This window comes from Nicotiana tabacum, chromosome 16 (assembly GCF_000715075.1).
Source record: "Nicotiana tabacum cultivar K326 chromosome 16, ASM71507v2, whole genome shotgun sequence".
Taxonomy (NCBI): domain Eukaryota; kingdom Viridiplantae; phylum Streptophyta; class Magnoliopsida; order Solanales; family Solanaceae; genus Nicotiana; species Nicotiana tabacum.
Genome location: NC_134095.1, coordinates 169,565,801 through 169,637,889, shown reverse-complemented (window position 1 = coordinate 169,637,889; position 72,089 = coordinate 169,565,801). Strand labels below are relative to the sequence as shown.

Sequence of the window (72,089 nt, the reverse complement as noted above, 5' to 3'; positions counted from 1 at the left end):
CAGGTTACCATTAGTTGAAGATTCAGGAGTCAGATATCCCGAAGACTGCTTTTAGGACTCGGTATGGTCATTATGAGTTCTTTGTTATGTCATTTGGGCTGACTAATGCCCTATCAGCCTTCATGCATCTGATGCATAATGTGTTCCATCCGTATCTTGATCTTTATTGATGATATTTTGGTGTATTCCCGAAGTCAAGAAGATCATGAGCAGCACCTGAGGACTGTGTTTCAGACTCTAAGAGAGAATAAGTTGTATGCTAAGTTCTCGAAATGTGAGTTTTGATTGGATTTCGTGGCATTCTTAGGCCACGTGGTGTCGAGTGAGGGTATTCAGGTGGATCCGAAAAAAGTAGAGGCAGTGCAGAGTTGGCCAACACCATTCTCAGCTACGGAGATCTGCAGTTTTCTTGGCTTGGCGGGTAATTACCGTCGTTTTGTGGAGGGGTTTTCATCGATTGCAGCTCCTATGACCAGACTGACCCAAAATGGTGCTCCGTTACAGTGGATGGAAGAGTGTGAGGCTTCCTTTCAGAAGCTCAATACAGCTTTGACTACAGCCCCAATTTTGATATTCCCTACCAGTTCGGGGTCTTATACGGTCTATTGTGATGCTTCGAGGATTGGCCTCGGAGCGATGTTGATGCAGGACGGTAGGGTAATTGCCTACGCGTCTAGACAGTTGATGGTACATGAGAAGAATTACCCTGTCCACGACCTTGAGTTAGCTGCCATTGTTCACTCCATGAAGATCTAGTGCCACTATTTGTACAAGGTTCCTTGTGAGATTGATACTGATAATCGGAGCTTGCAACACCTGTTCAAGCAAAAGGATCTAAATTTGCGCCAGAGGAGATGGTTAGAGTTGTTGAAGGACTATGATATCACTATTTTGTATCACCCGGGTAAGGCCAATTTTGTGGCCGATGCCTTGAGTCTCCGGACAAAGAGTTTGGGGAATTTGGATTATTTACCAGCATCGGAGAGGCCTATGGCGATGGATGTTCAGGCCTTAGCCAACCAGTTTGTGAGATTGGATCTTTCGGAGCCAGTCGGGTTCTAGCTTGCGTGGTTTCTCGGTCTTCCTTATTTGATCGTATTAGGGAGCAGTATGATGACCCTCATTTACTTGTCCTCAAGGACAAGATTCAGCACAGTGACGCTAGAGATGGGACTATTGGTGATGACGAGGTATTGAGGATGCAGGGTCGGATTTGTGTACCCAATGTTGATGGGCTTCGGGAGTTGATTCTAGAGGAGGCCCATAGTTCGCAGTATTCCATTCATCTGGGTGCCGCGAAGATGTATCAGGATTTGAGATAACACTATTGGTAGAGGCGGACGTAGAAAGATATAGTTAAGGGTTATATAAGAGCGTTTATTGGCCCTTTTGAGATATTACGGCGTGTTGGGGAGGTTGATTATGAGGTTGCCCTACCTCCCTGCTTGGTAGGAGTTTACCCAGTATTTCATATTTCGATGCTCCGGAGGTATCACGGTGATCCGTCACAGGTGTTGAATTTCAGTTCAGTCCAGTTGGACAAGGATCTATCCTATGTTGAGGAGCCAGTGGCAATATTGGATAGGCAGGTTAGAAAGCTGAGGTCAAAGAACATTGCATCAGTAAAGGTTCAGTGGCGAGGTAAGCCAATCGAGGAGGAAACCTGGGAGACCGAGCAGGATATGCGCAGCCATTACCCTCATCTTTTCACTACTTCAGGTATGTCTCTATGCTCGTTCGAGGACGAACGGATGTTTAAGTGTAGGAGGATGTGACGACCCGGCCGGTCGTCTTAAGAATTAACGCCCTAATCCCCTATTAACTGCTTTTCTAGTGTTTATTTCTGCTATTTTGATTTGTCGGGATGTTCGATTTTGAGTTTCGGAGAGTTTTAGGACACTTAGTCCCTAAATGATAGCTTAAGTGTTGGAAATTTGACCGTAGTCGGAACAGTGTGAAGACGACCTCGGAATGGAAATCCAATGGTTCCGTTAGCTCCGATGGGTGATTTCAGGCTTAAGGGTGTGTTCAGATTGTGTTTTGAAGGTCCGTAGCTAAGTTAGGCTTGAAATGCCGAAAGTTGAATTTTGAAGTTTCCGGTTCGATAGTGAGATTTTGATCCAAGGGTCAGAATGGAATTCCGAAAGTTGGAATATCTCTGTAGTGTTGAATGTAACATGTGTGCAAAATTTTAGGTCATTCGGACGAGATTTGATAGACTTTTTGATCGAAAGCGTATATTTAGAGTTTTGGAGTTTTTAGGCTTGAATCTACGGTTGATTCGTTGTTTCGATGTTGTTTTAGGTATTTTTAGGATTGGTATAAGTTTGGACAGTGTTATTAGACTTGTTTGTGCTTTTGGTTGAGGTCCCGGGGGCCTCGGGATGCTTTCGGATGGTTGGCGGAAGGATTTGGAGTTTGGAGTTGCAGTTGAAGCTATAACTGATGTCATAACCGCATCTGTGGTTGAGAGGCCACAAGTGCGATTCCCGCAGATGCGAAATCCAGCCGCAGAAGCGACAGATGAGGAAGGGGTTAGGAACCACAGAAACGACATAAGTACCGCAAATGCAGATTCTAGGTCGCAGGTGCGGCAGAGAGGTTTTAAGTGAGAACCGCAGAAGCGGTTCCCCAACCACAGAAGTAGTATCGTGAATGCGATTGTTGGACCGCAGATGCGGAATTGTTGGGCAGAACATATAAATAGTTGCCTTCGCGAATTTGAGTTATTCTTTCACTATTTTCATCCGGGAAGTGAGCTTTTGGGCAGGTCTTTGAGAGGGAATTCAAGGGAACTTCGAGGAGGTAAGATTATTGGAACCTAAACTCGTTATTGGAGTGATTTTTATCATTATAAGCATGAAAAATTAAGGGAAATCAGTGGTAATTTGGGGGTTAGGGCTTGACTAATTAGAGACTTTTGAGTGATGATTTGAGGGACCATTTGAGGTCCGATTTTGGTACTTTTGGTATGACTGAACTCGTGAGAGTGTGAGGATTATGGAAATGTAAATTATACCCGATTTCGAGACGTGGGCCCGAAGGGCGTTTTGGTTATTTTACCTAATTTCGCGTATTAGCTTAGAAGTTCTTTGTAGAATCAGTTACTTGAAGTGTTATTTACACTATTCAATTGAATTGAATAAATTTGGATCATTTGGAGTCGAGTACTCGTGGCAAGAGCGTGGTTTCTGATTGATTTGAGCTGGTTCGAGGCAAGTGGCCTAATTTTGTGTGGGGGGCCTTCCCCTTAGGATTTGATATATTTGATAATTGGAATACCTTGTACATGAGGTGACGAGTGTGTACTTGAGCTAATTGTTGAAAATCCGATTTTTTAAAGTAATTTCAATTGTGTTCCTTTTTCCTGTTTTATACTACTTGCAAATATTTGCCTGCTGTTAGCTTAGAAAAAGCATGTTTAATTGACTTAATTACTTATTTGCTTAACCTGCCTTAATTGTATTATGTGAAGTATGTTAGGTTAGAATTACCTGTTTTACTGGGTATGAAATTGAGCTTAGTTGAGTATTCTTTGTGTTGCTGCTGTATGTTTTACTTTGGGACTACGAGACGGCATCCCGGGAGATCCCCTGTACGCGTTTATGATTTGAGCTGAGGTGCGGGATACCCAAAGATCCCTGGCACGTATATTGAGGATACCAAGAGATTCTCGGGATACCAAGAGATCCCTAGCATATATTGAGGATACCAAGAGATCCACGGGATACCAAGAGATACCTAACATACATTGAAGATACCAAGAGATCCTCGGGATACCAAGAGAGACCTGACATATATATTGAGGATAGTGAGAGATCCCCGGTTATTATCCTTGTGAAGAGTGGTGTTTCCTTGTGATTGTCTTTATCTCTGTTCCAGTTATTGTATTCCTTATTATCATGTATTAAATTCTTACTGTCAGTTTTCAATTGTACTGCTTATCTCATTCGGTCATCTCTATATTTACTTAATCTTAGTAGGGCCCTGACCTTTCTCGTCACTACCCGACCGAGGTTAGGCTTGGCACTTACTAAGTACCGCTGTGGTGTACTCATGTCCCTTTCTATACATATTTTTCATGTGCAGATCCAGGTATCTCTACTCAGACTTACCATCCTTGAGGCGAGGCGATCCTTCGGAGACTTCGAGGTATATCTGCTGCGTCTGCAGACCGAGGAGTCTCTCTCCATTCTCTCTTGTAGTTACAACCCTTATGTATTTACTTTATTTTAGACATTCTGGAGTTAGAACACTATGTAGTATCCTTAGCTTGTGATTTCATGATATTCCGGGTTTTGGAAAAAGTATTAGTTTTTGAGAGTTGATGTTGTGTATGCTGAGCGACACTATTAAACACTGTTTTATCCACTATTTGGGTTTTATTTGTTTTTCTTCCGCAAATTGGTTTATTTTCCACATTAATAGGCTTACCTTGTCGTAGGGACTAGGTGCCGTCATGATGGTTCACGGAGGGCGAACCGGGGTCGTGATAGAATAGGAAGTACATTTCGACAAATATAGTAAATTTTTCATAATTGGTATATAAGCTTCGACAACTTAATTTTTTACTCCATATGAATAATTTCAAGATGAGTTTAACTTTTATACATCAACAGTTTTTTTTTTTTTAAAAAAAGATATTTAATACGGCAGTGAATTTTTAAGAGGTAAATCTAATATCGCTCAGATCTCGCATCATAATAGAAAGAGAAAGTTAAGGGTTATATAAGCGAGTTCAAGATTTAATTATTGAGTCGCCTTTGGAGTTAAAACCCAAGGAGACAAAAACACCAACACCCAGAAGGTTAGGCCAAAACTGATAATATGCTGACTCCTTATATATTTACCAGTCATAATATAAAAAGAAAAAAAAAATTAAAAATAGTATTATTCTCTTAGATCAAGTATTCCTCATTTTTTTTTGTAAAAAATAGAAAAAGGAAAAAACAAGAGACCATGTAGTGATTCAACTCATGACCTCATCAAAGCTCCCTAAAATTGCCTAACTAACATTATCGGAATTCTTGACTATTTTCAATTTTTTATGTGTTAATGTCCACGTAATCTTCATGAATTCGAGCAACGGGCTGATTCAAATCATTTTATTTGGTTGATTCAAGTCAAAAGCAATAATCTGAATCAACCTGGAAATAAAATAAAATTATTCAATTTAAATAAGTAAGACATGTAACAGTTGAATTCAAAATAAATAAGTAATTAGTCCATCACTAGGAGGGAATGGGGTAGGGAAAAATAGACAGGTGATAGAGATGGATTAAGACATGTATTTGTTAATTTCTCCCATTGTGTTTTTTTTAATGGTAGACCACAAATTTTCAAAGGTTTGAATTTGCTATTTGTTTGATTTCCAAGCCCAGTGTCCTGTACTCACTTTAGGGCCCGATTAATCCGGATTTGTGCTAGAAAATCCCACTTTGAAGGCCCCTCGAATAATTCAAATTTGCTCCAGAAAGTCCTGCTTTGAGGTGGTAAAACGCTCCTACTAAAGACGACTTCATACCCAGGGTTCGAACCCTAAACCTCTGGTTAAAATGGAGAAGTACTTGTCACACATTTTATTTGTACGTATATATTAATCATGGCTGGTTGAAATGAAAAGGAAATTTATATTTATTAACACTTTTGACAACAACTTTTATGGTAAAGTAATCAAAGTTTCTAGTTCTGTTTACCTTTGTTCCATTCTCATATATTTCAAAGTCAATACCTTGAAAAAACACGAAAAAGTTTGAATACTAAAAACCTTCTAATTTCTTTCATGGATAGCAGCAAGTTGAAACAAGATGAAGTAGCTATAGTTATGGTTCCATTTCCAGGTCAAGGACATCTCAATCAACTTCTCCAACTTGCTTGTTTAATCTCCTCATCATATAATCTTCCAGTATACTATGTTGGCTCAACGACACATAATCGTCAAACCAGGGTTCGCGCCAATGCCTTAAATCCTTCAGACATAGCTAATATCCGATTCCACGATCTCCCAACTCCTGAATTTGCCTCACCTCCACCTGATTTTAATTCCTTAAACAAATTCCCCGTGCATCTTGAGCCATCATGGGCTGCTTGTATGCTTATGCACGAGCCTATTGCTTCATTCTTTCACGATATTTCATCTAAAGCAAGACGAGTTATTGTTATACATATGATTCTTTAATGTCTTATAATGTTCAGGATGTTTCAACCTTGTCCAATGCAGAATCCTATATATTTAATTGCATTTCAGTTTTCACTTTGTACTGCTTGATATGCTTATCTTGTGGTATGTCTATACAACTTGAAGAAGAATTGCTTAAAAATTTACCTTCCCTTGAAGGAATTATGACAGATGAAATCAGGGAACGCGGAGCTTCTCAGAGTTTGTATATGGATATTAGGTCAGGTGATATTCATAATACGAGCAGAGTAATCGAAGGCAAGTTTCTTGATTTGTTGGTAGAAGTAACAAGTACACAGAACAAGAAACAATGGGCAATTGGACCGGTTCTGCCTGCTAAACTTGATCATGTATCGAATACGAACAATATATGTTTGGAGTGGCTTAACAAGCAACCTCCAAGATCAGTTCTTTATATATCATTTGGAACAACAACTTCATTTTCTGATAGGGAAATCAAGGAGCTCGCGATGGGATTAGAACAGAGCAAACAGAGGTTTATATGGGTGTTGAGAGATGCCGATAGAGGAGATATCTTTACTGGGGAAGCTAGAAAAGTTGAGTTGCCAGAAGGATTCGAGGAAAGAGTAAAAGAAGTAGGCTTAGTGGTAAGAGAATGGGCGCCACAACTAGAAATCTTGGCTCATTCGTCGACTGGTGGATTCATGAGTCATTGTGGTTGGAATTCTTGTATAGAGAGTATTACTATGGGAGTGCCAATAGCTGCTTGGCCTATGCACTCTGACCAACCAATAAATGGTTTCTTGGTGATGGAAATATTGAAAATAGGTCTAATTGTTAGGGAGTGGGAGAAACGCGAGGAGCTAGTGAGTGCATCTACCATTGAGAACGTCGTAAGGAAGTTAATGGCATCAGAAGAAGGCGACGAAATTAGAAAAAGGGCAGATGAATTGGGAGAAGCTGTAAGGCTGTCCACAGAGAAACGGGGTGCATCTCGAATGGAGTTGGATTCTTTCATCGCGCATATCACAAGATAGACTTGTTTTTCACTAATTCGCAAGGCTAAGGGGTCTAGCTCTATCTTCTTTGGTTACTTTACAATGCTCTTAAAACCTGTCCCTTGTCTGTTTCTTGGCTCAGACTAGTTTATGTTCTTGTATTTCTCAGTTGTTTGCATATAAATGCAATGACAAAATGACATTCCTATGTGCTGTATTGGGTGTTTCTTGCTAATCAATGATGTTTGGTTTAATATAAAACAGTTTGATACTTGTCCTATATGCTTTGAACTTCTGATATTGCCAAAGTTAATTAATTCTGATAGCTGCATATAACTTTTAGATTATAATATGTGACTAAAATTCATTGTATGTAAGTCATTAATATGGCACATGTAACTAAGAGTTTAAAAGCAGTCATGTTTTCTACCTATATACACTTGTATGTGTTATCTGCAAGATGCAATTTTGAGATTTCACTTCTCTAAATATTTTTCTAGTCCTTTTAAGTGGCTGATAAGTGTACTTAAAAAGTTGTTGTATAATATCCCTATATGAGAATCAGTATCCCAAGACATATCACATATATTGCTCGGACTCTTCAAAAATATTGTTGGGTGCATGTCTGATTCTCCAAAAACTATGAATTATTTTTGAAGAATCTGAAACGGATGCGACAACATTCTTAGAGGGTCTGAGTAACATTTCCCAAGAAAAATCAGGTCCCCTATTTCCAAAAAAAATCCTTTTTCAACTAATCTGATCTTTGTGAAATACTAACATTATCCAATGAAGTACTCCCTCCGTTCACTGTTACTTGGCATGTATACTAAAAATAGATTTTTATTTTTACTTGTCACTTTACGCATAAATGAGAATATGTTTTCATTGTCATGGCATTCCCTATATATAGTGTATTGATATGTTTTCTTACATTATACCTCTTGTGCTAACTAAGAAAAACTCAACGAGTAATGTGGGCGATGAACGAGTCCATCTCAGCGCGGTTTACGCCCCCATCTGTTACTGATTTCTTGATAGCATTACTCAAATCAGCTGCTCTTTTCCTCATCTCATCTCCCTGTGGTGAAGCCATCAAAGTTTTCACTGCATTTTCAACCATTTCTGATGTAGCAAGTTCATCTCTACGAGTCCATGGCCTAACAGTTAGTCCAAGTTTCAAATACTTTGTCACAAGTTGAGAATTCCTTGGCTGATCTGAATGCATTGGCCAGGCTGCTATAGGAACTCCGAAAGAAATACTTTCCATACACGAATTCCATCCACAATGACTCATAAAACCGCCCGTTGAATTATGTGCTAATATATCCAATTGTGGTGCCCAGTCTCTTACTATAATCCCTCTTCCTTTTATTTTCTCTTCATATCCTTCAGGCAATTGTACTTTTCTAACTTCACTAGTAAAAACATCTCCTTTATCAGCATCTCTGAGTACCCAAATGAACTTTTGTTCGCTTTTCTCTAGACCAATCGCGAGTTCTTTGACTTCTTCATCACACAACGAAGTAGTCGTTCCAAATGACACGAAAATAACTGAGTTTTGTTCTTGTTTGTCAAGCCAATGGAGGGACTCGTGGCGTTTGTTGGAATCTTTGCTTGTCTCTTTTGGCTCCAACGGATTGAATGGACCTATAGCCCATTGCTTCATTCCATCTTTTTCTTTGGACATTAAATCGAGGTACAAACTTTCAATTACTCGCGACGAATTGTAAAGTTCACCACAATGAATCTTCCCATCAAATTGTTCTTGTATCTTCAAATATTCCCAAAACTCTGTAGGGAAACAGTCTAAAATTGATGGAATATCCTCATAATATTCGGTTCCAGGTAGGACAGGTTTTCCTTTGAGTTCCCATAAAAATGAATATGAAAAGAAAGCTGAAGTACTATTCAAAGAATAGCACTCTGTATTTGGCATTTCAGGCAAATCTTGAACCACCCAATTCATCAAATTATCATTAATAACAACCACTTTCTTAAGATTCTTGCTCAAAAGTTCGCGTACTAGAGCGCAAACTGGCTCGCGGAGATGGAATGTGGCGTAGAAAGAAGGCATTAGCTGGTTTGGGAATTTGTTTGAAGCATTAGGATTTGGAAGGGGAGTTTCAAAAGAAGGTGTTTGAAATTCATGAAAATGAATGTTTGTTATATTGAGAGGATCAAAACCATGAGCCCGAATTTTCGCCTGTTGAATATGAGCAATGGTTCCAACATAATAGACAGGGATATTGTACGAGGAAACGAGTCGAGAGAGATGGAGAAGTTGATTTAGATGGCCTTGTGCCGGAAGTGGTACCATGACCACTGCCACTCTGTCCGCTTCTTGTAGTGACGAAGCCAGAAATTTCAATTCAGTATTAATTTCTGACAAAGGGTGTTCAACTGACGACCTTTCACCTGCTGTAGAATCACTCTTGGCGTCTTGTGCACCATTTTGGCCATGGGTTTTTGAGGTAAGCTTTTGAGCCATAGGTAAGCTATTAGTTCTCTAGTGATACAATTTCAGAATTAATCTAATGAAGTGTATTATTGAGGAACAAAAAGGATCATTTTATAAGCAATGGTTTTGAAGATTGCAACAAATATTGGCCAACCATTTGCTACAAGATATAGACTTTTATTTTACATTATCTCTTGATTTTGTTCAAGACGACAAATGTAGAAGAAACACCAATAACAAGACAATTGAATGTCATATTCATACAACGTGGACCTAATGGCAAGAAACCAATATGACAAAATTAAGCTAAACAGCTTTTGCATCATGAATGGTTTGGCCAGTGAAAATTGAACCAGCAACCTTGGTTTTACACCTCAAATTTTCGAGCATTGTCCTAATGGTTTCACTATTATCAGACCACCTTCCAGAAAAGTGTTCAATGATATTCATGACTAAAGAGTAGACTTAGTTCTGTACAATCTTATCATCTTCAGTCTTGGTTGCATGCACTATTTGAACGCGCTGGTCTTGAGTGAGATAATTATCCCACCATCCTTTCAGTTGACCAGTAAATCCGGAAATAATCATTTCTGCAATTGCCCTATCTGTATTCTTATTAACTTTACAGATAGTACTGTACATAAGCATTCTATGTACTGTCGTATAAATTTGCCTTTGAACCCGTTAGATCACTGAGCTACGTTTTTGGGTCTGTCAAGGAGATTTAAAATATAAAAATAAAGGTACAAATAAAATTTTGCGTTATATGTACAATATAATTTTCCAACGAAGGAGGTTTCGGTCAAACCCCGTCTACCCCTGTTTTCACCTATATTTAATGAAATGAGTGCAAATGTTAGATACTTGGGTTCAAATTCCACCAAGACAAAAAATATAAACTATTGTATATATTTTCTTCTAGAAAAACTGATGAAGTTGATACTATGTTACAATAGTAGAGTCCAACTCAATCGCACAACTGACTTTGTCACAAGAAAAAGCATGCAAGTGATAATACTACAAATACAATAGACCTAACAATGAGAACTATTGTAGTCAGGGGCGGAATGGGTATTCGAATTTTTTTTACAGAAAAATTATACTATATATATATAAGGTTAATTTTTTTAAAATATATATTACATGTTTGAATCTATTGATTACTTTGCGTATTCACTTCTTTAACTTCTTTATTTTTTTGAATTCTTTTGAGTGAAAATCCTGTTTTCACCACTAATTGTAGTGAGTTGTACTACTTGTTCCTTTCTTTTGAACTTTCCTATTATCATGTGTTCCCTTTACTATAATGTCGTGATTCAACTGATAATTTGATACAAGTGTGGGGCTTACAACGTGACGATAAAATTTTTGGGAAAATAACATTGTATAATCGCTCTTAAAATAATAGTCGAAAAAATGTATATATATATATATATATATATATATTCTGTATGTTATATACAAAATTATATATTTTTTCGGCTACCGAATATAATTATTTCTGGCGCAAAGTAAAAAAAAAAAACCCCTAATTTCTTTCCATAGTTAATAGCTACGGGTTTTATTCAAAATCTTATGTTCCGAATATTTTTTAATGTTATAGCAAAGTGTTGTTATAGAGAACATATATTATAACATAACATGAAAATTGCTTCCGAAAAAAGCTTTTATAGTGAAGTATTTCTATATGGATATGGTGTTACAGAGATTGTATTGGTTGCTGTAAAACGAAAGTGAAAAAGTAAGAGTGTGTCTAATTTTATGCATTAAACAAGTCAGTGGACATGGAAAAGAAAAGATTTGACATCATGGCCTAATATAGTCGAATTGTAATTACTAGACAAATCATGGCTTTTATGATTTTGAAGTTTATTGAGATTCTATATGCATTCAAAAGGTAAATAAGATATTGTTTCTTTATTTTTTTAGAAGTTATGGGAGTTAAGTAAAATTTATTTTATTTTTCTAATAATAAGATGGCAATTTGAAAACAGTCTTAAATGTCCTAAAAGGAAAGCTGGTTTTTAAGTTTTAACACAATTACACAAGTGACTCAATGCTGGCGTAACAAGAGGGCAATTCCCAAGACGTTCTCGCAGTATTACGTTAAGTCAAACTCAGAATTCGACTGAGCTACTGGAATTTGGGAAAACCCATGTAAAACTAGGAGCCCGGAACTGAAATGTTGTATTTTTGGACTTAGTTATCAAAATACAACTAAGTCCAAAAAATTTAGGTGAAAAAAAAATTTAGTTATCAAATTTTTCTCAAAATACAACCATGTTTTCTATTGTTTTATAGGTATCTGATCCTTAGATAGCCAAACATAGTTTGCCTAACGTCTCAAGATAGTTGCTGAATGTTTGACGACCCGGCCGGTCGTCATAAGAGTTAACGCCCTGATCCCCTATTAACTGCTTTCCCCGTGTTTATTTTTGCTATTTTGATTTGCCGGGATGTTCGATTTTGAGTTTCGGAGAGTTTTGGTACACTTAGTCCCTAAATAAGAGCTTAAGTGTTGGAAATTTAACCGTAGTCGAAACAGTGTGAAGACGACCTCGTAATGGAAATCTGATGGTTTCGTTAGTTCCGATGGGTGATTTCGGGCTTAAGGAGTGTTCGGATTGTGTTTTGGAGGTCCGTAGCTAATTTAGGCTTGAAATGTCGAAAGTCGAATTTTGAAGTTTCCGGTTCGATAGTGAGATTTTGATCCGAGGGTCGGAATACAATTCCGGAAGTTGGAGTATCCCCGTAGTGTTGAATGTGACGTGTGTGCAAAATTTCAGGTCATTCGGACGAGGTTTGATAGACTTTTTGATCGAAAGCGTATTTTTAGAGTTTTGGAGTTTTTAGGCTTGAATCCGCGGTTGATTCGTCGTTTCGATGTTGTTTTAAGTGTTTTAAGGATTGGTATAAGTTTGGACAGTGTTATTAGTCTTGTTTGTGTTTTTGGTTGAGATCCCGGGAGCCTTGGGATGATTTCGGATGGTTGACGGAAGGATTTGGAGTTTGGAGTCATAGCTGAAGTTGTAACTGCTGTCATAACCGCATTTGCGGTTGAGAGGCCGCAGGTGCGACTCCCGCAGATGCGGAATCCAGCCGCATAAGCGGCAGATGAGGAAGGGGCCAGGAACCGCAGAAGCGGCACCTGCGCGACCGCAGATGCGGATTCTGGGTCGCAGGTGCGGCGGAGAGGTTTTAAGTGAGAACCATAGAAGCGGTATCGCGGATGCGATTGTTGGACCGCAGATGCGGGATTGCTGGGCAGAACATATAAATAGTTGCCTTCGCAAATTTGAGCTATTCTTTCACCATTTTCATCTGGGAAATGAGCTTTTGGGGAGGTCTTTGAGAGGGAATTCAAGGGAACTTCGAGGAGGTAAGATTATTGGAACCTAAATCGTTATTGGAGTGATATTTATCATTATAAGTATGAAAAATTAAGGAAAATCAGTGGTAATTTGGGGGGTAGGGCTTGACTAATTAGAGATCTTTGAGTGATGATTTGAGGGGCCATTTGAGGTCCGATTTTGGTACTTTTGGTATGACTGAACTCGTGAGATTGTGAGGATCCTGAAAATGTAAATTATACCCGATTTCGAGATGTGGTCCCGAGGGGCATTTTGGTTATTTTACCTAATTTCGCGCATTAGCTTAGAATTTCTTTGTAGAATCAGTTACTTGAAGTGTTATTTACATTATGCAATTGAATTGAATAAATTTGGCTCATTTGGAGTCGAGTACTCGTGGCAAGAGCGTGGTTTCTGATTGATTTGAGCTGGTTCGAGACAAGTGGCCTAACCTTGTGTGGGGGGCCTTCCTCTTAGAATTTGGTATATTTGATAATTGGAATGCCTTGTACGTGAGGTGGCGAGTGTGTACTTGAGCTAATTGTTGAAAATTCGGGTCTTTAAAGTAATTTCAATTGTGTTCCTTTTTTATGTTTTATACTACTTGCAAATTTAAGCCTACTGTTAGCTTAGAAAAAGTATGTTTAATTGATTTAATTGCTTATTTGCTTAACCTACCTTAATTGTATTATGTGAAGCATGTTATGTTAGAATTACCTGTTTTACTTGGTACGAAACTGAGCTTAGTTGAGTATTCTTTGTGTTGCTGCTATGTGTTTTACTTTGGGACTACGGGATGGCATCCCGGAAGATCCCCTGTACGCATTTATGATTTGAGATGAGGTGCGGGATACCAAGAGATTCTCAGGGTACCAAGAGATCCCTGACATATATATTGAAGATACTGAGAGATCCCCGGTTATTATCCTTGTGAAGAGTGTTGTTTCCTTGTGATTGTCTTTATCTCTGTTCCAATTATTGTATTCCTTATTATCATGAATTAAATTCTTACTGTCAGTTTTCAATTGTACTGCTTATCTCATTCTGTCATCTCTATATTTACTTTATCTCAGTAGGGCCCTGACCTTCCTCGTCACTACCCGACCGAGGTTAGGTTTGACACTTACTGAGTACCATTGTGGTGTACTCATGCCCCTTTTTGTACATGTTTTTCATGTGCAGATCCATGTACCTCTACTCAGACTTACCGTCATTGAGGCGAGGCGATCCTTCGGTATGTGCTGCGTCCGCAAATCAAGGAGTCTCTCTCCATTCTCTCGTGTAGTTATAGCCCTTCTGTATTTACTTTGTTTAAGACATTTTGGAGTTAGAGCACTATGTAGTATCCTTAGCTTGTGATTTCATGAGATTTCGGGTTTTGGGAAAAGTATTAGTTTTTGAGAGTTGATGTTGTGTATGTCGAGCGGTACTATTAAACACTATTTTATCCACTATTTCGGTTTTATTTGTTTTTCTTCCGCAAATTGGTTTATTTTCCGCATTAATAGGCTTACCTAGTCGTAGGGACTAAGTGCCTCACAATGGTTCACGGAGGGTGAACCGGGATCGTGACAAGTTGGTATCAGAGCTCTAGGTTCATAGGAGTCATGAATCACATGCCGATTTATTAGAGTCTCGTGGATCGGTACGGAGACGTCTGTACTTATTTGCGAGAGGTTATGTAACTGTTAGGAAAATTACACATCATTTGATTTCCTTGTCGTGCGATATTTGATGTCATAATTCTAAACTTCTGTCTTCTATTCTCTCACAGATGGTGAGGACATGCGCTACCCGAGATGATCAGGCACCCGCGCCCCCTGCTGTAGCTGTCAAAGGCCGGGGCCAGGGTAGAGGCTGAGGACGCGCGCGTAGTGCAGCCAGAGCACCTGTGCGAGCTTCCACGAATAGTTCCAACCAAAATCCAGGCACCTGATACGCCTACTGCTACTACTCCTCCACTTCAGGAGACTCTGGCACAGTTCATGAGCATGTACACCATTTTGTCTCAGGAAGGGTTGCTTTCCCTCGCTGCAGCTACATCTCAGGCTGGGGGAGGAGCACAGACTCCCGCTGCCCGCACTCCTGAGTAGTGAGTGCATGTTGAGCAGGTCCCTGAGATTATTCATGTACAACCTGCAGTCCGTGATCAGCCCGAGGACAAGGAAACGACTTTCAAGGATGAGCAACTGAGGCTTGAGAGATTCAAGAAGTACAAGCCTCCTGTATTCAGTGGTCTAGCATCGGATGATGCTCTGGGATTTTTAGATGAGTGTTACTGCATTCTTAATACCATGGGTATATCAGGATCGAGCGGGGTTTCCTTCACTACTTTCTAGCTTCGAGGAGGCGCCTATGAGTGGTGGCCCACCTATAAGTTAGACAGTCTGAATGAGGCTGCTTCACTGACTTGGACTCAGTTTTCAGATCTGTTCCTGAGAGAGTATATTCCTCAGAGCCTTAGGGACGCATGGCGCGCAGAGTTTGAGCACTTGCGCCAGGGTGCTATGACTGTCTTAGAGTATGTTGTCTGTTACACTAGTTTGGCTAGACATGCACCAGCCTTGGTTTCTACTGTTCGCGAGAGGGTTCGCTAGTTTATTGAGGGCCTTATTCCCAGCATTAGGTCTAGCATGGCTCGTGAGTTGGAAATGGATATTTCTTATCAGCAGGTGGTGAGCATTGCTAGGAGGATTGAGGGTATGCATGCTAGGGATAGAGATAAGAGGGAGGCCAAGAGGTCTCGAGAGTCGGGCTATTATTCTGGTACCCGTGCCCCAGCTGCAGGTCGTCATGGTAGGGGTTATATGAGTCGCCCTGTTCATTCAGCTCTTCCAACAGCCAGTGGTATTCCAGCTCCTCCTAGACCTCATGAGCCTTATTATGCACCTCTAGTATCTAGCGCGCCTCCTACACAAGGTGCTTTTAGAGGTTAGTCCAGCAGACCTGGCCCAAGCTAGTCACAACCACCACGTCCTCCCAGAGCTTGTTTTGTGTGTGGTGACACATGCCATGTGGTGAGGGATTGCCCTAGACTTGGGAGGATTGCGCCTCCACAGATTTCTCAGCCACAGCGCGCCCCGCGGAGTTCTCAGGCTATGGTTACAGCTCCAGTTGCTACCCCACCTGCTCGGCCAGCCAGAGGTGGAGTTTGAGGAGGTAGAAGTCGCCCTTTCAGGGGGAGGCCAGGCCCGATACTATGCCCTTCCTGCCCGTACCGAGGTTGTTGCCTCCGATTCTATCATCACATGTATTATACTGGTTTGTCACAGAGATGCATCGGTTTTATTCGATCCAGACTCCACTTACTCTTATGTGTATTCTTATTTTGCTCCGTATTTGGGTGTACTTCGGGGTTCTTTGAGTTCCCCCATTTATGTTTCTATTCCTGTGGGAGATTCTCTTGTTGTGGACCGCATTTATCGGTCGTGTTTGGTTGCTCTTAGTGGTTTTGAGACCAGAGCCGATTTATTGTTGCTCAACATGGTAGATTTTGATATTATCTTGGTCATAGACTGGTTGTCGCCCCATTATGCTATTCTTTATTATCACGCCAAAATTGTGATGTTGGTTATGCCAGGTGTACTGTGTGTTATGTGGAGGGGTACTTTAGAACACACTCCCAGTAGAGTTATTTCTTTCCTTAAGGCTCAACGAATGGTTGAGAAGGGGTGTGACATGTATTTAGCTTATGTGAGAGATGTCAGTATCGATACCCCTTCGGTTGATTCAGTCCCAGTAGTACGGGATTTTCCCGATGTGTTTCCATCTGATCTTCCGAGCATGTCACCTGATAGAGATATTGATTTTGGCATTGATTTGTTGCCGGGCACTCAGCCCATTTCTATTCCTCTGTATCGTATGGCTCCTCCTGAGTTGAAGGATCAGTTACAGGAATTGCTTGATAAGGGTTTTATTCGGCCCAGTGTATCACCTTGGGGTGCTCTTATCTTGTTTGTGAAGAAAAAAGATGGTTCTATGCGTATGCATATTAATTATCACCAGTTGAACAAAGTTACGGTGAAGAACCGTTATCCTTTACCTTGCATTGATGATCTGTTTGACCAGCTTCAGGGCACACGAGTGTTTTCTAAGATTGACTTGCGCTCAGGTTACCATTAGTTGAAGATTCAGGAGTCAGATATCCCGAAGACTGCTTTTAGGACTCGGTATGGTCATTATGAGTTCTTTGTTATGTCATTTGGGCTGACTAATGCCCTATCAGCCTTCATGCATCTGATGCATAATGTGTTCCATCCGTATCTTGATCTTTATTGATGATATTTTGGTGTATTCCCGAAGTCAAGAAGATCATGAGCAGCACCTGAGGACTGTGTTTCAGACTCTAAGAGAGAATAAGTTGTATGCTAAGTTCTCGAAATGTGAGTTTTGATTGGATTTCGTGGCATTCTTAGGCCACGTGGTGTCGAGTGAGGGTATTCAGGTGGATCCGAAAAAAGTAGAGGCAGTGCAGAGTTGGCCAACACCATTCTCAGCTACGGAGATCTGCAGTTTTCTTGGCTTGGCGGGTAATTACCGTCGTTTTGTGGAGGGGTTTTCATCGATTGCAGCTCCTATGACCAGACTGACCCAAAATGGTGCTCCGTTACAGTGGATGGAAGAGTGTGAGGCTTCCTTTCAGAAGCTCAATACAGCTTTGACTACAGCCCCAATTTTGATATTCCCTACCAGTTCGGGGTCTTATACGGTCTATTGTGATGCTTCGAGGATTGGCCTCGGAGCGATGTTGATGCAGGACGGTAGGGTAATTGCCTACGCGTCTAGACAGTTGATGGTACATGAGAAGAATTACCCTGTCCACGACCTTGAGTTAGCTGCCATTGTTCACTCCATGAAGATCTAGTGCCACTATTTGTACAAGGTTCCTTGTGAGATTGATACTGATAATCGGAGCTTGCAACACCTGTTCAAGCAAAAGGATCTAAATTTGCGCCAGAGGAGATGGTTAGAGTTGTTGAAGGACTATGATATCACTATTTTGTATCACCCGGGTAAGGCCAATTTTGTGGCCGATGCCTTGAGTCTCCGGACAAAGAGTTTGGGGAATTTGGATTATTTACCAGCATCGGAGAGGCCTATGGCGATGGATGTTCAGGCCTTAGCCAACCAGTTTGTGAGATTGGATCTTTCGGAGCCAGTCGGGTTCTAGCTTGCGTGGTTTCTCGGTCTTCCTTATTTGATCGTATTAGGGAGCAGTATGATGACCCTCATTTACTTGTCCTCAAGGACAAGATTCAGCACAGTGACGCTAGAGATGGGACTATTGGTGATGACGAGGTATTGAGGATGCAGGGTCGGATTTGTGTACCCAATGTTGATGGGCTTCGGGAGTTGATTCTAGAGGAGGCCCATAGTTCGCAGTATTCCATTCATCTGGGTGCCGCGAAGATGTATCAGGATTTGAGATAACACTATTGGTAGAGGCGGACGTAGAAAGATATAGTTAAGGGTTATATAAGAGCGTTTATTGGCCCTTTTGAGATATTACGGCGTGTTGGGGAGGTTGATTATGAGGTTGCCCTACCTCCCTGCTTGGTAGGAGTTTACCCAGTATTTCATATTTCGATGCTCCGGAGGTATCACGGTGATCCGTCACAGGTGTTGAATTTCAGTTCAGTCCAGTTGGACAAGGATCTATCCTATGTTGAGGAGCCAGTGGCAATATTGGATAGGCAGGTTAGAAAGCTGAGGTCAAAGAACATTGCATCAGTAAAGGTTCAGTGGCGAGGTAAGCCAATCGAGGAGGAAACCTGGGAGACCGAGCAGGATATGCGCAGCCATTACCCTCATCTTTTCACTACTTCAGGTATGTCTCTATGCTCGTTCGAGGACGAACGGATGTTTAAGTGTAGGAGGATGTGACGACCCGGCCGGTCGTCTTAAGAATTAACGCCCTAATCCCCTATTAACTGCTTTTCTAGTGTTTATTTCTGCTATTTTGATTTGTCGGGATGTTCGATTTTGAGTTTCGGAGAGTTTTAGGACACTTAGTCCCTAAATGATAGCTTAAGTGTTGGAAATTTGACCGTAGTCGGAACAGTGTGAAGACGACCTCGGAATGGAAATCCAATGGTTCCGTTAGCTCCGATGGGTGATTTCAGGCTTAAGGGTGTGTTCAGATTGTGTTTTGAAGGTCCGTAGCTAAGTTAGGCTTGAAATGCCGAAAGTTGAATTTTGAAGTTTCCGGTTCGATAGTGAGATTTTGATCCAAGGGTCAGAATGGAATTCCGAAAGTTGGAATATCTCTGTAGTGTTGAATGTAACATGTGTGCAAAATTTTAGGTCATTCGGACGAGATTTGATAGACTTTTTGATCGAAAGCGTATATTTAGAGTTTTGGAGTTTTTAGGCTTGAATCTACGGTTGATTCGTTGTTTCGATGTTGTTTTAGGTATTTTTAGGATTGGTATAAGTTTGGACAGTGTTATTAGACTTGTTTGTGCTTTTGGTTGAGGTCCCGGGGGCCTCGGGATGCTTTCGGATGGTTGGCGGAAGGATTTGGAGTTTGGAGTTGCAGTTGAAGCTATAACTGATGTCATAACCGCATCTGTGGTTGAGAGGCCACAAGTGCGATTCCCGCAGATGCGAAATCCAGCCGCAGAAGCGACAGATGAGGAAGGGGTTAGGAACCACAGAAACGACATAAGTACCGCAAATGCAGATTCTAGGTCGCAGGTGCGGCAGAGAGGTTTTAAGTGAGAACCGCAGAAGCGGTTCCCCAACCACAGAAGTAGTATCGTGAATGCGATTGTTGGACCGCAGATGCGGAATTGTTGGGCAGAACATATAAATAGTTGCCTTCGCGAATTTGAGTTATTCTTTCACTATTTTCATCCGGGAAGTGAGCTTTTGGGCAGGTCTTTGAGAGGGAATTCAAGGGAACTTCGAGGAGGTAAGATTATTGGAACCTAAACTCGTTATTGGAGTGATTTTTATCATTATAAGCATGAAAAATTAAGGGAAATCAGTGGTAATTTGGGGGTTAGGGCTTGACTAATTAGAGACTTTTGAGTGATGATTTGAGGGACCATTTGAGGTCCGATTTTGGTACTTTTGGTATGACTGAACTCGTGAGAGTGTGAGGATTATGGAAATGTAAATTATACCCGATTTCGAGACGTGGGCCCGAAGGGCGTTTTGGTTATTTTACCTAATTTCGCGTATTAGCTTAGAAGTTCTTTGTAGAATCAGTTACTTGAAGTGTTATTTACACTATTCAATTGAATTGAATAAATTTGGATCATTTGGAGTCGAGTACTCGTGGCAAGAGCGTGGTTTCTGATTGATTTGAGCTGGTTCGAGGCAAGTGGCCTAATTTTGTGTGGGGGGCCTTCCCCTTAGGATTTGATATATTTGATAATTGGAATACCTTGTACATGAGGTGACGAGTGTGTACTTGAGCTAATTGTTGAAAATCCGATTTTTTAAAGTAATTTCAATTGTGTTCCTTTTTCCTGTTTTATACTACTTGCAAATATTTGCCTGCTGTTAGCTTAGAAAAAGCATGTTTAATTGACTTAATTACTTATTTGCTTAACCTGCCTTAATTGTATTATGTGAAGTATGTTAGGTTAGAATTACCTGTTTTACTGGGTATGAAATTGAGCTTAGTTGAGTATTCTTTGTGTTGCTGCTGTATGTTTTACTTTGGGACTACGAGACGGCATCCCGGGAGATCCCCTGTACGCGTTTATGATTTGAGCTGAGGTGCGGGATACCCAAAGATCCCTGGCACGTATATTGAGGATACCAAGAGATTCTCGGGATACCAAGAGATCCCTAGCATATATTGAGGATACCAAGAGATCCACGGGATACCAAGAGATACCTAACATACATTGAAGATACCAAGAGATCCTCGGGATACCAAGAGAGACCTGACATATATATTGAGGATAGTGAGAGATCCCCGGTTATTATCCTTGTGAAGAGTGGTGTTTCCTTGTGATTGTCTTTATCTCTGTTCCAGTTATTGTATTCCTTATTATCATGTATTAAATTCTTACTGTCAGTTTTCAATTGTACTGCTTATCTCATTCGGTCATCTCTATATTTACTTAATCTTAGTAGGGCCCTGACCTTTCTCGTCACTACCCGACCGAGGTTAGGCTTGGCACTTACTAAGTACCGCTGTGGTGTACTCATGTCCCTTTCTATACATATTTTTCATGTGCAGATCCAGGTATCTCTACTCAGACTTACCATCCTTGAGGCGAGGCGATCCTTCGGAGACTTCGAGGTATATCTGCTGCGTCTGCAGACCGAGGAGTCTCTCTCCATTCTCTCTTGTAGTTACAACCCTTATGTATTTACTTTATTTTAGACATTCTGGAGTTAGAACACTATGTAGTATCCTTAGCTTGTGATTTCATGATATTCCGGGTTTTGGAAAAAGTATTAGTTTTTGAGAGTTGATGTTGTGTATGCTGAGCGACACTATTAAACACTGTTTTATCCACTATTTGGGTTTTATTTGTTTTTCTTCCGCAAATTGGTTTATTTTCCACATTAATAGGCTTACCTTGTCGTAGGGACTAGGTGCCGTCATGATGGTTCACGGAGGGCGAACCGGGGTCGTGATAGAATAGGAAGTACATTTCGACAAATATAGTAAATTTTTCATAATTGGTATATAAGCTTCGACAACTTAATTTTTTACTCCATATGAATAATTTCAAGATGAGTTTAACTTTTATACATCAACAGTTTTTTTTTTTTTAAAAAAAGATATTTAATACGGCAGTGAATTTTTAAGAGGTAAATCTAATATCGCTCAGATCTCGCATCATAATAGAAAGAGAAAGTTAAGGGTTATATAAGCGAGTTCAAGATTTAATTATTGAGTCGCCTTTGGAGTTAAAACCCAAGGAGACAAAAACACCAACACCCAGAAGGTTAGGCCAAAACTGATAATATGCTGACTCCTTATATATTTACCAGTCATAATATAAAAAGAAAAAAAAAATTAAAAATAGTATTATTCTCTTAGATCAAGTATTCCTCATTTTTTTTTGTAAAAAATAGAAAAAGGAAAAAACAAGAGACCATGTAGTGATTCAACTCATGACCTCATCAAAGCTCCCTAAAATTGCCTAACTAACATTATCGGAATTCTTGACTATTTTCAATTTTTTATGTGTTAATGTCCACGTAATCTTCATGAATTCGAGCAACGGGCTGATTCAAATCATTTTATTTGGTTGATTCAAGTCAAAAGCAATAATCTGAATCAACCTGGAAATAAAATAAAATTATTCAATTTAAATAAGTAAGACATGTAACAGTTGAATTCAAAATAAATAAGTAATTAGTCCATCACTAGGAGGGAATGGGGTAGGGAAAAATAGACAGGTGATAGAGATGGATTAAGACATGTATTTGTTAATTTCTCCCATTGTGTTTTTTTTAATGGTAGACCACAAATTTTCAAAGGTTTGAATTTGCTATTTGTTTGATTTCCAAGCCCAGTGTCCTGTACTCACTTTAGGGCCCGATTAATCCGGATTTGTGCTAGAAAATCCCACTTTGAAGGCCCCTCGAATAATTCAAATTTGCTCCAGAAAGTCCTGCTTTGAGGTGGTAAAACGCTCCTACTAAAGACGACTTCATACCCAGGGTTCGAACCCTAAACCTCTGGTTAAAATGGAGAAGTACTTGTCACACATTTTATTTGTACGTATATATTAATCATGGCTGGTTGAAATGAAAAGGAAATTTATATTTATTAACACTTTTGACAACAACTTTTATGGTAAAGTAATCAAAGTTTCTAGTTCTGTTTACCTTTGTTCCATTCTCATATATTTCAAAGTCAATACCTTGAAAAAACACGAAAAAGTTTGAATACTAAAAACCTTCTAATTTCTTTCATGGATAGCAGCAAGTTGAAACAAGATGAAGTAGCTATAGTTATGGTTCCATTTCCAGGTCAAGGACATCTCAATCAACTTCTCCAACTTGCTTGTTTAATCTCCTCATCATATAATCTTCCAGTATACTATGTTGGCTCAACGACACATAATCGTCAAACCAGGGTTCGCGCCAATGCCTTAAATCCTTCAGACATAGCTAATATCCGATTCCACGATCTCCCAACTCCTGAATTTGCCTCACCTCCACCTGATTTTAATTCCTTAAACAAATTCCCCGTGCATCTTGAGCCATCATGGGCTGCTTGTATGCTTATGCACGAGCCTATTGCTTCATTCTTTCACGATATTTCATCTAAAGCAAGACGAGTTATTGTTATACATATGATTCTTTAATGTCTTATAATGTTCAGGATGTTTCAACCTTGTCCAATGTAGAATCCTATATATTTAATTACATTTTAGTTTTCACTTTGTACTATTTGATATGCTTATCTTATGGTATGTCCATACAACTTGAAGAAGAATTGCTTAAAAATTTACCTTCCCTTGAAGGAATTATGACAGATGAAATCAGGGAACGCGGAGCTTCTTAGAGTCTGTATATGGATATTAGGTCAGGTGATATTCATAATACGAGCAGAGTAATCGAAGGCAAGATTCTTGATTTGTTGGTAGAAGTAACAAGTACACAGAACAAGAAACAATGGGCAATTGGACCGCTTCTGCCTGCTAAACTTGATCATATATCGAATACGAACAATATATGTTTGGAGTGGCTTAACAAGCAGCCTCCAAGATCAGTTCTTTATATATCATTTGGAACAACAACTTCATTTTCTGATAGGGAAATCAATGAGCTCGCAAAGGGATTAGAGCAGAGCAAACACAGGTTTATATGGGTGTTGAGAGATGCCGATAGAGGAGATATCTTTACTGGGGAGGTTAGAAAAGTTGAGTTGCCACAAGGGTTTGAGGAAAGGGTAAAAGAAGTAGGATTAGTGGTGAGAGAATGGGCACCATAACCAGAAATCTTGGCTCATTCGTCGACTGGGGGGTTCATGAGTCATTGTGGTTGGAATTCTTTGTGAAATTTATGAAAATAATATTACAAATATTTATAAGTGAGTTTGAGTTGTTTAAAAAAAAACTTGAGTTATTGCTTAATTAATTTTTTTATTAGTGTATACAACTAGAGAATTAACAATTGTTTATTTTACATCTGAGTGTATAGATGTCTATTTATATTTTCTTTAAATTAAAATTTATATATTGAGGGATAGGAAAAAGAATGTCTCTATAAGTGGCTAGTGGGTTTATTTTATAAATGGTGCATATTAGTGAGTCAGAAATTAATTTTGAATAATGAATAATAGTGAAGTAGTGTAGGCCCATGTCTTTTTTGTTTGTTTGTTGAGTATGTGTTACTTAGTTCTTGAAGAGAGTAAAACACACAAAGAAAAATTGCCGCAAGAGGACGTCTGGTTTTGATCAAGAAAAAAGTTAAGAAAAGAAGACAAAAGAAAGCAAGTTAAGGACGTTTGGTTTTGCCCAGGTATTAATTTTGGTATATGGCTTTTAAATTGATTGTGGTCAGTGGTATAAAATATATGAATTAGTGGTTATGCCATAATTAGTAGATATTAGTTATATAATGATGGTGTTAATGATGATGTAATGATTGGGGAATTAAATTAAGTATAAGTATAAGTATAAGTTTAAGTGTACTATGTTATGGAAGAATATTTTCCTTACTATTCGGCTTCCGCTATATAGTTTAGGGGACATGATGATTGAGTAATAATGGAAAACTTAATATTATGGACAAAGCTTTGTAATATTGCATTTTGGAGTCAAATAATTTGCACAGGGAATTCGTGGGGATCAATGCTTAGTGTCAGTTTAGTTACATTTCACATTCATTTAATTATAATTGAATAATTCAGCTCATGTACAGCTACAACTATATTATCGAATCATGGAGTCCAGTATTCTCAGGAATCTTTCGAGTTTGTTGAGTTTTACATACACGAGTGTTTAAGGGATTAGTTGAATTGTTAGCGAATCACGCATTGAATTTGGTATGATATAAATATGAGATAACTCTAACTAGCATAATTGACATTGTTAATTAATATTTCGCATAGATTGAGGTCATTGGAGGCCGTTTGATCGGTGTTCTAGAAGTCGCAAGGTTGAGAAATTTCTCGTTAGCCAGGTAAGTGAGACTTTAAGCTTTGATACTTGCTTTTCTAAAACCCATTTTAAAAATATATTTTCTCTGCCAGGTCCATGTGTTGGGACAAGCGTGCACTTGACAGAGACGATGATCTTAGACTAGCCGTAAATATATTATTTTATGAAAAAAAGTATTATTTTATAAGCTGTTTGATAGTGTGATACGGCTGTGCGCCATGAGATTGAGTTTTATAGTTTGATACGGTTGTGCGTCATGATATTGAGTTTGATACGGCTGTGCGCCATGATGTTGAGTTTGATACGGCTGTGCGCTATGATATTGAGTGTGATACAGCTGTGCACCATGATGTTGAGTTTTATACGCATGTGTGCCATGATATTGAGTTTGATACGGCTGTACGCCATGGTGTTGAGTTTGATACGGCTGTGCGCCATGATGGTGGGGCATTGTGTATGCCTTTGTACATCACCCGCGCATTGTGTATGCTCTATTACATATTTAAGGCATTGTGGTGCCGTTGTGGACTCCTGGTGTGTTGATAAATTTCTTTCACTACAATTATGATAAGTCTTTAGTGGATATCTTTGTTGGTTAATTCTTAATAACTCCGTTGATACCCGTATATTGAGCTATTGTATAATTATCATATTTACTATATCATAGTGTGTTTGTATTTTCTAACACTTGTTCTAGAGGTATTTAAAGTGGCGGGTCGAGGATTTTACTGGGTTATATTTACGTATATCTTACTCCTTATTTGCATCTCTATGCAGATACCATTGCAGGAGATAGAGCTAGTGGCTGTCGAGTTTGTTGGAGTGGATCCTATTACTTAGGTGAGCCACCGCATTGTTCGTGGAGGCTTCCATTTCAGACTTGCTTAGTTCGTATTAGTTATTTTTTTTTTTTTGGGTTTGCATATCCGTTAATAAAACTCATATTACTCTATTAGATGCTCCTTGGTCTTAATGTGGAATTTGGACTAGAGTTTTATTATTTGAGTGACTGTTGGTTTTTCTATCAATTGACTAAAGTATTGGGTGATAATCATTACCTATTTAATTATTAATAATACTTTAGGCCTGCACTTTTCTCTCAGTGTTTGTGTAAATGGTTAAACCTTAGATAAAGGGGTTCGCCTGGTAGGTAGTGTTAGCTGGGTGCCAGTTATGTCTAGGGAGTAGTTTGGGACGTGACAAAATTGGTATCAGAGTGTAGGCTTTAAGTCCAGGGTCATGGAGCAATGTTTAGTAGATTCTTGTTCATGGGTATGTAGGCGCCCATACTTATGATCTTGAGGCTATTAAGCATTTAGGAAGTTTTTTCCTTTCATTCATTCCCATTCGTGCATTAAGTTGAATCAAGTTTTTTCGTAGGATATCCCTTTAGCAAATGGAAAGGCCACGTCTATCTTCTCTGCTGGAAGACACATTTAATTTTGAAGTTTCTAACAATATATGACCGATTGCTAGTGACCTTGAGTATATAAAATATTATGCACATTGGTGATAGTTGAGATTTTACTTGTTTTAAATTTTGGGATAAATCTATTTTCAAAGGAACCTCTACAAAAAATATTATATAGGAATTTTAAGAGTTAGTCAAACTTTTAAACATTGAGAATCCACGTGGACAGTGAAGTGGTCTGGACTAAGGATAGGAACTTTGCTTAGGTTAGACTCATTCAACATTCGAGGTTATAAATCCGATTAGGAAAGAAAAAAAAAGTTATGCCAGAAAGTAAGAAGTATAATAACTTAGTCATATTTAGATTGTTGGGCCTAATGGTGAAGATACTTTGAGAAAAGTGTTTATAGAGTTCTCATCTTAATTCGTCTTGAAGTAATTCCGTACTATTAGTAATATCATGATGGTAAAATTATAAGAGTGATTGAGACATGACGGTACATAATTCAAATGCATTGAATATGAACATGAAAGTGGTAGTACATGATACATAACGTGATCATTGTGGGTGTCCGTGGATAAATTTTAGCTAAAGAGAGAATAAGGTTCAAGTATGAGATTTAATGCACCAACATAGTAAGAGGTTGAATATAGACCTCAGTGCACATGATCATGATTAACTATTAAAGTAAGAATAAGATGTATAGTACTGAGATTGCCATATACTATGATAAGAATAGATGAACCATAAAAGAAGTTTGAGGTATGATTGGTGTGGTTCAAATTTAGCTTTTAGCTTGAATAAGAATTTTTTTGTAATAATAGTTATGTAAAATCAAATGTGGATGTTTGGTTAAATTAAAAAAAAAGGGTGACAATGCTATGGTTAGTAGTTATAATATGAATAATAATGCAATTTTATTGATGAACACATGTGTATTCCTCAGGGTGTCCATTTATAGAGATGGTATAGTGTATATCTATGGGACAAGTTGGACTCATTCGTGGAATTCAGCGCCTCACCTTAATATTCTTGGAACATGAGTTAAATACATAAAAGGTGATCATAATCAAAGTGAAAATGACATCCTATTAAATTCTATTGTTACAGTATTATTTTTCATTATTTGGGATATAAAACAAACTTAGTACATTTGTGCGCTTCTATTACTCTCGCTCTCCGTACTAGTTTAGGTGATAACTTACAAAATGAAAATATGACTTTTACTTGAAAAATAATCAGTTGAACGATATTATTAACATATGTTGTGTTCGATAATATATATACTTTAAGAAGATGAGCAATAGGTTACAAGATGATACAATATATGAGGATAGGGAGAAGATTTGAGTACTTAGACGTACCATCTGTGGTTTCAACCCAAGTCAGGGAGTTTACTATTCTTTGACCAATCTATCAAACATGTCTAGACACAGTTCAAAGTCGAGATACACTTAGCATAGTTGAGTTTGAGGTTGCCTTGAGATTCAATTAGACGGTGTCATGTTCCCTTATGCTATATTGCCATGGGATTTTTTTTAGATTCCTCTATTTAGATTGGTCCTAGTGTTGAATATAAAGAATTCACTTGGTATGCTATAGGCAAAGCTATCTCGCCACTAAAAATTCTATATATGAGAAAGTAAAGAGCATGGGTTGCATTTATTTATAAATTGAGTCAGTAGTGTTGAGCAACCCATTATTGAATTAGTCTTAATGGTTAATGAATTTCTAAATGTGATTTCAGAAGACTTATCAAGTGTAAAAAAAAAAGACTTGGTGTATCTTTATTCTATATTATAGAATAACTCTGCAGGGTCAAAGGAATTAAAAGAAAAAAATTGTAAGACTTCGAGGTTAGAGGAAACACTGACTAGAGTAAACTTGTGTCCGAATTTCTTAGATAACATACTAACCTATGACGCAATATATTTAGTAGATAGTGAAATGACATAGGTGTCTGCATTTTTATGTGTGACAAAAATAACAACTTGTGGAATATTCACGTAGAAGTATATGAATATGTTCTGGCGCCGCTGTATATGAGAGTATTTTATGGAGGCGTATGGATATGTTCCAGCGCGGCCGTACATAAAAGCGTTATGTGATAGTGTTCAAATATGTTTCAAAATACTTTATGTAAGAATTATGGATGTGTTCCATGATATGGTGTCCATCTCATTCAAATGATTTGGTAGCCAATTTTGTTGACTTGGTTTGGTTTGGTAGCCAACCTTGTTGAATTTGTATAATTTGGTAGCCAATTTTATTGACTTGGTTTGGTTTGGTAGCCAACTTTATTGAAATTGTGAAAAGGGTGTGTAAATTGTCAAATATTGTAGGCTTTAGAGAGTGAGGTTTTGGCTATAAAAGGAGAGTTTTAACTCTTATTTCTACACACCAACAAAGAGAGAAAGAGAGAGCAAGGTATTCCATAAACTATAAGAAAATAGTTTGTGAAGAAAAATAGAGTGTGAGAGATATTGTAGTGAGGTGGAAAAAGCAAAAGAGTGTTTATTTCTTTTGAGGGTGTAGTGGTCTTAGGAGTATTTATACTCGTTACTACACAGTGTGTAAAATTCCTCACTATAGTGATATCAGTTGCTCTTCTTGGCCGTGGTTTTTTCCCTTATTCAGAAGGGTTTCCACGTAAAAATCTTGGTGTCATTATTGCTGCATTTCTATTCTTGCTGATTTAATCATAACTTAGTGTTCTGCATTTATCACTAATACCGTGAATACTATTTATACGGGGTTTATTCCCAACATTCCATTTTAGAACCAAGGTTGTGGTGATTATACGTGTTCAAGCGAAATAGATGCATAAGAGAGTATGGATATACTGTCCCAATACTAGATAGGTATCCAACAATGAGTGACTCATAATCAGTTGCTTTTAACCGAGTACTTGCATGATAGTAGATTACTAACTAGAGATACAGATCTTGTCGTTTTAGGCTTGATGTGGATGCTGGTGTCGTGCTCTATGAGGTTAGTGAATATGGTAAGTCACATTTTTTGGGTCCAAATTTGATTTAGCAAGGCATGGATGATGTTGCATAGAGTAGTGGGGTGGTTTCAAATATTATAGAGTAGACACAACTCTTATGTTGACAAATAAGATCGTAATTTGGAGTTCATAAAATGTGAAAAGTTTTTTTTGAAGAGTTTCTTAGGTAAGGAGTTATGAGATTTGGATCAGAATGGATTAATAGCATGTAAACTTATTTTGCCATCGGGACATTGAGTTGTACACTTTGTATTTTATGCATTCATGGTGAGAGGCATATGATTCAGCCAAAGATCCGAAACTAGGTGAAAATTTTGACATAAGAAGGAAGTTCTGTAACTATTATTGATGGACAAGTACGATAGTTAAAGTGGAACAAGGTTGCTTATGTAGGAGTGTTATACTGAACATCCAATAGAGGAGGAGTCTGAGGCACACATGCAGAGTAAGTACATGCAGTTGTTAAAAATGTCGGATATACTTTGTAACACGTTCAAGGACGAATGCTTATTTAAGTGGGAGAGAGTGTAACATCTCGTAAATTTTCGTGATTCATTTTAGAACTATAAAATTCTACTTGCTCGACTTAATCAGATACACTCGTTGGAAATAGTGAAATTTATGAAAATAATATTACGAATATTTATAAGTGAGTTTAAGTTGTTTAAAAAAAACTTGAGTTATTGCTTAATTAATTTTTTTTATTAGTGTATACAACTAGAGAATTAACAATTGTTTATTTTACATCTGAGTGTATAGATGTCTATTTATATTTTCTTGAAATTAAAATTTATATATTGAGGGATAGGAAAAAAAATGTCTCTATAAGTGGCTAGTGGGCTTAATTTATAAATGGTGCATATTAGTGAGTCAGAAATTAATTTTGAATAATAAATAATAGTGAAGTAGTATAGGCCCATATCGTTTTTGTTTGTTTGTTGAGTACGTGTTAACTAATGAAGACCTAGGGCATAAAATAAGAGTAAATAATGTCTTAGTTCTTGAAGAGAGTAAAACACACATAAAGAAAAATTGCCGCAAGAGGACGTCTGGTTTTGATCAAGAAAAAAGTTTAAAAAAAAGACAAAAGAAAGCAAGTTAAGGACGTTTGGTTTTTCCCAGGTATTAATTGTGGTATATAGCTTTTGAATTGATTGTGGTCGGTGGTATAGAATATATGAATCAGTGGTTATGCCATAATTAGTAGACATTAGTTATATAATGATGGTGGTAATGATGATGTAAAAATTGGGGAATTAAATTAAGTATAAGTATAAGTTTAAGTGTACTATGTTATGGAAGAATATTTTATTACTGGTTCGGCTTCCGCTATATAGTTTAGAGGACATGATGATTGAGTAATAATGGAAAACTTAATATTATGGACAAAGCTTTGTAATATTGCATTTTGGAGTCAAATAATTTGCACAGGGAATTCGTGGGGATCTATACTTAGTGTCAGTTTAGTTACATTACACATTCATGTAATTGGAATTGAATAATTCAACTCATGTACAACTACAGCTGTATTAACGAGCCATGGAGTCCAGTATGCTCAGGAATCTTTCGAGTTTATTGAGTTTTACATACGCGAGTGTTTAAGGGATTAGTTGAATTGTTAGTGAATCACGCATTGAATTTGGTATGATATAAATATGAGATAACTCTGACTAGCATAATTGACATCGTTAATTAATATTTCGCATAGATTGAGGTCATTGGAGGCCGTTTGATCGGTGTTCTAGAAGTCGCAAGGTTGGAAAATTTCTCGTTAGCCAGGTAAGTGAGACTTTAAGCTTTGATACTTGCTTTTCTAAAGCCCGTTTTAAAAATATATTTTCTCTGCCTGATCCATGTGTTGGGACAAGCGTGCACTTGGCAGAGACGGTGATCTTAGACTAGCCGTAAATATATTATTTTATGAAAAAAAAAAGTATTATTTTATAAGTTGTTTGATAGTGTGATACGGTTGTGCGCCATGAGGTTGAGTTTTATAGTTTGATACGGTTGTGCACCATGATATTGAGTTTGATACGTTGTGCGCCATATTGTTGAGTTTGATACACCTGTGCGCCATGATGTTGAGTTTGATACGACTGTGCGCCATGATGTTGTGTTTGATACGGTTGTGCGCCATGATGTTGGGGCATTGTGTATGCCTTTGTACATCACCCGAGCATTGTGCAGCTCTGTTACATATTTAAGGCATTGTGGTGCCGTTGTGGACTCCTGGTGTGTTGGTAAATTTCTTTCACTGCAATTATGATAAGTCCTTAGTGGATATCTTTGTTGGTTAATTCTTAATAACTCCGTTGATACCCGTATATTGAGCTATTGTATAATTATCATATTTACTATATCATAATGTGTTTGTATTTTCTAACACTTGTTCCAGAGGTAGTTAAAATGGCGGGTAGAGGATCTTACTGGGTTATATTTACGTATAACTTACTCCTTATTTGCATCTCTATGCAGATACCATTGCAGGAGATAGAGCTAGTGGCTGACGAGTTTGTTCAAGTGGATCCTATTACTGAGGTGAGTCGCCGCATTGTTCGTGGAGGCTTTCATTTCAGACTTGCTTAGTTCGTATTAGTTATTTCTTTTTCTTTTTTTTTGGGTTTGCATATCCGTTAATAAAACTCATATTACTCTGTTAGATGCTCCTTGGTCTTAGTGTGGAATTTGTGCTAGAGTTTTATTATTTGAGTGATTGTTGGTTTTTCTATCAATTGACTAAAATATTGGGTGATAATCATTACCTCTTTAATTATTAATAATACTTTAGGCCAGCACTTTTCTCTCAGTGTTTGTGTAAATGGTTAAACGTTAGATAAAGGGGTTCGCCTGGTAGGTGGTGTTAGTTGGGTACCAGTTACGTCTAGGGGTAGTTTGGGACGCGACACAGAGGTTTATATGGGTGTTGAGAGATGCCGATAGAGGAGATATCTTTACTGGGGAAGCTACAAAAGTTGAGTTGCCACAAGGGTTCGAGGAAAGAGTAAAAGAAGTAGGCTTAGTGGTGAGGGAATGGGCGCCACAACCAAGATCTTGGCTCATTCGTTGACTGGTGGATTCATGAGTCATTGTGGTTGGAATTCTTGTATAGAGAGTATTACAATGGGAGTTCCTATAGCTGTTTGGCCTATGCACTCTGACCAACCAATAAATGGTTTCTTGGTGACGGAAATATTGAAAATAGGTCTAATTGTTAGGGAGTGGGAGAAATGCGAGGAGCTAGTGAGTGCATATACCATTGAGAACGTCGTAAGGAAGTTAATGGCATCAGAAGAAGGCGACGAAATTAGAAATAGGGCAGATGATTGGGAGAAGACTTACTAGCCTTGTTATTTGTGTACTTTTTTCAACCTTCACAAGGTAGGGGTAAGGTCTACATACATTCTACCCCCAGAATCTACTTTGTGGGATTACACTGAGTTTGTTGTTGTTGTTGTTGTTCGCTTTCACTGCTCTTCTCACTCTTTCCTCGGGCTATGACTAGTTCTAACATATTGTAGTACATTTATAACAAGAATAACTTAGATCAATAAAATCCATCTTTTAAAAATATATATTGTGTCGACTGTGCCAACAAAGTCATGCTTTGAAAGTTGATGAGAAATACATATAAGTGGAGTAATACTCATATGAGACCTCCTTTTGGGAAACTATGCTGGCTTGACCTAAATCAAATGGTATCATACCATGTTAAGAGTCGGACAAAAGTAGCATTGCTTACAAACATTAAGCGTTGATACCAAAAGGAAGATTACATTCCAAAGGGATGTCTTATTATAAGAAGCATTACATAGATAATTGCATTTATAAAACTATTACTATAATCATTAATCCGAAATTCCTTTCATGAGTACCATAGAGCCTCTGCACACTGTGAGCTCCATTCCCTTCATGAGAATCAAGTATCCCAAAACCTATGTTGCTCGGAAGTCAGACCTAAACTTTCTCTTCCTCTCGTAAATCAGACCAAATGCTTATATTGTCATATTTAACTTAAATCCAAATCTATAAGGCGAGTTAACTAAAATTGATCATCCACAGAAAAGAGTAAATGAGAATATGTTTTCATTGTCATGGCCAGGGGCGGACGCACACTTTAACAAGAGGGGTCATCGATACTCGGTAATTTCTGCAAAAACTTAATATATGCGTACAAATGTCTTCAAGAAATAGTCAAGTATTAGCATAGGCCCCCATATCAATCTTTATGAGTAGTGATAAATTTATACTGAATGTCATGGTGCCCCCACGATCACTGAATCCTGGGTCCGCCTCTGGTCATGACATTCCCTATATATAGTGTATTGATATGTTTCCTTATATTATACCACTTGTGCTAACGAGACTCTGGATGCATTTCACTACATTTTCAATATGAACAAACATTCATCGAGTTATGTGAGCGATGAAAGAATCCATCTCAGCGCGGTTTATTCTCCCATTCGCTACTGATTTCTTGATAGCATTGCTCAATCAGCTGCTCTTTTCTGCATCTCATCACCCTCTAGTGAAGCCATCAAAGTTCTCACAACATTTTCAACCATTTCTGATGTAACAACTTTTGCTTGCTTTTCTCTAGACCAATCGCGAGTTCTTTGACTTCTTCATCACACAACGATGTAGTCGTACCAAATGAAACGAAAATAACTGACTTTGGTTCTTGTTTGTCAAGCCAATCGAGGGATTCGTGGCGTTTGTTTGAATCTTTGCTCTTCTCTTTTAGCTCTAAAGGATTGAATGGACTTATAGCCCATTGCTTCAATTCCATCATATTCTTTGGACATTAAATCAAGGTACAAACTTTCTATTACTCGCGATGAATTGTAAAGTTCACCACAACTGATCTTCCCATCATATTGTTCCTGTATCTTGAGAAATTCCCAAAACTTTGTAGGAAAACAGTCTAAAATTGATGGTATATCCTCATAATGTTCAGTTCCAGGTAAGGCAGGTTTTCCTTTGAGTTTCCATAAAAATGAATATGAAAAGAAAGCTGAAGTACTATTGAAAGGATAGCACTCTGTATTTGGCATTTCCGGCAAATCTTGAACCACCCAATTCATCAAATTATCATAAATAACAACCACTTTCTTATGATTCTTTCTTTAAAGTTCGCGTACTAGAGCGCAAACTGGCTCGCGGAGATGGAATGTGGCGTAGAAAGAAGGCATTAGCTGGTTTGGGAATTTGTTTGAAGCATTAGGATTTGGAAGGGGAGTTTCAAAAGAAGGTGTTTGGAATTCATGGAAATGAATGTTTGTTATATTGAGAGGATCAAATGCATGAGCCTGAATTTTCGCCTGTTGAATATGAGCAATGGTTCCAACATAATAGACAGGGATATTGTACGAGGAAACGAGTCGAGAGAGATGGAGGAGTTAATTTAGATGGCCTTGTGCTGGAAGTGGTACCATGACCACTGCCACTCTGGTCGCGTCTTGCAGTGACGAAGCCAGGAATTTCGATTCAGTGTTAGTTTCTGACAAAGAGTGTTCAACTGACGACCTTTCACCTGCTATAGACTCGCCCTTGGCGTCTTGTGCACCATTTTGTCCATGGGTTTTTTAGGTAAGCTTTTGAGCCATAGGTAAGCTATTAGTTCTCTAGTGATACAATTTCAGAATTATTCTAATGAAGTGTATTATTGAGGAACAAAAAGGATCATTTTATAAGCAATGGTTTTGAAGATTGCAACAAATATTGGCCAACCATTTGCTAAAAGATTTGTCAATGGAACACAAAATGTGTTGCTACAAGATATAGACTTTCATTTTACATTATCTCTTGATTTTGTTCAAAACGACATATGTAGTAGAAACACCAATAACAAGACAATTGAATGTCATATTCATACAACGTGGGCCAAATGGCAAGAAACCCATATGACAAAATTAAGCTAAACAGCTTTTGCATCATGAATGGTTTGGCCCGTGGAAATTGAACCAGCAACCTTCCGAGGTTTTGAACCCCTTAGATCACTGAGCTATGTTTTTGGGTTTGTCAAGGAGATTTAAAATATAAAAATAAAGGTACAAATAGAATTTTGCATTATATGTACAATATAATTTTCCAACGAAGGGGATTCCGGTGAACTCGTCTGCCCCTGTTTTCACCTATATTTAATTAAATGAGTGCAAACGTTAGATACTTGGGTTCAAATTCCACCAAGACAAAAAATAAACTATTGTATATATTCTCTTCTAGATAAAATGATGAAGTTGATGCTATGCTATAATAGTAGAGTTCAACTCAGTCACACAACTGACTTTGTCACAAGAAAAAGCATGCAAGTGATAATACTACAAATACAATAGAGTAATAGACCTAACAATGAGAACTATTGTAGTCTGGGGTGGAAGGGGTCCATTCGAATCTTTTTTGCAGAAAAATTATACAATATATATAAGGTTAATTTTTTTTATGCATATTCACTTCTTTATTTTTTTGAATCCTTTTAGTGAAAATCGTGTTTTCACCAAAATTGTAGTGAGTTGTACAACTTGTTCCTTTCTTTTGAACTTTCCTATTATTATGTGGTCCCTTATATATTGCATATGCCGTTAAACGAAGGTGAAAGAGTAAGAGTTTGTCTAACTCTATGCATTAAACAAGTCAGTGGACATGAAAAGAAAAGCCAAACATAGTTTGCCTAACATCTCAAAGATAGTTGCTGAATGGGAAGTACATTTCGACAAAATATAGTAAATTTTTTCATAATTGGTATATAATCTTCGACAAATTAAATTGTTACCTCATATGAATAATTTCAAAGATGTGTTTAACTGATACACACTAGTATTTTAAAAAAACAATTAATATGGCAGTGGGTTTTTAAGGGGTGAATCTAACATCCCACATATCCCGCATCAGAACATAAATGTATGGGTCGAAATCTTACCACACGTGGATCGGCATTAAAAGGAATGGCGAAGGGTCGACTAAGTCGTGGTCGTATTCATAAGATATCATAACAACAAGTATCTCGGCCGCTGTCGGGATCGAACTATCAGAAAGCCTATACGGTGAAGCATATGTCATACCGCTTAAGGGGAACGACCCAATGTACAATCAACAGATTAATGTATTCTGGCTAAGAACCGTTGGGTAAAAGAGAATACTTACTATATATACGGAGGGAAGAGAACAAGAATGGGGGGGCTCTCTCCTTGAGGAAAAAGAGACAGAAGAACCGGAAAAGGCTGCGGGAGAAAAACAAGAGAAGTTTCAGATCTCAGCGACAGATCTTTGTAATCATATATCTTGAATCAATAAAGATAGATCCCGTAGCTGTTAATGACATTCTTTCTTTTTCTCCTTTATTCTTACATTACGGAACAGTAGATCAAGAATGCAAGCATGTCATTTGTGTTCGATATCTTTTATAAATCTTAAAAGTTCATGAGCTTGACTATATCTTATTCTCTTATTCAATGTGCTTTGATCTAGAGCTAATTATCCTTGGCTAGGATTATCCATAATTTTAGTTTCCTCTAGGTCTGAAGTCAGTTAGGGTTTCACTCCCCGGCTGTCACAGCCTCACCCTTTCATTTACAAACATAAACTTGAGAACTTCATAGGCAAGCTTTCGAAATAGCCAAACCAATTAGGGGCAGATCTTCCCTCTTTTTATGGGTTTGTCGAGTACGTCGTTTAGAGTATAAAACCCACGTCTTGCTGTAGCGGTGGGTTTGGTACGTCGTATGAGTACTCAAGAAGGGGTTACGGCCACTACACACTTAGTACGTCCACAATCCTATTTGCTACATTAGCGTTATATACTGATTTACACTTCCACCTCTTAGGAAGAGACAATAGCCTACTGTGTGATTCTTTGAAATAACCGGCTCACTCTGCCTTATTTCTATACCCATGCGCACAATGTAATTAATGTACGGAATATAACTTATATTTCCCTTGTTTTTGCGCACATCAAATATCGGATCGGACCGAGACTCGAGCTCAAAGTCTCAACGAGCAAAGTAAGTTCAGCCCATGAGAAGCCAAACACGAGGCTACCAAATCTAAAGCCGCCATTCGAGTACGACGGGTCATCCTACAACATCCCCCTCCCATCGTTGACCTATCAAATCAAGGTAACAAGCAATTTCGTTTGGGTTTAACTTGTTATTTATCTTTTTTGGATTGGGATAGGAACACGAGCATTCTTACAGGTGCGTGAACAAGGAACAAATGCATCGGAAAATGTTCCAATCATACCATCCCACAGGCAACGGCCGAGCAAAACCCTCCACACCGTACCATATTGCAAATAACAGACAAATGGCTCAAAACAAGCTGGTATCATTAAGAAAATCTCCATGAGTAGGGACTAAGCGGTGAGCCCATGGAATGTACAGTACTCTCCAATGAAAGAAAAATTAAATGAATTGGGACTCATCCCAACGCACTATACTCTCAAATGAAAGCAAAACTAAACGAACCGAGACTCATCCCGACGCACAATACTCTCCAATGAAAGCAAAATTAAACGAGCCGGGACTCATCCCAGCGCACAGTACTCTCTAATAAAAGCAAAAGCAAAGAAACCGGGACTCACCCCGATGCACAGATAAACAATGCAGCAACGAATAATGTTCTCCAGTATAAGAAACACAACAGGCGAATCTCACCATCCTACCAAACCCGCACGTCGCTAAGTGAATGAAAGCTGGACTTCGCTCAAACTCACAATGGGTTACAATTCCAACCTCGCTCGGATTGACACCCTTACAGTCATCACCAAGTGAGGAAAATTCAACTTCTCTTGAACTCACAACGGGTTACAATTTTGACCTCATCCGAATTTACACCCCTACGGTCATCGGCCATCGCCAGGCAAAAGCAAAATTTGACCTCGCTTGAATATATAAGTCAAAACTGATTTCGCCCAAAATGGCAAATTAGAAGTTAACCTCGCTCGAATTTGCGGATCAAGAGCGACTTCATTCAAACTCACAAAACAAGATCCAATCTCGCTCGGATCAAGCGAACTAAATTCGAGTATGATTCTTCGCCTCGCCTATCGACTACTTCTCCAGGCCGACGATGAAGGGACTAGGCATACTAGAACTTCTTCAATGTATGAATGAAATAAGCAGCAACATGTAATATTCTCCAGTGAATGAAATAAATAAAGCAGCATCTCTGCACAACTCCACTGAGTCATTTTACACTCTACATTTGACCTTGCTCGAATTACTTTACATTCGACCTCGCTCAAATTACTTTACATTCGACCTCGCTCGAATTACTTTACATTCGACCTCGCTCGAATTACCTACATTCGACCTCACTCAAATTACCTTACATTCGACCTCATTTGAATTCCCAATTAAAAATCAGGGACTCATTAGGAGGAATTCCGAAGATCTTTTTCAAAAAAAAAAGAAGAAGAAGGAAAGTCAAAAAATATGTAACCTAAAGAAAATCGACTATTTTATTCAGAAGATGTACATGCGCAACAACCACGCCTTACAAAGGGCCAAAAGCAGGACCCCAAGAAAAATAAGAAAACAAATAACAACAACAAAAAAAGTACAAAAGCAGCAAAAAAAATTCACTCGGCTTAATCTACACTGCCATCATCCGAAGGAAGCCCGTCTTCAGTCTCAGCACCCTCACCAGCCTCCGGTGTTGCAGGGTCATAGCCACAAGCAAGACGAGCCTCGCGTGCCTTCGCCCGAGCATCTTCAAAAGAGGCCTCAGGAACGCTCCCCGCCTCTCACAAACCCTTGTATATATCTCGTTGGGCCTCAGCATGAACCATACCTCATACAGACGGCAGGGCACAGTAGCGAAGGTAGATTCTTGAGGGGGAGCCTGAGCCAACAGCTGCGTCCTCTCGGCCTCAAGAGCCCAACTCGATCTCCCAAGCTCGAAGCCTCCCGATCAAGTTCACCAATCCGCTTCTCGAGCCGCACTTTCCTAAGTGTGGTTGTTGCCCTCTCAGATTCCTTCTCAGACCTGAGGACGAGGATAGTGTCTTCTAGCGCCGCCGCCCTCGTCAAAGCCAACACTCGAGCCCCCTCGGCTCTCTCCAACTCGGCCACCTTTTTTTTGAGCTCAGCCACTTTCTCTGTCCATTCTACGCTTAGGTCAGCAACTCTGGTGGCGTTTTGTTCAAGCTCGGCTTGCAAAGACATCACTTTTGCCTGAAGGTATTCACATTTCATCGCGACCCTTTTGCCCACTTCGAGCTCCTCGTCTTTGGCATGAAGCAACTCCTCAAGCTCGGTGCATCTGCGGATAGACCGCATCAGTTCCTCGTCCCTTTTATCCAACTCCTCCCCAACGAACTAAGTATTACCGCCCACCCTGAGCTGTGCGTGCATCTCACGGCACTTGTCACGGTACCGGAGATACTTCGCGGCCATTTTTAGAAAGACTTCGGCCCTAGTCTTAGCCCTACGGGCACTCTGGATCTCCATCATGTAAGTCTGAAAAAGGAAAAGGGGGAAGAAAAAGAGGGGAGGAATCAACGAAGGCAAAATAGCACAAAACAAAGAAAATGGTGAAAGGAATCTCACCCTCAAGGCCATCCGCGCCATACCACGTGACAAAACGGAATCATTGATCTCCCGAAGAGACTCACTTTCGCCGGCAGAACACAGAAGGTCAAATTGAGGCACAAGCTCCACCGTGTCCTCCAAAAGGTTAAAATCCGATGGAATCTCGAGCACACGAGAAGAACCGGAAAAGGCTGCGGGAGAAAAACAAGAGAAGTTTCAGATCTCGGTGGCAGATCTTTGTTATCACCTTTCTTGAATCAATAAAGATAGATCTCGTAGCTGTTAATGGCATTCCTTCTTTTCCTCCTTTATTCTTCCATTACGGAACAATATATCAAGAATGTAAGCATGTCATTTGTGTTCCATATCTTTTATAAATCTTAAAAGTTCATGAGCTTGACTATATCTTATTTTCTTATTCAATGTGCTTTGATCTAGAGTTAATTATCCTTGGATAGGATTTATCCTCTATTTTTTTAATTAATTAGTTTAACAAAAAGTTTAACACTTTTTGGTCAAACAATAAAGAGAAAGTTAGGGGTTGTATAAGAGTGAGCTCAAGATTTAATTATTGAGTTGCCTTTGAGGTTAAAACCCAAGGAGACAAAACACCAACACCTCAAAGGCGGTTAGGCCAAAACGGATAATATGGGGACTCCTTATATATTTACCTGTAAAAATATAGAAAAGAAAAATTTAAAAATAATATTATTCTCTTAGATCAAGTGTTCCTCGTTATTTTTTTTTGTCAAAAAAAGAAAAAAGGAAAAAAGGAAAAAACAAAAGACCATGTAGTGATTCACCATTTCATCCCATGACCTCATTAAAGCTGCCTAAAATTTAAAAAGGGTGAAAGATGTAGGATTAGTGGTAAGAAAATGGGCACCACAACCAGAAATCTTGGCTCATTCGTCGACAGGAGGTTCATGAGTCATTGTGGTTGGAATTCTTGTATAGAGAGTATTACTATGGGAGTTCCTATAGCTGCTTGGCCCAGTGGCGGATCTAGGATTTTAAGGTTATGGGTGCTCACTTTCTTTAATATAAAGGTGCTATCAATCGCATAGTATAAGTGCACAATTATTCGAATGCAAGAGTAAAAGACTTAATATGAAAACTACTAATAATATTTTCATTACCAACAAATACTTTTAGTCACAAGTCATAATGAACTACTAATAGTATTATCATTACCAAAAGGACTTCTAGTCACAATTCACAACTGTGATCGACGACTTTTCATATGTTGAAAACGATGAATAATGGCATCGTTGCTCACAGTTGCTGATTGTTTCGTCTACTTTGTTCTTCGTTTTCCCCTTCTCTACGTTCCTAATGAGCAAAAATTCCAGAAGGGTTTAGTTTTAAACTTTTCTGTAAGACTGTAAAAATGGCCTTTCTTATACTTAAATCTAATTAATTATTAATATAATAAAGCCTAAAGGTGAAAGGAAGTAGGAAAAGGAAAAACTAAAAATTAAAAAAGAAAAATTTAGTTCAAAAGCAGAGAAAGGTTAAAAACTTAAAAGATAGGAAAACGTAAAGGGAATACGAAAAGTTAAACTAAAACGTAATTTGACAACCTAAACTAAAACCTAAAGGGAATAGGAAAAGTTAAAAACTTTTTCATAAAAGACAAAGAGCTGACATTCAAAAATATAAAGTTTAACTTTTCCATAAAAGACAAAGAGCTGACATTCAAAAATATAAAGATAGTACTGTGACAGAAATCGATCTTTACTTTCAGGAAAGGTTTTAACTGCCACTTCAGAACCACAGCACCCATCAGTCATTTTGTTTATTGGGTGCTCACTAAAATGTTATATCCTATTTCTTATATTTTTATTATAGCTATACCTAGTTTACGTCAAGGTTAATGGGTGCTTAAGCACCTAAAACTAGCATGTAAATCCGCCCTTGGCTTGGCCTATGCACTCTGACCAACCAAAAATGGTTTCTTGGTGACGGAAATATTGAAAATAGGCCTGATTGTGAGGGAGTGGGAGAAACGCGAGGAGCTAGTGAGTGTATCCACCATTGAGAACGTCGTGAGGAAGTTAATGGCACATCAGAAGAAGGCGACGAAATTAGAAAAAGAGCAGAAGAATTGGGAGAAAGGGGGTGCTTCTCTAATGGAGTTGGATTCTTTCATCGCGCATATGACAAGATAGATTTTCTTTAAACCTGTAACTTGTCTGTTTCTTAAATTTCTTTGATCTTGGAATGTTCCATATTCTGAACTTTTCTAATATGTTGGTAAGATGACTGCTTTGTATTTCTCTCACTGAAGAGCACAGCTTAACGGATAATTAATCTGGTTCTAACTATGCAGAATACAAGGTTGATGTGGAGAATAATCTTGTATGCATTTCAGTTGTTTGCATATGTACTATATTAAACTATTTTATGACAGAACACTTTGTTCATAGATTCCTATGTGCTGTATTGGTTTTTTCTTTACTCTTCAATGATGCCTGATTCTCAAGTACCTTTTACATATAAAGGTTTAATATAAAACAATTTTGATACTTATTGTTCTCTAGAACATAAGATGAACATGATTAGCTTCGATAAATACAATTCAGATTACTTAACTACAAAAAGGGGAGCTTTGACGTAACTGGTAAAGTTGTTGTCAAGTGACCAGGAGGTCACGGGTTCAAGCCGTGGAAATAGCCTCTTGCAAAAATGTAGAGTAAGGCTGCGTACGATAGACCCTTGTGGTCCGGCCCATGGGCGAAGCTACGGGTTCAAGGGTGGTCCCTTCATCGAAAATTTACACGGTATATATAGGTAAAATATTAGATTTTAGTGGTATATAACATATATTGAACACCCTTTATTGGAGATTTTTTATACTTCTTTCAAGTTTGAACAACCTAAATAAAATTTCTGGCTTCGCCACTGGTCCGGCCCTTCCCCGGACCTTGCGCATAGCGGGAGCTTAGTGAACCGGTCTGCCCTAGATTATTGAACTGCAAGAACGTAACGAGAAGACTTACTAGCCTTGTTATTTACGTACTTTTCTCTACATTCACAAGGTAGGAGTAAGGTATACATACATTCTACCCCATACCCTACTTTGTAGGATTACGCTGGGTTTGTTGTTGTTTTTATTCTCTTTCACTGCTCTTCTCACTCTTTCCTTGGGCTATGGCTAGTTCTAACGTGTTGTTGTAGTACATTTGTATACAAGAATAACTTAGACCAACAAAGTTCCGCTTTGGAACTTGATGAGAAATAGAACTACATATAAACGGAGTAATACTCATGTGAGACCTTTTGGAAAAACTGTGCTGGCTTGACCTAAATCAAATGGTATTATACCGTGTTAAGAGTCAGACAAAAGTAGCATTACTTACCGACATTGAGCGTCGATACCAAAAGGAAGATTACATTCCAAATGGATGTCTTATTATAAGAAGCATTACATAGATAATTTCATTAATAACACTATTAGTATAATCATTAATCCGAAATTCCTCCGAAATTCTTTTCATAAGTACCATTCCCTTCATGAGAATCAAGTATCCCAAGACCTATGTTGCTCGGACCTAAACTTTCTCTTCCTCTCGTAATCAGACAAATTAGTTATATGGTCATATTTAACTTTAATCCAAATCCATAAGGCAAGTTAATTAAAATTGATCCTCCACAGAAAAGAGTAAATGAGAATATGTTTTCATATTTAACTTTAATCCAAATTCATAAGGCAAGTTAATTAAAATTGATCCTCCACAGAAAAGAGTAAATGAGAATATGTTTTCATTGTCTTGGCATTCCCTATATATATAGTGTATTGATATGTTTTATTGCATTATACCACTTGTGTTAACGAGACTCTGGATGCATTTCACTACATTTCCAATATGAATAAACACTCATCGGGTAATGTCAGCGATGAAAGAATCCATCTCAACGCGGTTTATGCCTCCATCTGTTACTGATTTCTTGATAGCATTACTCAAATCAGCTGCTCTTTTCCTCATCTCATCACCCTCTGTTGAAGCCATCAAAGTTCTCACAACATTTTCAACCACTTCTGATGTAACAAGTTCATCTCATTCACTAAAGCTCTTGGAGATTCAAAAGGTTGATGGAAAGGAAAATGTTGCAGACCCATAGACCCATTCACTAAAGCTCTTGGAGCAAAGGAATTTGACAAGCACAAGTGGAAATTGGGAATGAAGTACAAGAGCGATTGACTCTAGTACAAGTGGGAGATTGTTAGGAATATATTAGATATGCCCTAGATCCAATCTCATGTTTTATGATTTGAACATATTTTTCATAAATGTTATTTCATATAAAATATATATGGCATTTGATATTCTTTTACCATTATTATTAATTGCTTGATTAATTTTATAAGGTCCTTGATTAAATTTGAGACTTGGCATCGTGATTGAAATCATGATAATGAGAGTGAAGTTTCTTATAATTTAATCTAAATTTTGTTCTTGATCATAGGATTATTAATTTGAACGCTAATAATCCGGTTAGATCAATATCTATGTGGCAAAACTGACAAATCTGATGCTGAATGTTTCCATTGTAAGAAAATAGGACATTGGAAGAAAAACTACCCGGAGTATCTTGCAACTCTAAATGATAAGAAACAAGGTAAGACTCAATTGAAAAATATTTTCAAAGTTTCTTTAACTACTACTGATGTTTCATTGTGGGTATTAGATACTGGCAGTGGTTATAACATCTGCAACATGTTATAAATGGCTATCTCCAACATGATGTTTATTTCTTACCTAATGTGAATGCTAATTCAATTATGCATGTTTCAAGTCTTAAGAGAAAAAGAGATGATCAAGTAAATCATACATACCTTTGGCATTGTAGGCTTGGTCATATTGGAGAGAAAAGAATTAACAAGTTGTACAAGGAAGGGTACCTTGACAAATATGATTTTGAATCATATCCAACTTGTGAATCTTGTCTCAAAGGAAAAATGACCAAATCTCCATTTACTGGAAGTGGAGAAAGAGCTACTGAATTATAGGGACTAATTCATACAGATGTTTGTGGGCCCATGAAAATTCAAGCTAGAGGTGGATATTCTTACTTCATCACTTTCACTGATGATGTGTCAAGATATGGATTTGTGTATCTTATGAAACACAAATCTGAATCTTTTGAAATGTTCAAAAGGTTCCATAGTGAAGTTGAGAAACAGACGGGTAAAAGTATCAAGGTACTAAGGTTTGATAGAGGTGGAGAATATCTTAGTGAAGATTTTACTAAATATCTCAAAGAGAATGGAATTCTCTCATAGTGGACACCTTCAGGAACACCACAATATAATGGTGTGTCTGAAAGGAGAAATCGAACCTAATTAGATATGGCGAGATCTATGATGGGGTTCACTGATCTTCCAATAAATTTATGGGGATATGCTTTGGAAGCAGCAATATACTTACTAAATAAAGTTCCCACTAAGTTAGTCTCTACAACACTATATGAGATATGGAAAGGATGTAAGCCTAACCTTAAACATATTAAAGTTTGGGGTTGTCCAGCTTATGTTAAGAGAATGCAGTCTGATAAATTTGACTCAAGATCTGATAAGTGTAGGTTCGTTGGGTATCCCAAAGAAACAAGGGGATATTATTTCTATCACCCCTCTGACCATAAAGTGTTTGTGGCTAGAGGAGAAACCTTTTTGGAAAGGGTATTTCTTTTGGAAGGAAATTATAGTGGAGAAATAGAACTTGATGAAGTTCAAGAAACAAATGAATCAACAAATAAAGATCAAGAGACCCAAGTTGAAGAACCTTTATTGGATATTTTGAAGTTACCAAGGAAGTTGTCATCTTCAATGGTTGAAGTTAAAAAAGTAAATGTAGTTGAACAACAGGTTAATGAACTGGTTCCAAACCAAATTGAACAAAAATTAAATCCAGCACAAGGTGAACAAGTTGTACAAGTACCTCTTAGAAGGTCTACCCGAGAACGTCATGTACCAACTAGATTAAATCTAATGGTACAAGATGATGTATCAAGTAAGTTGATCATAATGATGATGACCCTAAGACCTATAAAGAGGCTATAAAAAGTTCTAACTATGAGAGATGGCAAAAGGCCATGGAATCCGAAATAGAATCCATGAAGGAAAATAAAGTATTGACTTTAGTTGAACCTTCAAAGGATATAAAACCTATAGGGTGTAAATGGGGTTTTTAAGAAAAAGATTGGAGCAGACGGAAAGGTGGAGACCTACAAATCTCGTCTTGTTACCAAGTGATATCGTTAAAAGGAAGGCATCGACTATGATGAGACTTTCTCTCCCGTGGCAATGCTCAAATCAATTCGAATTCTGCTTGCTATAGCGGCATACTATGTTTATGAAATATGGCAAATGAATTGAAAATAACTTTCCTTAATGGTGAGCTAGAAGAGGATATGTATATGACACAACCTGAAGGTTTCACATTTTCGTCTGATCATAATAAAATTTGTAAGCTACAAAGATCCATTTATGGACTAAAGCAAGCTTCTCGAAGTTGGAATATTCGCTTTAACAAGACAATTGAAAAGTTCAATTTTGTTAGATGCGAAGAAGAACCTTGTGTGTACAAAAAGGTTAGTGGGAGCACAATTATATTCTTAGTATTATATGTTGATGATATATTGCTCATAGGGAATGATATACCGGCACTGCAAAGTACCAAGATTTGGCTATCTGAACAGTTCTCCATGAAAGACTTGGGAGAAGCAGCTAATATATTGGGAATAAAGATATATAGAGATAGATCGAGGAAGCTGCTTGGACTTTCCCAAACTTTGTACACTGATACCATTTTGAAAAGGTATAACATGGATAATTCCAAAAGAGGCTATCTACCGATAGGCACTGGAATTACTCTCAGTAGGGAGGATTGTTCTAAAACACCTGAAGAGAGAGAACGCATGAGTAGGGTCCCATATGCTAGTGTAGTGGGAGCTATCATGTATACCATGACATGTACACGTCCCGATGTGGCTTATGCACTAGGAGTGACTAGCCGATATCAGGCAAATCCTGGTGAAGAATATTGGAAGGTGGTCAAGACCATTCTTAAGTACTTAAGAAGGACCAAAGACCAATTCCTCATTTATGGAGATTCTGAGTTAAAACTTGAAAGATATACTGATGCAAGCTTACTCATTGAAATCATGATAATGAGAGTGAAGTTTCTTATAATTTAATCTAAATTTTGTTCTTGATCATAGGATTATTAATTTGGACGCTAATAATCCGGTTAGATAAATATCTATGTGATCGTCTTTATGGGATAAAGATTAGTTGATCTCATTAGCTAAATTATATAGATAGATGATGCATATAGAGATATGATCATTGAACCGACTCATTGGATAGCTCCAAATGGTTAGAATTACTATAAACTGTCAATGGGATATTCTCAGGAAGAATTTGATGTAAGAGCTTCATTTGACCTGATATCATCATAGTAATTGACAAGTTATTTATTGTACTTTGATGCTAGACACCTATGGCTCTACGACGATAGTTGAAAGGATATTGGGTATGATTAAATACTTGAAGAATTAGTGATTGATCAAGATGGAATCTGTCAACTTTTGGTAATGAGTTTAAGCTTCATGTTGTCATGAATTATAACCGACCAAATTAAGACCTTGGCCATGGTGATTGAATGAAAGAAGAAAAGAGTTTCTTAGGTCATTCAATGGTCGATTATATATGATATGAACACATAGTTGGTCGCCTATTAGGATTTGACAGTTAAACCATATTCTAGGGTGACCCAGAGCTATAAGGGCAGAAGGAATTAATACACTATTGTTCTACGGGTTCATGAGAGTAAATTGTATACTTCATACTAATCCGGTTGTTAAGGAGTGTTGTTAGACGCCACCCTTGATTAGTATATTGACGTGATCAATTTACTACCGGCTTAGTATTGAACCTATGGGGTCACACACTAACGAGTGTTCTAATCTTTGCTAGGGGATTAATTACTTTATTATTTGATAATTAAATTAAAGAATTTAATTAGTCAAATAAATTAATTTATTAATCCAAATAAAATATTATTATATCCTTTGTTAGCACAGATGGCATAATTAATATTGTAAACAAATTGAAGCCTTCTATTTAGAATAGAAAATTGAATTGTATCTCTTGATTATAATATATATGGGATATATATTAATATTGATTTATATATAGGTTGTATATATATTATCAATTTATTCTTGTAATCCAATTTTGAATTGGATCAATTCAATATTGTAAACAATGAGAACTATTGTAGTCAGGGGCAAAAGGGGTCCATTCGAATCTTTTTTGCAGAAAAATTATACTATGTATATAAAGTTATATCATATATATATTAGATGATTGAATCTCGCGATTATTTTGCATATTCATTTTTTTATTTTTTTAATCCTTTTAGTGAAAATCGTATTTTCACCGCTAATTGTAGCGAGTTGTACAACTTGTTCCTTTCTTTTGAAATTTCCGATTAACATGTGGTCCCTTATATATTGTCTAATTCCATGCATTAAACAAGTCAGTGGACATGAAAAGAAAAGCTATGACATCCATAGCCAATCATATTTTGCCTAACGTCTCAAGATAGTTGCTGAATGGGAAGTATATTTCGACAAATATAGTAAATTTTTCATAATTGGTATATAAGCTTCGACAAATTAAATTGTTAACCCATATGAATAATTTCAACGAGTTTAACTGATATACACTAACAGCTTTAAAAAAACATTTAATATGGCAGTGAATTTTTAAGGGGTGGATCCCACATCAGAATAGAAAAAGAAAGTTAAGGGACATATAAGAACGAGTTCAAGATTCAATTATTGAGTCGCCTTTGGAGGTTAAAACCCACAAAACATTAACACCCCAAAGGTTAGGCAAAAACGGATAATACGTGGACTCCTTATATATTTAACTGTCAAAATATAGAAAAGAAAAAATTAAAAATTAAAAATAGTATTATTCTCTTAGATCAAGTATTCCTCATTTTTTGTCAAAAATAGAAAAAGGAAAAAATATGAGACCATGTAATTTTTCACCTTATGATCTCATCAAAGCTGCCTAAAATTGCCTAACTAATCTTACAAGAATTCATGACGATTTATGACAAGGTGAGTTGCTATGATGGTAAGTACCATCTACTTCCAACTAAGAGATTGTGAGTTCGAATTTCCCCAAGAGCAAGGTTGGGGAGTTCTTGGAGGGAAGGATGCTGAGTTTTTATTGGAAATAACCTTTCTACCCTAGGGTAGGCGTAAGGTCTGCGTATACACTACCCTCCCCAGACCCCACTAGTGGGATTCTACTAGGTTGTTGTTGTTGTCGTGTGCTAATGTCCATGCTATATCCATGAATTCGAACAACAGACTAAATCACCTAAAATTTTGTGGGCCCATCAGAAACGATCTAATGGACAATAATCTTTGCTTTGCCATGACCGTTCCTCATTTTTTTTTGCTTAGGTCCATAAAACAGGAATTCATGATGATTTTTGATTTTTTGTGTGTTAATGACCATGCTATATTCATGAATTCGGGCGACGGGCTATGAATAGCCTAAAATTTTGTGGGCTCATCAAACATGGTTGTTCCTCGTTTTTTGACATTTTAGGGCCATAAAATTGGAATTTCGCCCAATTCTCAGATTTTCGGGTGCTATAGCTTATGCCATCTGAATGGGACAAGGCGGCCGGATCCGGATCACCTAAAATTTTGCCGGTCCATCAAAAACGGCCAAAGAAACAATAGTCATCGTCTCGCCATGATCGTTCCTCGTTTTTTAACATTTTAGGACCATAAAATTAGAATTCTACTCAATTTCCAAATTTTTGTATGTTATAGCCATGCAATTGAATGGCATATTCGTATAATGTGGACCTAATGGAGCTCCATATATCTTCGTCACATAACATAGTGGCAAGAAACCAATATGACAAATTAAGCTAAACAAATTTTTGCATCATGAATGGTTTTCACCTATATATTTAATGCAGAGGCGGTGCTAGGATTTCAATTTTATTGGTTCTAAATTTTAAAAAGACGACTTCAAGTGCTACTAACTAGGTTCTAAATTCAATAATTATATATATTTAATGAACTTTTTAACGCAAATACGTTGTTTGAGCAAAAGTTACTAGGTTCGATCGAACCCGAATATGAACTTCTAACTCTGCCCCTGGTTCAATGAACTGGGTGCAAATGTTAGATACTCGGATTCAAATTCCAGCAAGGCAAAAAAGTAATTTCCTTTCTTTATCTAAATTTTGGTGGACATAATTATTAATAGCTGATGGAAAGTAACAAATACCTAGTGTGTTAATTAAAGCTCTTGTGATCAGTAAATATATCAACATGAACTCCATAGAGAATTAGAGATAATGATGACATATCTTTAATGCTAACACCGCTGCCGCCAATTCTATCACGTAAAAACTAAAATAATAATAATAATTAACTATTATATATTTTTTCTTTTAGAAAAACTGATGGAGTGGACACTATGCTGCAATAGTAGAGTCCAACTCAGTCACACAACTGGCTTTGTCACAATTAGGAAAGCATGCAAGTGATGATACTACAAATACAATAGACCTAACAATGAGAACTATTGTAGTCAGGGGCGGAAGGGATCCATTCTAATCTTTTTTACAGAAAAATTATACTATGTATGTAAAGTTATATTTTTTAATATATATTAGATGTTTGAATCTCTTGATTACTTTGCGTATTCACTTTTTTATTTTATTTTTTTTGAATTTTTTTAAAGAAAATTCTATTTCCACCTCTAACTGTAGTGGACATGGAAAGAAAAGCTATGACATGCATAGCCAAACATAGTTTGCCTAACGTCTCAAGATAGTTGTTGAATGGGAAGTACATTTCGACAAAATATTGTAATTTTTTCATAATTGGTAAATAAGCGATGACAAATTAAATTTTTACCCCATATGAATAATTTCAAGACGAGTTAACTGATATACGGCAATAGTTTTTTAAAAAATATTTAATTCGGAAGTGAGGTTTTAAGGGGTGAATCTAAAGCTGTTAAACGGGGTGGGCCGGGTCGAGTCCATTTTTTTGACCCGTCCGGATTTCGGGCCGGGTCGGTTCCGGGTTGGTACAGTAACGGGTTTAGCGGGCTGGGTTAATCCGGGTAAAAATTGAATCATAATGGTTACGGGTTGAGGGGGCCGGGCCGGGCCGGGTTGTATTTTTAATTTTTTTTTGGGATTTTGTATAACTATTGTAAGTTATATTAATACTTTGTATTAATTAAAAGAATACAAGTAAGATGGAAAAAAATTGCACTTATTGCAAGTGCTACTTTATTTCTTAATTTCAAGTTTCAAGTTTCAACTTTCAAACTTACAAAATGAAATGTTTACATTTTTTTCAACAAGTAAACTAGTAAAGTAGTAATTTCAAATGTTTTGCATCGCCCTAGCAAGTTCATCATAATCAATATGAACCGATTGACCTTCTTCTGGCGTGTTAAATTCAGATGTGTTTCCATGTGTTAATATATCTCCAAGTTCCTCATCTTCTGGGCTATCAACATCTTCCTTTCCTTGATTTCTTTGTTTCGATCTAATCCAATCTCTGAAACATACTAAAACTTCCAAAGCATTGCTTCCCAATGAGTGGCGGGTGTCTCCAAGTTGTTGTCTTGCTTGGCTAAATGCACTCTCCGATGCAACAGTAGAAATTGGCACATTCAGCACGTCCCGAGCCATAGCGAAAAGAACAGGAAATTGCTTTCCATTTTCATGCCACCATCCCAACGGTGACAATTCCTTTGTGCGAGGCTCCTTTTGCTTCTGCAAGTAGAATTGAAGTTCATCAATATTCCTGCTACTGGTTTGAGTGTTAGAAAATGTAGAAAAAATATTAAAATTATCAAGGCCTTCTTCATCATCCACATTAGCATAAGTGCTACATTGCATAGCGGGATTAACATTGCCAGAAGCACGAGCAGCATTATCACATTCATTTGCATAATAATTATATAGTTGTTGTAAATATTTATTTAGTTTGTTCATAGAAACTTATAAATTTGGGGTTTCAGTTTCTCCAATCTCCATATAAGTATATAAAGCATTCATTAATTGGTGACAATCAGATATTTTAATAGAAGGATTTAAAACTGCACCAATTAAGTAAATCGGAGGAATTGGAAAAAAATATTTTTTGAATTTTGCTTGCATTGTTTCAACAACATCCTTATATTTTTTTTTCTTCTTAAATTCAGATAGTAGAAAAGAAATTTCAGCTATATATACTAAAGCCATAGTAACATTGGGGTAATTTAATTGTTAAAATATCATCAAGAGGTGGTTGCAAATGCATTTTTAAAATTGAAATTGCGGCATTATCAAGAGGTAATTTAACTCTCATATGTCTACTAAGCGTCTCAGTCCCACCTAAATTTCCTCTAGTCAAATGTTTAAAAGTATCGTTACAAATTTTGCACCTAACTCTATCAGTACCTTCTACTATTTCAAAAAAATTCCAAACCTTACTTCTTTTTCTATGAGTAGAAGTCGGAGCCACAGGTGGTCTACTAGGAGTGGTGCCACGACCACCACCCCTTGTAGCACTAGCAACTCCAACTCCAATACTACCAACTCCACCACTAGTAGGTGTAGGTGGTATCTCATCTTCTATTCCAATTTCATTATCTTCTATTCCAAAATCTTTTTGTAATTGTTCATAATCTATATCTACATTATTATTAGGCGATGATTCAGAAACATGTGTTAATGGGTCATTACTATTACTATCAGAAGCTCCAGGACTACCTCTTTTTTTATTTCCACCCCTACCAGTAACTTTTCTACCCGCTCTTTTAGCAGCACTAAACATATTGTAAAAATTAAAGTATAAGCTAAAATTAAATATGCAATTAAAATATTAAATAAGAGAAAGAGTTGGAGGGAGTGCACCGAATTCGACAATAAATTGAGCACTTGATTACGCAATTCCGGTGTTACCACGAACAAACATCAAGCAAGTATATCAATTTTGAACTTCAAACTTCAAATTTCCGAATGACAACTTCCGATAAATTAAATTCAAGAAAAGAAAGCCAAATAAAAATTATAAAATTAGAAGATGAAATCTTGCAAATTGAAGGGAAGAGAGAAATTGAGAATTTGAGAATTGAGATTGAGATAAGAATTTTGAGTGAAAAAATGAAGAAGAGGGGGGGGGGTATTTATAGATTTTTAAAAGGGTTAATTTTGTAAAGTATTAAATAAAAAAATTTTAAAAAAAATGGTCATTTATGCAACAAATCCGTTGGCCAACGGATATGTGATGAAAAATCTGATTTTCCAACGGATAGTAGGCCCCACGCTGCAGGAAAGAACAAAAAAAAAATCTGGCCGGTCCGGGTTAACCGGTTTGGGCACTATTCATGCCAACCGGGTTACCCGGGCCCGGTTAACCGCTTGCCCAAACGAATCCCTCTGTCCCCGGCCTAACCCCCCTACCCAGCCCACCCGACCCCCTATGAACCGGGCCGGTCCGATTCCGGTTTAAACCGGTCTGGGCCGGACCGGTTCCGGTCCAACCTGGCCCGTTAGCCACCTTAGGTGAATCTAAGATCCCACCGATCCCGCATCAAAAATAGAAAGAAAAAGTTAGAGGTCATATAAGAGTGAGTTCAAAATTCAATTATTGAGTCACCTTTGGAGGTTAAAACCTAAGGAAACAAAACACCAACACCCCAAAGGTTAGGCCAAAACAAATAATATGCACACTCCTTATATATTTACCTGCCAAAATATAGAATTAAAAAAAAATAGTACCATTCTCTTAGATCAAGTATTCCTCATTGTTTGTGTCAAAAATAGAAAAAAAAAATAAGAGACTATGGAGTGATTCACCTCATGACCTCATCAAAGCTGCCTAAAATTGCCCAACTAATCTTACAGGAATTCATGACGATTTTTAATTTTTCGTGTGCTAATGTATGATGACCCAAAAGGTCATCACTTGTTTTAAAATAAAATTTTTGTTGGCCTTGAAAACCTCATTTAGAATCACCTCGATTTGCGTGCGCAGTCCGGACGCGTAGCCGGAAAGCTTAAATATGATAATCTGTGAAAAACAATAAGTTTTGATTATAAAATGAGTTAATTTGACTTCGATTAACATTTTGGGTAAACGGATCTGGACTCGTGATTTGATGGTCTCGGAGGGTCCGTAGGAAAATATGGGACTTGGGCGTATTCCCGAATCAAATTCCGAGGTCCCAAGCCCGAGAAATGAATTTTTAAAGGAAATTATTTTCTGGAATTGTTTTAAAAAATTTGAAATGAAATTTGATTAGAACATGATGGTATTGGACCCGTATTTTGGTTCCGGCGCCCAATACAGGTCTTATATATGATTTAAGATATTTTGTGGAATTTGGTGAAAAACGGATGTCATGTGACGTGATTCAGACTTAAATCGCAAAATTTATGTTTAAAGAAGTTTTGAGAAAATTTCATTGGTCTCGAAACTTAATTTGATGTTCATGATGTTATTTTGATGATTTGATTACACGAGTAGGTCCATATGATGTTTTTGAGTTAGTATGCACACTTGGTTTGGAGTTCTGAGAGCTCGGGTGAGTTTCGGGTAGGTTCGGGATGTTTTAGACTTAAAACCAAAAGTTGCAAGTCTTTGAACCCGCCAATGTGGTCCACACAAAAACATGTGCGACCGTGGAAGGGATCCAGTGCGGTGCGCGGTCGGTTTCATGCGGTGCGCGGTGAAGGCATGTGCGGCCACAGTCCATTTCGTGCGGTCCGCACAGGGCACTGGACCGCAGTACCTCAGGAAGGCCTGTGCGGCTGCAGTCCATTTTGTGCGGTCACACAGGAGGTCTGAGAGGGGTATAAATAGACGAGATTTTCAGTTATTTGCATTTTTCAAAAACCCTAAAAATATAAGAGGCAATTTTTCAAACAACCTTTCTTTTCCAAATCAATTGTAAGTCGTTTTTAACTAGTTTTCTTCAATCATTAACATCTTTTAACATAATTTCAACTTCAAATCAATTATTTTCATGGGGGGATTGGGTGTTTTGGGTAGAACTTAGGTTTTTCAAAAATTGGGGATTCGGACCTCGATTTGAGGTCCGATTTCAAAATAAATTACATATTTGAGCTCGTGGGAGAATGAGTAATCGGGTTTTGGTTTGAACCTCGGGTTTTGACCACGTGGGCCCGGGGGTGATTTTGACTTTTTGGGTAAAACTTTGGAAAACTCATTTTCATGCAGTCAAGATGTCACGACCCAATTCTCGAACCTGGTCGTGATGGCGTCTCTCGTAAAGACAAGGCCAACCAGGCCAAAACAGAATACCTCTTTTAAATAGTTAAATATCATAAACAGTTCTAAAGCATGATATAATATTCATAATTTGCGGAATTAACGATAACAACAGTAAAAGCCATCCCGACACAACCTAAACCGGGGTGTCACAAGTCATGAGCAACTAATAGAAATCCTGATATAGTCTACTAATTACTAAACCCGATACAATAGTTCTAAGAACATGAAAATTCTAAGATAAGGGAGGCACGGGGGCTGCGGACGCCAACAGCTGCCTCATGATCTCCGAAACATTGTCTGGACGGGAAGATCAGCAATCAGTAGCGGACTCTACAATGCCTGAATCTGCACACACGGTGCAAGGATTAATGTGAGTACTCCGACCTAGTGAGTAATAATTATAGATAATGGCTGAAGCATGAAAACACGTAAAGGCACAAAGCAATTCTATATCAAAGCAGTAAAAATGACGTAAAACAGTAAATCAGTGAAGAAGTCAAGTGAAATCTCTTTAAATCAGGTAAAACAAGAAATTTAGCAGGTAATAACAAGTAGAAATATGCCCCTCGGGCACAGTATCAATCACTCAAAAAAGTATCAGCTCCTCGGGCTCACTCTCATCACTTAGTGCTCATTCTCAACTCTCAACCCATATATCTCTCATAATAATAGAAATCAGAATAACCGATGCGGCATACAGCCCGATCCGTACATCGCTGCGACGTGCAACCTGATCCATATAGATAGTCGACTGCCCTCACTGGGGGTGTGCAGACTCCGGAGGGGCTCCTACAGCCTAAGCACTATATTGCTGTGGCGTGCAACCCGATCCATAACATATATAATATCCTCATCATTGGGTTCTCAACCCCTCTCAGTCATTAATTTCACAGACTCTCGGGCATAATAATAGACGATAGGGATATCAGTCCACAAATTCCTCTCACAGGAATAGTATGATAAAACCGGCTCGAATCATTTAAAATAGATAGAAACCGTACTCACATATGAGCCCTCTAACACATAAGTCAACATCTGGTTGACTTTTCCAACTTAAACCTTCTTAAAAGAGACTAAGTGTCTCATTTCTTACCAAATCCACTCCGAATACAAACTACTCAATTTGATCACATAAAATACGGATACCGAAGCATAATGAAGCAGAAATGGGGAAAATAAAGTGGTAACTCATGAGACGACTGGTTGGGTAGTCACACAAGATTGATTCATTTAGCGTTAATTGATGTAATTAAGTAAATTATGACTAGATACGAGCGAATTGGCAGTGGAATCGATGGGTAAAGCTATAATTTAAACTTGAGTTATGTTTGAGGCATCGAGGTAAGTTTTTGGTCTAACCTTAGCTTGAGGGATTAGGAGTTGAGTCTTATTTGCTACGTGATAATTGTTGAGTACGACGTATAGGCATGGTGACGAGTATCTATACGTTGGTGTCTAGCATGACCGTGTGTCTTTAAATTTTGAAGATCTTGATTTCGTTGTATCTTTCATGCCTTGGTGATGATTTCTAATTGTTGTGGAAAGTTTGTTGAAGGAATTGTAACCTTTGAACATCGAGGAGCATTGGCTCAAGTCATATTATGAATTGTGAAAGTATATGAGATGATTGAATCCTTTGGAGCATTGGCTCAAGTTATATTATGAATTGTGAAAGTATATGAGATGATTGAACCCTTTGGAGCATTGGCTCAAGTGGTAAAGTGAGTTATGAAATAAAAGTGAAAGAAAGAGAAAGAGTTATCAAATTGTCCCCTTGTCAGGATATTGTTGCTTTGTTGATTATCTCCCTTAATGGGATATTGAGATTACTGATGTTGATCCCTTGCCGAGATTTAACTGTTTAACTGTTGTTCCCTTGCCAGGATCTATTACTATTTTGTTTATTCCCTTGCCCCTTTGCTTGTGATTGTTGTTTGGGTGAGGAAGAGTGTTAAAGCACGAAGGGTGATGTCGTGTATTGTTTGCTATTGTGAGGAAAGAGTATAAAGCACGTAGGGTGATGCTGCGACGTACGATGTACCATTATGTACCAATTTTCATTGATTATATGATGAGGAAAGAGAGTAAAAGCACGAAGGGTGGTGTCTTGCACATCTTTATTATATGATTGATTTGGTGAAGACAAAAGTAAAAGCACGAAGAGTGATGGCGTGCACACTTATGTGAGCACGTGATTTTTGTTTCGCACGACAATCGCTCCAAAAGGAAGTAAAAAATAATAATTGGCCCTGCTGTACAAATTTTGGATTTCTGTGCGGCACCTTGTTAATTTATTTGTGATTTCGGCCCATTTTTATTTATTTACTTTATTAAAACAAAATTCAAAAAAATATATATGTGTCCTGCATAATTCGAACCGTAATCCGTTCGTTAAATAGAAAATCATAAACGGGCATCTTTGTCCGTGATTTTGTTTTGTTTGATTTTACTTGTTTTGAAATATTTTAGTATATAATTGTGTTGAGTGTGTATTTAATTTTTTGATTTTTGTTTAGTTTTGTTTTTAAATAAATAAGGAAAAGAAATATAAAAAAAAAGAAAAAAAAAGAAAGGGTCCCTTTATTCTTCCGGATTTGGGCCAATTTTAACAAAATTGGCCCAAACGAACAGCCCAAGACCCAGGCCTGCCCGGTCCAGACCACCTGATACCCAGGGTGTCCAAACGACGTCGTTTGAGTCGTGCCTGATCTGGGCCGTTGATCTCAAATTGATCAACGGCCAAGATCAATTCCCCATAACCCACCAATAAACCCGACCCGTCTCACCCGGACCGACCCCAACCCTCAACCCTCAAAACGACACCGTTTCATTTAAGACCATCAGATCCAAATCGTAGATCTAGATTGATCTAACGGTTGAGATCAACCCACCCACTAACTATATAAGCCTAGATCCTTACCCTGCCCCCCTAGCCAACACCCCCGCCTTCGTCTTCACCAAACCCATCCCCTTCAAACCCTAGCCGCCCCTGCACACCTTCACTAGAAACCCGGCGGCCTAAACGCCGGTGACCTCCACCTGAACACCATAGAACCCCCATGCCATCCTGAACCTAAATCTACCAACCACACACTTCGAATCACCCCCCAGGTCCTCGAATCTTCATTTGAAGATTCGAGTCAAAACTCGATCTACACCAACCAACCCCAGCTTCATACTAGACACTCCCCGGACCCTCCTCGTGACCAAACCATACTTGGTTTGGTCCGAATCTAACCAGGGAAGCACGAATATTAGATCTGAGTTTTGAAACCACAAGGTCCCTCGTCACTGGTTCAAAACGGTTCAAACCAAAGAGATTAAGGTCTAATGGACCTTAATCGAAGTGTTTCTCATCTGAGAAACACTTCGATTAAAGTCCGTTCAGCTTTAAGAAAGGTCTGTCCAAATTCGGGTTCAAACTTTTAACTTTTCAAGTTTAAGGTGAGTCTGCTTTCTTTTCCTTTATTTGTTTTTAGTCCGTGTGATTTGTTTTAAAAGACTGTTCATATTTGTTTTAATTTTATCAACTTTTGTTTGTCCATTCGCCTGAACTTCTGTTTGTTTGAATGAGTCTTTCCGTTTGTTCTGATAATGTGTATGTAAATGTTGTGCAAGTAGCTGATTTTCAAGTTTGGACTGACTAGTTGACTCCTCGAGTGTATTTCTGCTTAGTCAGTATAATTCGAACCATGTATCGATACTGTTTAAATGTCTGATTTTTGGCTACGATTGTGTATGTTAATGCTAATATAGTCGAGTCGACATGTGTCGTCAATTAATTTCAACTGTCTGAACAAAGTAAATCGATTTGCTTCTGATGAACATTTGCCTTGAGTCAATTAAGAACCAGTTTTTGCTTACTTATAGATTGTTTGAATTGATCAGTTAATGTAAAAAGGATTGTTTATGTTTAAATTCTGAATTGGAAGGCATGTGCACTCGTGCACAGCATGTGCATTGGTGCACCTCATGTGCCTTGTGCACAGCCTGTTTTTCTGCATTAAGAAGGCTTTTAAGTTTTAAACAATTTGACAGCATATGCTGTCAGATATATTCTACTGCCCATACCTTGCTTTAAGTTTAAAAAGTGTTAAACCTTTTAAAAGTTAAATCTGCCAGGGAATGTTGATGGGGTTATATACTTAAATAACCAATTGGAATCTAAAAATAAAAAAAAGGCACATGGGAGGGGTACTGCGAGATTCTATCAGGCTGTTAAGAGGGGTAATATGAAGGCTTATAAAAGAGGGGATCAGAGGAAAAAAGGAGAAGACACATAGACATACAGAAAGAGGACTGACTTTGAAGGTTGTAAAAGAAAAACACACTGTGAGGAGTTTGGACAGGAGAGCTGAAATACATACAAAATAGATACACATAGATAGAGAGAGTTTAAGGGATAGAAGGGATACAACCAACAATCAGAAATTTTTTTCCTCCTATTATTACTGGGTTTCAGTTGTTCAACTTGTTCAAATCAATTCTGATTCTTTGAAATTCCAGTTGTGTCTATTAGTCGAGTGTTTTCATTGGTTTACTACTGGTTTGGTCTGTCTGGAGTTCTGATTCTATTCCACTGGGTGTTGCTGTTATTTGGCTATTGCTTTCTATTGGCCATAGTTGTATCTCTGCACTCGAGCCTGTTTCTTGCTGTATTGTTTTGCCTGCTGCTATTCTGCCCTATTGCTACTGATAGTGCTGTTACTGCTGCTGCATTTGTTCATTGTTACTCTACTGATTGCCCTTTTCTTCAATTGCAAATATTCCCAGGTACACAACCTTTGAACCTTGTATTGTTGAAAGTTTGAAGTTGAAGCAGAAATAAAGAAATGAACATCAGTTTATGTTATAGCATTGGTGTAAAAAGATAGATCGAATGCTAGTTGGGCCTGTATTTTTACTGCAAACTACAAATATTCTGTATAAACTAGCATACATTCTGTTTAAGATGAACTGTTAGATAGCATGGCTGAACAGTAATGACAGTAGGACATAGACAACATGTTTTGATTTAGTATACATTCAGTTCAGTATAACACTTGTTTGGTTTAGTTATGACTGTATAACATAGAGTCATGGCAAGCACTTGTATGTATTTTGCCTAGACCACTGAATTGACAAAACTGTGGTACTGGGTCCGGGATAAATGTATCCCAAACAAACTCTCATACAGTCACATTAAGAGTCTGGCTATGAATGCCAGTTCTCCTGTCAGTTTTATTTGTTCCAATGCAGGTTCGATACTAGGTTTCGGTATAGATTCTTTGTTTCGAAATGATGTGATGATTGTTGAGAAAAACTAATAATCATCTTTGAGTTCAATTATTAGTAATTTCCCTAATAAACAGCTGATTTCGTTTTATCAATTTCAAATAGGTTAGAGTGTTAAAAATAGAACTTGGAGGTCGTTAAACATAACTCAATATATGTTGTTAGTTTGTTTGCAATCTCACTTAGCGAATTAATAAGCATATTCACTCGATGAAGACAAAGCATGAGTTAACCCTCACCTCATGAACAATCAATCAGGTAATCAAACAAGTTTAGGTTCGGCAAACATAATAAGGATTCAGTCCGTATTTGTCCAAACAAGCAAAGTTTGGCATCATCCTTCTCTTTAAAGATAAATGTAGTAGAAATGTAGTCATTGTAGGGTACCCTTCTAAAATAATGAGACGAGCCTCGCCGAATAAAAATGCAAATTGCGGGGCCCTCAATAATTGATCATAATAAATACTTAGAATTTGGGATGGACTGTTTAGTGAATTCCACTGCCCTCCCCAAAGACAATAACGCGTTAGATTCTTTAGGCGCGACTTAATTAAATTACATTCTTAAATTCGGGTGCGCATTTATGTGACCCAGATTCAAATCTCAACGGAGTCGAAACGTGTTAACAACTACGGGTGCATTGATTGTGACGTGGTTCGAGATGCATTTTCACGATGTTGCAATTCTATAAAAATAAATGATAATAATAAAAGCGGTTTAAACTTAATAAAAGCACATAAGTCACAACATGTATTTAAATCAGATATTTAGCCATTATAACAATTTAAGCGACCGTGTTAGAACCACGGGATTCGAGGGTGCCTAACACCTTCCCTCGGGTCAACAGAATTCCTTACTTAGAATTTCTGGTTCGCAGACTTCATTTGGAAAAGTCAAAAATTTCCTCGATTTGGGATTCAAGATAAACCGGTGACTTGGGACACCAAAAATCAAATCTTTCCCAAGTGGCGACTCTAAATTAAATAAATAACCCCATTTCGAATATTGTCACTTAAATTGGAAAAAACTCCACCCGCGCATTTAACCCCTTCGGGGCAGGGCGAGCAAAAAGGAGGTGTGACAGCTCTGGCGACTCCGCTGGGGACTTAAAAAACCCAGAACCACTGGTTCAGGGTTCAAGAATTCGAGCTTAGAATAATTGTTATATTTTGCTTTATTATCTGACCTTTATTACGTGTTTTTGCATAATGTGCTAAATGTTGTCTTTTACCGCTTTGATATTATCTGAACTGTATATAAACTGTGCTGAAACCTTTCTCTTCTTACCTCCGGGGAGAAGCTCGCTGGTCGAGACTCCCTATTCTATTAGTGTCAATGCCCGAAATAAGAAAGAGGACGGATAAGTTACGAAGCCGGACGGCCTTTTGGTTCCCGGTAAGTTGCCCCTCCTCGACTCGAGTTGTCCGCTCGGGTACACAGTCTAGAACAAATACCAAGGTTTGAACCTAGTATAACTCGACTTCATGCCGGATCCCTAGTAGGAACGCTTATTTGCATCATGTTGCATTTGACTTAGGGGGCTCAACACAGGGGTTGGGTCCGTCTAGGACAAGCAACCTGAAATGAAAAGACCAACTTGCTGCATCCTATTTGTTTTGCGCATTTATTTGCTTCGGTTCCGCATGCTGACCGGTTTCTAAAAAAAAAAGAAAAATAGCAGCGTAGGGAGATAATTACTTATTTTGGAAAAATAAAACCAATATCCCAGTAGTGTCGAAACCTCGTCGGAATTTTTCTAAAAAAATATATAAAACCAAAAGTTGTCTTTTAGTTTGATTCCTTAAAAAAAAAATATAAAATTGTTCTTTTCTTTTTAAGAAAGGGTATTTATTTAAAAAAAAAATAAAAAAAAATGGAAAACTCATAATTCAAAAAAAATGTGTTATTTCTTTTGTAGTACCCTTTTATAAATTCGGACTAATAGTCCAAATATTGCAAAAAAAAAAAAAAAAAATTTAGTATTTATCTTTCTCCAAAAATAATACTTATTCTTGATTGCTAGATTTATTTGATTTTCTCTATTCACGATATGATCGCCGGTTTGATTCTCGCACGGGGTGAGATACGTAGGCAACCCTCGGCGGGTCCAACCTCCCATTTTTTGCAAAAAATCTAGATAATTTTAATTTTTGAATCTAATAAAGTTATCACCCTAAATAAATGTGCAGGATGAGCACGATACAAAATGAATCGTTTTCAATAATGACCAAGATCCCTTTCGAGTTGCGATTATGGTGGAACGACTTAGGCAAAGAGGGGCAAGGCAAAGTGAGGAAATACCTGAAAAATCTCCCGGATTTACTAGACATTAGCCTCGGGGTGATATTATCAGATCATTGGTCACTTACTGGGACTCGGCGCACAATGTATTCCATTTTTCAGACTTCGAACTCACCCCGACGCTGGAGGAAATAGCGGGATACATTGGGGGTGATGAAGCTCCGTTAAGGTTCAAGTACTTGATTGCACCTAGAGCCGTCACGGTACACCGATTTTTGGATTTTCTGAAAATACCCCGAACATTTCACCATCCAGATCTTGCCAAAGGTTTTTGCAGTCTCCATCTCATGTATGCTAGATACGGTCATGAGGGCGGGTTCAATAAGCCGGATTTCAAACTATGTAGTAAAGGCAATCGGCAAAAATGGGACGAACACAGGCAATTGGCTTTCATGACGGCCTTCTTAGGTCTTATAGTGTTCCCGAGGAAGGACGGCAACATCGATCTAAGAATAACCGGGGTTGTCAGTACTTTGCTTACCCAAGATAAAAGTACTCTGGCGCCTATGATTATGGCTGACATTTTCCGGGCTCTCACTGTTTGTCGAGCCAGGGGTGACTTCTTCGAAGGATGTAACCTACTGTTGCAAATGTGGATGACCGATCATTTATGCCATCGCTCCTCACTTTTGGGTTATGGTTCGCCAGAGAAAACTTGTATTGGAGAATTCTACACGAGAATCAAAGGGCTTAATTTACCTGAGGGAGTCACATCATGGACCTCATTTCTCCGAACTCTCACTGCCAGCCAAATCCAATGGACGCTCGGATGGTCACCTATCAAGGAAATCATATACATGCCGGCAACCCGGCCTCACTTTCTGTTGATGGGACTGTAAGTATCCAACCCTATGCACCGTATCGGGTTTTGAGGCAACTTGGGAGGTACCAAGTGGTACCGAAAGATGAAGATTTGAGTACCCAAGTGATTGAAATCAGTCCGAACGGTCATTTCCCTGAAGAAGAAGTTCGCCAAATCTGGAGTGAATGCCAACATCTGACAACAAACACTTGTGTGATCAATACGGCAAAAGGGGAAGTCGCCCCAGGATATCACGCTTGGTTTAGAGGTAGCCTGTCTTATGAAAGACCGGCTAAGAGGCCGCATCTCAAAGATTTCGTAGAATCATCCCAAGGGCAATGGAACTGGTTAGCAAAAGAGAAGGGTTATCGAGCAGAGATTGGCGATTTGAAGCTACAAATAGATAGTTTGAAATTCGATAATAGCGTACAAATCGCAGCGGATCGAAGCGAAAAGAATAGGTTGATCCAAGAGAATGAAGAACTTAAGGCCCAAGTCCAAAAATTGAGATTGTCTCTTGATGAGCAACCCAGAAGTCAATCAGACCAGCGTTTGATAAAGGGTTTGAAAAGAGAGATCACGGAATGGCGAGACAGGTTAGAAGAATCCGAAAAGGTCATGACAGAGTTCAAGGCACGGTGGGAAACAAGAGTAGATAAGCATCGCCGATGTTTGAACCAATTGAAACGTGACCACGAGAAGGCTGTTTCCAAAATATAGAGGGAGATGGCTACACTTGAGCTTAAAGCAGTTAAGCAGGCCAGGGATTTCCAAATGGAGAGTAGATACTGTTACGACTTGTTGGCCCAAATGAAGGAATAAGTGCGGCAGCTGAGGGATCAGCACATACAGGACTCGCAGGTATTCAAGACGTGCAGTGATCAGATAAGGCACCTACTCATAGAAAAGAAGCAAACCAGAGATAGGATCAAGGCCATTGCCCATGCCGTCACCAGACGATGTCTACGATGTGAGAACATGTCCAGCGCTACCGTCCTCTCGGCAGTAATGGGTTATGTCAAGCAGACTATGCACGAACTGGAGCAACTTGAGAGGGATCTCACGCCTAGGACCGCGGCGAGGCCGAACGATGCCCCGCGGAAACCAATTTTTAAAACCATAATGCATTCATAGGTCAAGCCTGTATCTTAGCATTTTCTTCCTGTTTTTCCATCAGGGTGATTTTTAGTCTATTTTTGAGTCTAGGTTTATTTTCAAAGTTTGCTTTTTCTTTTTTTTTGTAGCTTGTAATAGACTGCTTCAACAATAAAGAGTTTGTTTCTTTTACTCTCATTTGTGTATTTCGAACTACGTAATGATCTGATTCACGTAGGCATCGTGATACGTAGGCAATCCTCATCGGATCCGGTCGCATTTCTTTTACTACAAAAAACAAAAAAAATATGTATATATAATAAAAACAAATATATATATATATATATATAATAAATAAAAAAGGGGAAAAACTAATAAGAGAAAAATGCCGGAATGACGCATGCTCTCGTAGCAAACATATAGTAATCCACTTAATTGTATAGGTGCATCATGCCCAACGTGAGATTAACTATCTGTTCTTTGCTACAAATTAACCGTGCGTTTGTCATTGAGCATTTTTCCAGAGTTTTTGAAAAGACGGTTGGTTTGGTGAAAGTCTGGCCTCGCACTCATACTTCACGAGGTCAAGGAGAGGTGTTCAACTACCTGTTGTTAGGACCAGAAGCAGTACTCACACTTACTTCACCAGGTCAAAAGGAAGTGTGGAAATGTCTTCGGAAATTCCATTGCAAACAGTCCCCGTCTCTGAGGAGAGCTCAATCTCAGCCGTCCTCACACCTGAATCCGCAACTGCGGAGGAAAATAGAATCCTACGGCTCCGCATGTTGGAAATGCTGGATGACTGGAACAATGGGAAAGAGCCGCCAAGTGTCGTCCCCGGATTCCCTGAATTATTCTCCAGGTCAAGTGGGACTTCTAATGTCCCCATAAATTACCCTTCTACCCCATTTGGGTACCCAGCCACCTCCGCCTTCTCTGCAGGATCACCTTCTGAGCCTCATCCCCGAATGTCGGCCACTGATGCAAGCATGAACATCTTTACTGCATCGCCTTGCCCAGCTACGGCACAGCCTGCCACATACAAGCCAAGCTTTGACTCATCCTCTTTTACATTCCAAGCACCATCGTTCTCAATGGAACCAACTAGGTTCGCTACCAGTACTAATCCTCTACCGCCTCAGTGCGAGCTCGCACCAGGACAGGATCAGGACCCCAGAGTTGTAGAACAAAATGAGATTGCCAAGAGAATGAGAAGCCTTGAACAAAGTCTGAAGAATATGCAAGGATTGAGCGGACAAAAGAGCGTCTCTTACGCCGACCTGTGCATGTTCCCTCACGTGCACCTGCCAACGGGTTTCAAGACCCCCAAATTCGAGAAATACGATGGGCACGGTGACCCCATTGCACATCTTAAGAAATACTGCAACCAATTGCGGGGAGCCGGCGGAAAAGAAGAACTGCTAATGGCATACTTTGGGGAAAGTCTAGTAGGGATAGCTTCGGAATGGTATATGGATCAGGAAATGTCCCGATGGCATATATGGGATGATCTCGCCAGAGATTTTGTAAAACAATTCCAGTATAACATCGACATTGCGCCAGACCGAAACTCTCTATCGAATTTGAAGAAGAAGCCTTCGGAAAGCTTTAGAGAGTATGCTATTAAGTGGCGTGAACAGGCGTCGAGGGTAAAGACTCCTATGGATGAAGTGGAAATGGTCACTACCTTTCTCCAGGCTCAAGAGTCTGACTATTTCCAAAACATGATGTCGGCCATGGGTAAACCATTCACGGAAGCGATCAAGATTGGAGAGATGGTGGAAAATGGTTTGAAAACGGGTAGGATTCTGAGTCAAGCAGCCATAAGGGCAACTTCCCAGGCCGTCCAAAGCGGGTCTGGAGGAACGACAAGGGGGAAGAAGAAAGAAGAAACGACTATGGCAGCATCTGAAGCAAGGGAGTATCGTCATCCCAGGCCCCATTTTCCGGAAAGAGCCCCGCGCCACTACTACCCCCACTCAAGTTTGGCATATGCTCATCAACCTTATATGGTCATGAATGCCCAACCTTATAACCATCCGCCACAACAAGCCAACCGAGGCCCAGCTCCACCTCCCAGAAATCAGCCTCCTTACCGCAACCACTATAACCCACAACCCCCGCAGAATAACTACCGCCCCCAAGAGCCACCTCGACGGCGGACTTTCACGCCCATCGGTGAACAATACTCTACTTTGTTCCCTAAGCTAGTCCAATTGGGTTTCTTGCAACCAATCCCTCAAACAAGGCAAAACCCGACATCTCCTTCTTACAAAGCCGGAGTCAGATGCGCCTATCATTCAGGGCCCGAGGGACATGATACAAACGACTGCTGGTCATTGAAAAGAGTGGTCGAAAATTTGATCGAGCAAGGGAAAATAGTGCTAAGGGACGAGGAAGTCCCGAACGTAACTAACAATCCATTACCTGCTCACAATAATGGGCCGCTGATCGGCATGATTTGTGAAGACAAAGAGTTCGACCCTGCTTTGAAAGCCATAATTGCCATTGTCGACACGGGGAAGAGGCCTGAAATAGACCAAAAATCAGAAAAGGGGGAGGAGGCCAAGGTTGCAGAGAGCAAGCCTGAAAAGAAGGTAGAGAAGAAAGTGGTACCGGCAATGGGCGGAGTTCTTTACATACCACGAGGTCAAGCTGAGAAGACGCAGAAATCCGGGACCAAAAAGACAAAACCTATGTACGTGCCAAAAGGGGCCTATGTGGTCCGGGGGACGATTCAACCACCTCGGCTGGATGAGCCAGTGGTTATCGGACGCGTGCCACAAAAGCCAATGACCAACCCGTCCACAGTGCCGTGGAATTATCAAAAGACTTTGGTAATGTACAAAGGTAAAGAGGTCATGGGAGAACTTCCAGAAAATACTTTCATTGGAGGGTACTCAAATACCCAAGAACTGAACAACGCCACACAAAGGCGCTTCCCTCCAAAGAAGCCCGTGAGTGTTGAAGAAGCGGAAGTATTTTTCCAACAAATGAAGATGCCGGATTACGAAGTGATAGATCAGCTGCGCAAGCACCCTGAGCAAGTATCCATGCTGTCATTATTAATGAGGTCAGCCGAGCATCAAAAGATCCTGCTGAAAACCCTGAATGAAGCATATGTACCGGTTGAAACCTCGGTGGAGCAACTAGAGCGGATGACAGAAAGATTCTTCGCCGTCAACCAAATCTCTTTCAGCAAGAATGATCTACCCCCGGAAGGAGCGGCACACAGCAAGGCTCTGCATCTAACAGTTAAATGCGAAGACTATTATGTCAAGCGGGTAATGTTGTATGGAGGATCAGGTGTTGACATTTGCCCGCTCTCCACGCTGCAAAGAATGGAAATTGAGACCGGAAGAATCCGACCCAACAATGTCTGCGTAAGAGCTTTCAACGGCGCCAAGAGAGATACCATGGGAGAAATAGACCTGTTGTTGGTCATAGGACCAGTCGAATTTCGAGTAACCTTCCAGGTGATCGACATGGACACATCCTACAATTTTCTCCTTGGTAGACCTTGGATCCATGCGGCAGGAGCCGTGCCTTCCACTCTTCACCAGATGGTGAAGTTCGAGTACGAAAACCAAGAGATCGTGGTCCATGGGGAAGACGAACACGCCATTTATCGGGACCCATCCATCCCGTATCTTGAACCGAGAGAAGGGAGCGAACATACGGTCTATCAAGCTTTCGAGGTGGTACTGGCAGAGCAGCACGAAGAGGGAGTACCTTGCCCCCAGCCTTTCTTGTCTAACGCTTCGGTCATGGTGGCCAAAGAGATGATCCGACATGGATTTAGGCCAGGTAAGGGACTTGGACGAACCCTTCAGGAAATAACAGAACCCATTACTTTACCAGTCATCAAGAAACCTTTTGGACTAGGTTTCGAACCTACTCCAACAGACGAAAAATGGGCAAAGAAAAGGAGAAATGAGGGCTGGAAGTTGCCTCAACCATTGCCGGATTTACATGCGACTTTCGTCAGGCCAAGGTACACTGAAGAAGATGATGAGGTCTTCACAGCTGAGGAAATCGAGGAAATATGTAGGGCGATGAGAGAAATGCTCTACGAGGTCCACATGGTTCAACCAGGTGAAGGCACAAGCACTGCTGAGATGTTGTACATGGGACCAAACGCCCAACTTCAAAACTGGGAGGCCACGCCATTCCCGACTAGACGAAAGTCCGGGTAGACCTGCCCTGCCACCTTTCCTGTATCACAAGTTATCTCCGGGACATAACTTGAACGTTTTTTTTTTCTTTTCATTTGTTGTTTTGAATTCCTAGTTGTAAACATTGTTGTCTTCCAACTTTCCAAAGAAAATATACAAAAATACAAAAAAAAAAATCATCATTGCTTTCCTATTCTTTCTTTTGTTCTGATTTTTATTACTTTTCCTCTTATCTTCCTTTTCAGTCCTAATAATGCGGCTTTAAATATGACATGCTTGCGGACTTCACGCCCGGATCACAATGAGTTATTTAACTGCGAATTAATGAACCCAGAACCAGAATATGATGCGGAAGAGGCTTTTAGGGAGATAAACTGAGAGTTGGAATATTTCGAGAATAAACCTAAGCCAAATCTGAATGACACTGAACCAGTAAATTTAGGAACCCCGGAAGAAATCCGAGAGACCAAGATAAGCATTCACACGGACAAGAAAATGCGAGAGGCGATAATTCAACTTCTTTTTGAATTCAAAGATGTGTTTGCTTGGTCATATGATGACATGCCGGGACTAGGTGTTGATCTGGTGGTTCATAAATTGCCGATTCATCCTGACTGTCCTCCAGTCTAACAAAAGCAACGAAAGTTCAAAACTGAGGTCAGTGACAAGATTAAAGAGGAGATTACCAAACAACTGAAAATGGGAGTGATTCGGGTAGTCCAATATACAACATGGTTGGCGAATATGGTTCCAGTACCAAAGAAGGACGGGAAAACTCGAGTATGTGTAGATTACCGAGATCTGAACAGGGCAAGTCCTAAAGATAATTTCCCGCTGCCCAACATCCACATCCTCATTGATAATTGTGCCAAACACGAGATACCGTCTTTTGTAGATTGTTACGCTGGGTATCATCAGGTGTTGATGGATGAAGAGGACGCCGAGAAAACTGCCTTCACCACGCCTTGGGGCACCTACTGTTACCGGGTCATGCCATTTGGTCTGAAGAATGCTGGGGCTACTTACATGAGGGCCATGACTGCCATTTTCCATGACATGATGCACCAGGAAATAGAGGTGTACGTGGACGATGTGATAGTCAAGTCCAGGACGCAGGATAATCACATCCAAGACTTGAGGAAATTCTTCGAGAGGCTAAGGAAGTATGACTTGAAGCTAAATCCAGCCAAATGCGCTTTCGGAGTTCCGTCGGGCAAACTTTTGGGTTTCATCGTAAGCAGGAGAGGAATTGAGCTAGATCCAACTAAGATAAAATCCATCAGAGATCTACCTCCCCCGAGAACGAAGAAAGACGTGATGAGTCTGTTGGGCAGGTTGAACTACATCAGTCGGTTTATTGCCCAGCTGACAAGTACGTGTGAGCCCATATTCAAGCTGTTAAGGAAAGATGCGGCGATTAAGTGGACAACGGAGTGTCAAGAAGCCTTTGATAAAGTCAAAGAATACCTTTCGAATCCCCCAGTCTTGGTCCCTCCAGAACCAGGGAGGCCACTTTTCTTGTATCTGACAGTCTTGGAGAACTCTTTCGGTTGCGTCCTCGGGCAACACGACATAACCGGAAAGAAGGAACAAGCAATCTACTACCTGAGCAAGAAATTCACCAGCTACGAGGCCAAATACACTCTGCTGGAAAGGACATGCTGCGCTCTCACATGGGTTGCTCAAAAGCTGAGACATTATCTCCAAGCCCACACTACATTCCTCATAAGCAGGTTGGATCCCTTGAAGTATATATTTCAGAAACCAATGCCTACTGGGAGACTGGCTAAATGGCAAATCTTGCTTACGGAATTCGACATAGTTTATGTCACTCGCACGGCAATGAAAGCCCAGGCGTTAGCAGATCATTTGGCCGAAAACCCGGTCGATGAGGAATACCAGCCATTAGATACCTACTTTCCAGATGAAGAGGTAAACACCGTAGAAGTGATCTCGGAGGAAGCTCATGTTTGGAAGATGTTCTTTGACGGAGCCGTGAACGCCAAGGGTGTAGGGATTGGGGCAATTTTGATCTCGCCTTCCGGTCAGCATTATCCCGCCACAGCTAGACTGCGTTTCTTTTGCATAAACAATACAGCTGAGTATGAAGCCTGCATCATGGGCATGCATATGGCAATCGATCAGGATGTCGAAAACTTACTGATTATGGGAGATTCTGACCTGATCATCCGGCAAGCTCAAGGCGAGTGGGAAACTCGGGATGTCAAACTTATCCCATACCGACAACATGTGGAGGACCTCAGCAAGCGCTTTACCTCAATAGAGTTCAGGTATATTCCGAGGTGTCACAATGAACTGGCAGATGCACTTGCTACTTTGGCTTCAATGCTACCCTACCCGGGCAACGCCCACGTCGATCCTTTGGAAATCCAAATCAAGGAAAGACACGGTTACTGCAGTGTAATCGAGGCAGGATCAAGCACGCAGCCTTGGTACCATGACATCAGGAAATTCCTGAAGACGCAAGAATACCCAGAGCATGCTACTGGAGATCAGAAGAGGACCATTAGGCGACATGCAAATGGTTTCTTTCTAAGCGGTGAATTGTTATATAAGAGAACCCCGGACCTCAATCTCCTAAGATGTGTCGATATTGAGGAATCGAGAAAGATCATGCACGAAGTACACGCAGGCGTGTGCGGACCTCACATGAACGGGTATGTTTTAGCGAAGAAAATCCTCCGAGCAGGTTATTATTGGATGACCATGGAAAATGATTGCTTTAGCTTCGTTCGGAAATGTCATCAATGTCAGGTGCACGGTGATTTTATTCACGCACCTCCCACGGAACTGCATCCCATGTCCGCACCTTGGCCATTTGTCGCTTGGGGCATGGACGTCATTGGACCAATTGAACCAAAGGCTTCGAATGGACACAGGTTTATACTGGTTGCCATCGATTACTTCACAAAATGGGTAGAAGCTGTCACTCTCAAGTCGGTCACTAAGAAAGCTGTGGTGGATTTTGTACACTCAAATCTTATCTGTCGTTTCGGTATTCCTGCGACTATCATTACAGATAACGCAGCCAACTTGAACAGTCACTTGATGGGAGATGTATGCGAGCAATTCAAGATAACACACAGGA

General features: G+C 38.8%; 1 protein-coding gene, 1 long non-coding RNA gene and 3 pseudogenes across 2 annotated transcripts; 2 read left to right on the top strand and 3 right to left on the bottom strand.

The window, feature by feature from the left end:
• The first annotated feature begins 5,735 nt into the window (after window positions 1-5,735).
• Window positions 5,736-9,679, top strand: LOC107788105 (zeatin O-glucosyltransferase-like; annotated as a pseudogene).
• On the bottom strand, window positions 7,963-9,769 carry LOC142170811 (zeatin O-glucosyltransferase-like). Its single transcript, XM_075233627.1, has one exon. It carries the CDS (start codon window positions 9,626-9,628, stop codon window positions 8,102-8,104), a length of 1,527 nt encoding a protein of 508 aa, XP_075089728.1. The 5' UTR covers window positions 9,629-9,769; the 3' UTR covers window positions 7,963-8,101.
• A 13,010-nt stretch (window positions 9,770-22,779) lies between these two features.
• Window positions 22,780-42,450, top strand: LOC107778535 (zeatin O-glucosyltransferase-like; annotated as a pseudogene).
• On the bottom strand, window positions 33,521-35,032 carry LOC142170612 (zeatin O-glucosyltransferase-like; annotated as a pseudogene).
• Window positions 38,886-40,563, bottom strand: LOC107778527 (uncharacterized). The gene is made up of 2 exons (XR_012700417.1): window positions 40,001-40,563; window positions 38,886-39,910 (listed from the first exon to the last, which is right to left on the bottom strand). It is a non-coding gene; the product is annotated as an uncharacterized LOC107778527 (long non-coding RNA).
• Window positions 42,451-72,089: the final 29,639 nt, after the last annotated feature.

Coding starts and splice junctions, on each gene's coding strand:
- LOC142170811 (XM_075233627.1), bottom strand. CDS start 9,628: ATGGCTCAAAAGCTTACCTCAAAAACCCATGGCCAAAATGGTGCACAA.